Source organism: Lithobates pipiens, unplaced genomic scaffold (assembly GCF_037356315.1).
Source record: "Lithobates pipiens isolate NorthernLeopardFrog02 unplaced genomic scaffold, aLitPip1_a1.2 Scaffold_13, whole genome shotgun sequence".
Classification (NCBI taxonomy): domain Eukaryota; kingdom Metazoa; phylum Chordata; class Amphibia; order Anura; family Ranidae; genus Lithobates; species Lithobates pipiens.
The window spans coordinates 315474062-315546150 of NW_027507718.1; positions in this window are offsets into that span (position 1 = coordinate 315474062).

A 72089-nucleotide genomic window follows, 5' to 3' on the forward strand; every position below is an offset into this window, starting at 1 on the left:
AAGGTATACAGTGGAGCCGTTCATCACATGCTCGTCAGAAGCAGTGGTTTATCTCATCCAATGTCCTTGTGGGCTTCAGTACGTGGGGAGAACTAAGAGAGCCCTCAAGGTCAGATTGAATGAGCATATCGCCAACATTAAACGGGGTTTTGACAAACATCCCCTTTCTAGACATTATGACGAGAAACATGGAAGGGATCCGTCTAACACTTTGTACATGGGGATTGATAAGTACAAACCCCACTGGAGGGGGGGAGCTCTGGTCAGAGAGATCTCACGGCTGGAGATGTCGTGGATCCATAGACTAAAAACTTACACCCCTTACGGTATGAACACAGATACAGACGTTAATGCGTTTATTAATAATGCTTAACGTGTTGTTCCTGCCAGTGTTCTAGGCACAGACGTAAAGCATTTATGACTTTTTCCATCAGACATTGTGGGATCTGGATATTTGTGGATTTTTCTACCTCAATGTAGCGTTTGATGGTTTTTCTTGTAAGCTCCCATTCTTTCCATTTTGAGAGAGAAATATCTTTTTTCTCATCTTTTTTCTCATAATGTATTGAGTTCTACATAATACAGTTGTGTATGCCCCTTTCACTTTTTGCTGTGGGTGAACTTTGTAGCTTAGTTAATACCGCTATCTTAATATTATGAAGTGTTTAACCACATATTGAGTTAGCCATGTATTACAAAGTGCCTTGTATGTTTTATTCATTTTTGATTATTAAGTGTTAGTTAATAATTTTTAATTTTGTGATTGGACTAGTCCCCTCCTCCCTTTTGAATTTAATTTTATTTGAGGTATATATATATATAATTCTTTATTCTTCCTCCTTCGTGATATGGAGGAAGATTTATTTGCTATGGAGGTCTGGAGCCACGACTACACTGTATTGAAAGCGAGACATGGCACCAGATGAAACGCACACACTTCCCTGCAGGGGGTGATGTGCGCCGCCCATCCGCCCGCTACGTACGGTGTGTTGTCATCCGCTCGTTACGTACATTGTATTGAAAGCGAGACTTGGCATCAGATGGAGCGCACATACTTCCTTGTAGTGGGTGATGTGCGCCGTCCATCCGCTCGCTACGTACGACGTGTTGTCATCCGCTCGTGACGTACGATGTGGCGTCATCCGCTCGTTACGTACGGCGTGTTGTCACGCCGTTGTAAGGAGCGTCGTTTTACAGTCGTAAACAGGGAGGGGCGGGTGATTGCATGGATCATTTCCGCCGCCTTGGCTCTCTGACCTTGCACTCTATTGGATATGAGAGTGAGGCCTGGTTCTTTGATCCCGGAAGTGAAATAGGCTCGCACTCTATTGGATATGAGAGTGAGGCCTGGTCCTTTGATCCCGGAAGTGAAACAGGCTCTCACTCTATTGGATATGAGAGTGAGGCCTGGTCCTTTGATCCCGGAAGTGAAACAGGCTCTCACTCTATTGGATATGAGAGTGAGGCCTGGTCCTTTGATCCCGGAAGCGAAACAGGCTCTCACACAACGGAGGAGGTGGCTTGTTCCAACATTCACTATATAATGGAGGCAATATGGCGTGTCACCCATACCCCAGACGACGTGAATTTTTCACGAAACGCGTTGGGTGGCGTGACACGCTGACTTGCCTCATGTGAACTGGTACCAGAAGGGATATCGATTGGTGTTCGCGATCGGCCGACGCTTGCCCAGTTTGATGATATGCCCGATGTTCTTTCATGTTTGTAAGTGCATCTCTTGTTTTATATTTTTGTTTTAATAAATGATTTTACACTATTTGGAGCATCTTTTCCTCCCTATGGTGAACCTTCCTTGATCCTACAATGCTACACATCTGAGTCCCGCTTCAAACAGCGTTTTCCCCTGCTGGATGGTTTATGACTGGCGTATCTCCTAACCTGTCCTACGTAAAAGTGTTCCATTTGGAGGGCTCAAGTTTGATCCATCTTCAGACCCATTTTGTGATTAAGCGCTCCCTACCGGGACGTCTGGTAAGGGGCTATTATTACTTGTCTGGTGGAGGTGCACCTGGTTTTACTTCACGTTGATTGAAAAGTTTTACGATTAAATAGATCCCTTCTACACAGGGTGTTTCTCCAGTTGGACTTTTAATGGACTTTATGTTATCACATACATTTTCAGTACTGTTTGATTCTACTTTATATGTTTCTTGTTTTTGAATCGCTGACTTAGAATTGTACATTTTTTCCTTTTGGTTCATAACTTATGAGGGGCAATATATATGTTTACTGTATTTAGTTATAATTAATGCCTTATGGTTTATTTAGTCATTAGTTTGGTGTGTTAGAATAATAGATCACAAGATACACTTCTTTAAGGTAGAGTGGTTTACATCCTAATAGAAGTATTAGGGATTGCGCAGTTCTTTTCTTTTTCTATGTCTAGGGATAGTATCTTGAACAGTCGCTTCGATTTTACTATGTATCATTGCCTGTGTAACTCTATTCTTAACTTCAGTCAGACGAAGGGTTGAGGTCTTCCATGCTTTAGCTATTGTTTGTTTAGCTGCAGTGGTGATCTGCAGAGCAAGGCGCATCTGGGCCCTGGTGAAAGAATCAGGGTAAAAATTGAGAAGGGCCAGTGCTGGGTCAGGATCCAATGGTCTGGCAACCAGAGTGGATAAAACTAGAAATATTTCAGTCCAGAAGCATTGGGCCACTGGACAAGTCCACCAAATATGCAAGTGTGTGCCCCTCTCGTCACAGCCACGGAAACAGTTTGGAGAGTATGAGGGTAGAAACTTTGCAATTCTATCTGGTACTAAGTACCAACGCATGAGAACTTTGTAGCTCGCCTCTAAGGCCACAATATTTATTGAGGAGAGTTTGGTACGTAGCCATACATCGGACCAGTCGTGTTCATTCAGATTTAAGTTCAGATCTCTGGACCAACACTGCGCATACGTCGGGAGTGTTGATGGCTGGGAGGTGAAGTGTGTATACAGCTGTGATATCTGTCCCGGGGCATGTGGATCAGTATTGCATATTTTTTCAAATATTGTGTATATGTTCGTGTCCCTAGTCAAGCAAATAGACTTCTGTACAAAGTGCGATATTTGGAGATAGCGAAAATATTCATTATTTGGTAATTGTGATTGAGCTTGCAGGGAAGAAAATGATTTGACTGTACCACCAGCCACCAGGTCACATATGTGGGTTAAGTTTGCGTGTTCCCAAGCTCGGAATGAGGAAGGGGAAGTGTAGGCAGGATAGAACTTTGGGTGACCGATATAAGACAGCAAAGGGGAGTGCTGGGAGATCAAGTGAAATGATTTACAGAGCTTATCCCAGAGTTTGACAGAGGTAGAGATCACGGGGTTGGAAATTAGGCCTCGGGCCGCAGGGGGGAGCCAGAGAAGATTAGTTAGGGGTATTGGATGCATATCTACCGCTTCAAGACTTACCCAAATGGGGATTTCCACTTTAGCATGATAAAGCGTAACTTGGGCAAGTTGGGCCGCGTGGTAGTAATGTTGGAAATTGGGTATACCCAGACCACCGGCCCTGTGGTGACGAAGCAAGGTGGATCTAGAGATTCTTGGTTTCACGGGGCCCCGCAAGGAAATTTTTTAACATGGGTTCCTATGGAACATGTTCACATCAATGCATTTTTGTGCCTCTGCGTTTTTGGAAAGGGTCAGGGACTTTTTTTCATGCAAAATGCAGCGTTTTGCATGTAATAGAAGTCAATGGACCTGCATCAAAAACGCAAGTACCGTGTTTTTACCACGTTTTACAGCGTTTTTGCCACGATTTTGCCGCGATTTGCGTTTTTATTTTTTTATTTTCACTGTATATATCTAGTTGCTAAGCAACCACAGTGTAAAAAAAAAAAGAAAAAAAACGCAAAACGTGGCAAAATCACGGTAAAAACGCGTGTCCAAAAACGTGGCAAGCACCGCAAAAAGCACTGCAAAAACGCTCAAAAGCAACATGCATAGATGTGAATCGAGCCTTAGTGCTTTTTGCATTTTGCAGATTTGCTCTACAGAACGTGTTCCATAGGAAACCATGTTAAATGGACTGTAGTGCAAATCTGCAAAATGCAATAAGCACTAAAAATGCATAGGTGTGAATCCAGCCTTATGGTTTCCTATGGGTCATGTTCACATCTATGCATTTTATGGAAAGAGCCAGGGACTTTTTTTTAGTTTTTGATTCCATAGACTTCAATAGATCAAAAACATGTATCGAAAAACTCAAAATGCACCTGCAATATCCAAAACTGCAACCTGCATAGGTGTGAACCAGGCCTAGAGGTGCAACGATCAAAAATAAGTGGATTCAGCAGGGATCAGATTAATTTTAATCAGTGTGGTGACTGTCCCATCTCAACAGAATTTCATCAAGGATGCTGGAAAAGTTTTCTTAATCAGGACCCACCGCTGTCAGAATACAATATCCTGGTGGTGGCAAAGAGAGGAGGTGGCAGAATCTGTTATTTTTTTACTTATTCAACCTACTGACCAGCTTAAGGTTGTAGATTAGAGGGGTCTCCAAAAAAGGACCACGCATCAGAGCTCTGTGGACCTGGACTGGGAATATAAGTGACTTTTTACTCTGGGGCAAGTGCACATGGATTAGGAAGACTCCCTCTCACCTCTGTTATACCTCCTTTAGACCTTTATTTCTTTGTAGCGTCACCCACAGGTGATCAGGCACCTCATCATCCACCCCTTTTTCACCACTAGAGCCCACTTTGCAGTAAATTCCAGCTATTCAACACCGTTCAAAGCTTTATTCCCCTTACCCCAATGGTCATGGTGCTATCTTCCTCATCTTTAATATCTGAAAGGAGAAATGCTTGCACATAACCAAGATCATCCTCCTGCAGCATGTCAGTGATCATGCAATCAAATGATTTAGCTGACTCGTCATTGCTAGTGTGATGGTCTAAGGCTGGATTCACACCTGTGCATTTTTTGTGCTTTTTTGCATTTTGCAGATTTGCACTACAGATCGTGTTCCATATGAATCAATGTTAAATGGACTCTAGTGCAAATCTGCAAAATGCAAAAAGCACTAAAACTTCATAGGTGTGAATCCAGCCTAAGGCAGGATTAGCAGAAGAGGTACAGGAGAAAGAAGAGGGCACATTAGTAGCATTGCAAAAAACTAACTGCTTGGCACCTTGATGGAGAGAGAAGAAAAATGATTTATCAGCTATTCAACTACCTCCTGCACATGCTATGACTACAGTATATAGCTTATACACCGGGATAGAAAAGACAAATGTGCACCATATGGTGTGGCCCTGACACTACTTTATCCTACATAATCTGATTACCCTCTACTAGTTTCATGTGCAGAACCTCTGTCTCTCACTTTAGACCTGACTGACATTTTTAATAAAGGGAATTGACTGAATTTAATGGCAGCTATGACAATATGTGGTGTTTTGTTGAGCACTACTTTCATGCACAAGTATGCGGTAGTGTGCTACAAATAAAGACACAAGCAGTAGAAAATAAAATATATACCCGCCTCCCCTAAAAGATACTGTATTAAATAAAACACTAAACCTCAGACAAACTGTTTTGATTCTCTTATCCAGTTTGGAGCGTCATCCTAAACCGGGGAGGGTCTGTGTTGTACCAAATAACTTCCACTTCTTAATGTGCTGTGCTTCTAGGCATTGATAAAGCCTTTAAAATGTTTTTACATTCATCTCCGGACTTATGCTTGTCCACAACTTTATTGCAGAGATCTTTTGACAATGCCTTACCACCCATAGTTGACTGCTTGCTTCAGTTGCTCTACCGGGACTGAAATGCTCCAGGAAAGCACTTTTCATGCTGAGCTAATCAAAATGACCACAGCTGATCACAGTTGAAAGTCAAATGGCTTTGTGTGTCATTGAGATGGTGATTAGCTCTACCTAATTGAGTTCACAAGTCATTTTTTAGGAAGGAGGAGATCCTTTTTCCAACTCAGTGATTCTGTTTTTGATTTTATTTCATTTTTTTCTGACATGTTGGTGTTATATCTTTCCCTTGGATGTTATAAGTTGCACTGAGTAAATGCAGATGGATAAAACAAAAGATGTTATCATTTTAAAGGTGGTGATTATTTTCTATACCCACTGTATAGTGGGTATATCCATGGCAATAAATATATCCTTACATCCCCCTATTGTACAACAAGCACAAACTTCCCTACCTTTCTCATGGTCCACTACATGCCTTCCCTATCTAGGCATCATTCTTACGCCAAATCTTTCCGATATTTTCACTGCAAATTTTCCTTAAATTTTACCTCAAATAACCAACCTATTAACACAATGGTCCTCTCTTCCATTATCTTGGCTAGGTAAAATTACTGTAATTAATATGGCTATATTACCGACAATTCTTTTTCTTTTTTGTGAGTCCTCCCTATCCCCGTTACAGCATACTTTGTAAGACTATTAGTGTAAAGTGTCAGCTATCACTTGGAGCTCCTTGAAGCCCCATCTACCTAAACATACTCTTTACCTTCTGAAACCCAAGGGTGGCTTAGGATTTCCTACTTTTTCCACTTACTACTGTAGCACACTGTCCCCCTAAGGAGCTGCTGATAATTGACTGGGCCTGCACTCTGCCTCTTGACCGCAAATGAACTCGACCCCCTTTGGCACAACTGTGTAGTAATGTTAGTGTAAGACCCATTGGTAAAGAGCAACACATTAATAACACAATATATTGTATATTTACCATCAACCGGGTATCCGTCACTCCACCATCTGTAGCAACAGATAGCGTCTCACACCAATTGCAAATTAACCACATAAATTGTTTACTGAGAGGAATGTGTGCAATACGTTAGACACAGCAATAATCCCAATATACGGAATACAAGTAATAACAATCAAAGTGTAGGTGAAACCCAAAACTCAATAGTCACTTGAGAAGCATATGCAGACAGGAAGAGGGTGGGACTTGTACTCAATGTGATAAATTCCTTACACTGAACACAGTCCCAATCCCTCCTCAGAGCATACACACATTGAATAGGCAGTACACTATCAGATACAATGCAGCAGTGTACAGTAATACAGTACATATATCTATGTCATATGTTCAAGGGCTCCCCCTAGGTTGTAATGCAGTTCTCAGGATATGTATAACAAGGTAAGAGCGCTTTATAGTGAATTGTAAAGTCTCTTGTCTTCTTCCTCCTCAGCTAACTTATTAAACAGCAGTATTTGTGGGGGCGCATGCGCGGGACTTCCAAGATGGCCACATAAGCCAGGAGTTCCACACTGCCCGAGCCAGCAAGCAGCCCTAGCCCCGGATCCAGGCCAGCAGGACGCCGCAGATAGCGGGAACCGACTGGGGAGCACCCACACAGACCTCCTATGCCAGGCAGCTCGGTCCGCTGGGACCACAGTTTACAGCAGAGGGAAACCAGGCCGAATCCAAGATGGCGGCCGCATCTCAGCCATGAGACACACACACAGTGAGACAAGTTGAATGCAGGAAAGTCATTGCCCCAGCCACCTTGGCCTACACACCCCAGGCAAACCCCAGCATCTCCCACAGTGTGACCCCATCACCAGCATCTACTGAATCACTCTAATACCTTGTACACAGGGTCGGAAATTCTGACGGAAAAGGTCCGATCGTATTCGGAGGCAAAGGGGAACCTGCAACTTAGATCCCTTAAAAAATGGGTCCCTAATAATGGTTAGATTTGAAGGAGATGAGGAGGCTACCTATAAAATATGACAACAGTTAATTTGTAGACATATAATGTCAGAGGTTTAAATACGCCAGTTAAAAGACATAAAGTGTTGAAAGAGATGGAGCATTATGGAGCTGGGATTGTCTTTTTGCAGGAAACCCATCTATCTCACGAAAATAGGGTTAGACTGTATTCCCCGCGATACCCTATGTGGTACTACGGGGACTCAATGTCAAACGAATCGAAAGGAGTGGCAATAGGTATGGGAAGGGAAGTGCGCTTCACTCTGGAGGACAGATTATATGATCCGGGGGGTAGGTTCCTTTTTTTAAAGGGTAAGCTATGGGGAGTAGAGTATACCTTGGTGAATAAATATTGCCCTAATAGAGGTCCAATGATATTTTTGAGGGAAACCCTAGAAAAATTATGGGACTTTAAGAGAGGGCTGGTAATTGTTGTTGGTGACTTGAATTTCTGCATGAATCCAGAGCTAGATAGTACATCCCATGCACGGGGGATAGGGAACATACAACTAAAAGCAATCAAGTCCCAACTGAATCAGTTTCAATTGATTGATGTATGGAGGATACAACATCCGAAGATACAGGATTTTACATTCTACTCACCAGTACATTGGATGTATAATGGATTGACTACTGGTTGGGTGAACATTGGACCCTAGATTGGGTGGTATCTACAAATATAGAAATAAGATCGCTATCAGATCATGCATTGGTGATAATGAAAATTTAAATCCCCGGGGTACAGAAACAACAATTTTCCTGGAAGCTCAATAAAGAGTTGATGGATGGCAGAGGAGAGGAAATAATAAAAAGAGAACTAGAGTTCTTCTTCGGCACCAACAAAACAGGAGGTACTGCTAATAACATCGTCTGGGAGGCCCATAAGGCTTATATCAGAGGGATCTTTATCTCAATGGGGGTGAATAGAAAGAAATAAAGAAATAATAAGAGAGAAACACTAATTGAGGACATTTTTAGATTAGAAAAAACCCATACTAGATTTGGAAGTGCAGCACAAACTTGTAATTAAAAGAGACGAGCTAAAGGAATTAATGGAGCAGGAAATGAGAAAAATGTATAATAAGATTGCATAAGAGAGATATCAATGGGGGAATAAAAATAGTAAATATTTAGCGAGAACTTTGAGGCAAAAATGAACCATGAATTTTATAGAGAAAATACTAAATAAAAAAGGGGACCCGGTATATAATACTATAGAAATTGCAGAAGTATTTTGCAAGTTTTATAAGCAGCTATATTCGGTCAAACGAGCCCCAACAGGACAGCAAGAGACTAGTAGAAAAGGAAAAATGAAGGATTATATAAGACGATCTAAGGTATGGAAGTTATCAGAGGGGTCGGCCTTGGAATTGGAGGACCCAATAACAATACAAGAAATAAATCAGGTAATAAAAGAGTCAGTAGGAGGGAAAAGCCCTGGGCCTGGGCTTCACAATGGAGTATTTAATAAAATTTTGAGAAATATTAGCCCCAAAACTTTGTACATACCTCAACGGACTGGGAGAGAGATATGGGTTAAGTAAGGAAGCATCGATGGCTACAATTACTACGGTCCTGAAAGAAGTCAAAGAGAATACAATCTGCTCCAATTATAGACTGATCTCACTATTGAATATAGATACTAAGGTGTTTGCCAAAGTATTGGCAAATAGGATACAAAAGTTAATGTCGAGTTTGGTCCACCCACATCAGGTGGGTTTTGTTGCGGGGAGGGAAAGATAATGGGGTAAGAACATTACTCCTCCTCCAGAAAATGAGGGAGAGTGGAATCCCCAGTCTACTCCTATCGATTGATGCTGAAAAAGCTTTTGACCGAGTAGACTGGGGATTCATGATGGGTATCCTGAAAGAAATGGGTTTTGGCCCTAGGTTTATGGACTGGATAGAAGTACTTTACAGGTCTCCAACTGCAGCTATAAAGGTCAACAGTATACTATCCCGGCCCTTTAGGATGTACAATGGGACTAGGCAAGGGTGCCCATTGTCACCGATCCTCTTCGTGTTGGCATTAGAGCCACTACTAGCGATGGTAAGGGGAAACCCTGATATAGGAGGTGTGAAAGTAGGCGAGGAGACACACAAATTGACAGCATTTGCAGATGATGTGCTGTTCTACATCTCTAACCCCCGAATATCCATGCCAAATCTTTTAAGAGTATTAAAGGAATATGGGGACCTATCTAACTTCAATATTAGCCCAGGCAAGTCAGAAGTATTGAATGTAAATATAGACTCAAAAGAAGTGCAGAATCTCCAGTAATGCCGCGTACACACGACCGGACTTTTTGAGGGACTAGGTCCGACAAACTTTCGACGGAGTTCTGACGGAAGTTCTGACAGAGTTCTGACGGACTTTCCGAATGAACGGACTTGGCCACACACAATCACACCAAAGTCCAGCGGATTCGAACGTGATGACATACGACTGGACTAGAATAAGGAAGTTCATAGCCAGTAGCCAATAGCTGCCCTAGCGTCGTTTTTTGTGCGTCGGACTAGCATACACACAAGCGGATTTCTCGGTAGGAACTGGGTTCGGCGGAGTTCCGGCGGAAAAATTTGAAACATGTTGCATTTCTAAAGTCTGTCGGATTTTTACAAATCTAAAGTCCGCTGCAGCCCACACACGATCGAATGGTCTGCCGGAATTGTTCCGTCGGACCTTTGATGTCGAAAAGTCCGCTCGTGTGTATGGCGCATTCGAATTTCCTTTTCCCTGGAAGAAGACGGAAATAAAGTATTTAGGGATAAAATTAACGCCAACTATTGAAAAAATTTACCAGGCAAATTACATCCCACTGTTGGAAGATTTAAGAGTAGAAATAAAGAGAATTGCAACGAGACCCCTGTAAATGAGTTAAAAAATTATATTGCCCAAAATATTGTATACATTTCAGATGCTCCGATCTATATTCCCCAGTTTTTTTTTAGAATTATTAAAACCTTAATTACAAAAATTATCTGGCAAAAGAAGAAACCTAGAATATCATTAAGGACTTTGCAAATGGAAAAAGATCAGGGAGGACTAAGTGTACCAGATATTTTAAAAAATACTATGAAGCAGTGATATTAACACGGGTAGTAGAATGGACTAAGTTACAGAGTAAAAAAAGATGGGTGGGGATAGAGCACAGTATGATAGGTATAAACTTGGGACGGAGTATTTGGATACCACCACAAAATATAACACTGGAAGGAAATACACTAACACTGACGAGAAATGCGATTAGAGGTTGGGATGGAATACACAAACACAATAAATGGAAATATAACTCTCCATTAAGGTATTTAGAAGAGAATGACCTTTTTCCACCAGGGAAAGATGCCCTGGGAGGGAAGAGGATTAAAATGGAAAATGTCCAATTGGGTCACATAATAGGGTAAAAATAATTTCACTGGAAAAATTTTAAAAAGAAAAAGATTTATTTGAGTTGAACGAATGGTGATACCTCCAGCTCAGACATTTTGTTTCAGTCTTACCGAGGCCACTGAGAGCCAGGGAAGAACTGACAACTTTCGAGAGTACAGTATATGCAAAGAGAAAACAGCACGGAGAGGAATCTCGCAGTGCTATAAGATTCTGGTGAGAAAGAATGGGCTGGAGGTACTGGCATTTGTAAAAAAATGGGAGAGGGAAATAGGCCCACAAGGTGAGAAACAGGTGGTGGGGAAAATATCAAAACTGGTGCACAGTTCCTCAATGAATATTAGAATGATTGAAATGAATTTGAATTATAAGACCTCAGTAAGATGGTATAGGACATCAGATATAGTTGCAACATATCAATTAGGACAATCTAAGGAATGCTGGAGGGATGTGGTCAAATGGGGACAACGGCACATATGTGGTGGAATTGCCCGAACATTAAAATCTACTGGAGAGATATATTAAGTTACATAAGGGAAATAACAAATTCCCAACTACCCGAAGACCCCTGGGTAGCTCTATTCCACAGAGTAGATACATTATTAAAAGAATATAGAAGTTCCATGACAACTCATCTGCTGAATGCTGCAAAGAGTCTGATCCCGAGAAAATGGAAGAAAGTAGAGGTCCCCAAAATAAGAGACTAGTTTGAAAAAATATATGAAATATATAGAATGAAAGGAGTTAGGGTAGATGAGGAGAGTGGAAATAGGGAGCCCCAGGGGAGGTGGGAAAGATGGAAAATATTCAAGCGCACAAAGAAATATAGCGAGATATTTGGTCTATAAGGGAGGGGGAAGGGGTTCTCTTTTTTTTTGCCTTCTGAGAAGAAGGAGGGATAAAGGGGGGAGACATAAGGGGGGGGGGGGGGGGGAAAGGAGAAACGAGCAAGGGATAAATTGTGTGTAAAGTGTTTTCTATTGTATGTAGTAGGGAAGGAGCCAAATGGCCTATCCCTGCGTCTTTGATATTTTTTTCTTGTGTTTTATTGTTTTCTTCCTCTTCTCATTTTGTAAAAGTGAAAAAAGCACACAAAAAAAGATCTCAAATTTTCCGACAAGAAAATCAGATCAAATTACGAGACCAAAGCTATTGGTTACTAGCCTCAACATAATCCCGTCGTAATGAACTTTTCCGACAACTTTATCCGACTGTGTGTATGCAACACCAGTTTAGGACAAAATCTGTCGGAAAAAATCAGACGGATTTTGTGGTTGGACTGTCCGACTGTGTGTACAAGGCATTAGAGTGGTCGATGGATAAATATATGCTTTCCCCTCTGTGAAATACCCCTGTACTTCAGGGTGCCATGGCCTTTCCAGGGAGCCCAGGCCCTGACATACCGCAGAATATAGGAGACTTGTTCCTCAAACTGTTTGAATTACTAGAAAGGGGATTATCTCACACTGCCAACAAAATCACAAGCGAAATTCTCTCTGATTTCCAAAATCTAGCTTCCAGGATAGAAGCCATCAAACATAAACTCGACATCACAGTATCCAGGGCCAAGCTGAATACTGATCACATCCATGTTGTCCAAGAGCAATTAGATGTAGCTCTAAACAGGATCGACGACCTCGGAAATCGTTAGAGAAGGACAATTTCAGGGTCAGAGGTATCCCAGAATCTAACACAGATATTCCCAATGTGATCCAAGAGCTTATAAAAACTATAGTTCCTGTCATAACCCCGCATGAACTGGAATTATACAGAGCACACAGGTCACTAGGGCCCCCCAGAAAAGATGGGTCACCTGCATATGCTTCATGGGCTAAGAAATACAGATTTTTGCAGACATCTCTCCCATGACTATCCAGAGGCACAGAGCCCTCAAACCTCTGCTGCAGATTCTTGCACAGAAGGAAATAAAGTACTGGTGGGCCTTCCCCTTCACCCTGAAATTCTCACACAAAGGCAAGACCTTCTCATTTGCTACCTTCCCAGAGGGTGAACAAATACATCTCTCCCTTAAGCTTATTTCACAAGACCATGTAATGGACACTTCAAACATGCAAGCAGGATCCTCCAAACAACAGACACCCACGAGCCCAATCTCCCCCGCGTGGAAAACAAATAAAAGAAAACGGGTGAAGGAACCCATGTTTACTTGAAGTTGCTCAAGGCACTGTTTATTTTGGTAACCTACCCAAGGAGTCACCCTTGGTGATATGGTTCAAGGTGTCCCCCCCCCCCCCCGTACGGGGAACCCCTCTGGATTTCACCACCATTCTGTTTCCAAGGATACAATTTTTCTTCACCTGGGTTCAGCAGCGGATTTCTATTCAACAAGGTCTTGGTTCAAAAGGATTCTTTCCTATATCGCAAACTTTCTGAGAGGGAAAACACTTCAGATTTAAAAGAAACCAGACTGGCCATAATACAACCGGTCTCAAGAAACAGAACCCAGATTCACTGGTCCTGAAAGGAAAAGAACCCAGATAGTTTCCTTCCTGTCTATGAGAAGACTCTAGGCCCTACTTTTTATTGTGTTTGCTAACTATAAGGCTATTAATAACACTTTTCCAACTCCCCCTGCTACTCCCTTATCCCTACCCTATTCCCCTTCCCCATCCCCTCCACATCCCCACTTCCTCCCCTCCCTCTCCCCAATAAGATTCCAAGGACTAAGTTCTCGATGTCCTGCTGGCTATGATTCAATATTTTTACAATGTTACAGTTTTCCTAATTTTTAGTTCTATGTCTTCAATAGTCTTTGTTTGATCCAGGGCTAGGTCTGGCTGGGGCAGCAGTCATGTGCCCCCCTCCATCTCTCAATCATGGGATTACCCTCTTCGTGGGATGGACCGGTAGTCCCTTTTGTGGACTACCATTTCTTACTGAATGGCGATAAGGGGGAGAATGTTTCCTCACCGCAAGCCTCTGTTGGGCCCCTTTGTAATCTTCTTCTCCCTCTTTTCTTCCCTCCCCCTAACCTTTTCTCTCTGGTTGCCTTTTTGTAGTTGCAGCATCTACATGCCTTCACTCCAGGTCCTGGGTCCAGCTCCATCCCTAACTGCAGAACATCTAATCAGATACCAGGAGAGGTAAGTGAAGTTGATATTGATATGTTTTCTCCCTCCAATAACCATGCCAAGTAAAAATATGCTCCTCCCGACCCTCAAAATAGGGTCCCATGACGTACAAGGCCTAAACTCGGCAATTAAGAGACGAAAAGTCATTCAGTCATATCAATCTCAAAAAATTGCTGTTGTTCTATGACAGGAAACACATTTTCCAGCACGATACACCCCTACTTTTATCCACGCCCACTACCCCCAATTTGAGGACAAGACCAAAGGGGTAGCAATCCTTTTCGCAAAAACTTGTAAGTTTAAAGCTACACAGGAATAATGTGGGAAGGTACATATTTGTAAAAGGTACAATAGATAAACACCTGTACTCATTTATATCATATTACACCCCAAACAAGGGCCAGGGGAATTTTTTGTATCCATGTTCTAAACCTTGAGGCCTCTTTTAGAAGGAACAGTGATATTTGGAGGTAACTCCAATATCGCTTTTGACCAGAGTCTCGATAAATCGAAACTACCTACAGCACAACTTACCCGCCCCATGAGAATTAGCTCCAAAATAGCGAAACTAATTGACCAACAAGGTATTACTGATATCTGGGGAGAACTCAACCCGATGAACAGGGACTACACGCATTTTTCATATCCCCACCAATCTTATTCTAGAATTTACCATATTTTTATCTCCTCATGCCATATACTGTAGCTGTAACTTAAGCTGTAACTAAGGCCTGCATTAAAGAAAAAGCCCTTTCGGACCATTCTATGGTCATAATCACAATACAAGAACATCTAGTCAGACCCCCTCAACCACACTGGAGATTGAAAGAAACTCTACTTTAAGTCACAATTCTTGGGAAAGCACTGAAGGAATATTTCCTCCTAAACGATGTAGAGGGAATCTCGGCCAAGACATTATGGGCGGCCCACAAAGCTATGATCCGAGGGAAGCTAATCCAAATGACTTCTCAATTAAAGAAAGGAAAAGCCTTGAACATACTGAAACTAAAGAGAGAATTCTCTGCTCTATCCAAACGACACAAAAAAGACCCGACAGGTCCAAATTGCTCAACTAGATGCAGCCCATTTAGCTTTAAACCTGGCACTCACTGTCAAAGCCGAGAGTTCCTTGCGTTGGACTGGAGCGAGATTCTATCAACATTCAATGAGTACTATGTTAGCATCTAGACTTTCTCCCAAAATCCGCACATTTACACTCCCCAAAATAAGACAACCTGATGGCTCCACAACCCAAAATACCCAACGTATACTCCGAACTTTCCAGGAATTCTACTCCAATCTATACCTAAAAGATAAGACAGCAGATGAACCAACTATAAACGCCTTCCTAGAAAATCTCTCCATACCCACCCTTCAGAAAAATCATGTAGATCTTATGGAAGCCCCCTTTTCAACAGAAGAAGTCCTAGAGGTGATCAAAAATCTGAAAGGAGGCTCAGCTCCTGGTCCTGAGGGATTCCCCAATCTCTGTAACAAAACCTTCGCTGACCTACTAACCCCTCGCCTTACAAAATTTTTCAACTCCAAAAGAAATGGACATCCCATAAACACCCACCTCAACATGGCTTTCAGTTCGATAATTCCCAAACCAGATAAAGACCCTGAAAGATTAGAAAAGTATAGACCCATATCCCTCATTAATAATGATCTAAAAATACTCACAAAAATACTGGCAAACAGAATTAATTCATTTATTAACCAATACGTACACAAAGGTCAAGTAGGATTTATACCAAGAAGGCAGGACCCAGACCAGGTAAGGAGAGCCATAGACCTCACCTATATCCTTCAATCAGGTTGGGAAGGGGGACCCCCCAGGAAGGTCTCCTGTTGTCATTGGACCTGCAGGAGGCCCTACCTGTTCTCAGCCCTAAAACGCTGGGGATTCAGGGAACATTTTATGGGGACACTGAGAGCCCTCTACTCTGGCCTGAAAGCTAGGGTCAGAGTACAGGGATATTATTCCTCACCCATTAAAATCACTAGTGGGGCCAGGCAAGGCTGCTCTCTGTCCCCTATAATCTTCTCCCTGGCGATCAAAACTCTGGCTATAGCAATCAGATCGGATCACAACATCAAAGGTATTCGGTGTGGAAATATTACAAGTGCACACTTTTTGTGGGCGACATTCTCCTGTTCTTCACCTCACCAATTACCTTCCTCCTAAACATAAATAAGCTTTTGGAATCATTTGGGAATATTCCAGGTCTACAGGAAAATATGAAAAAATCCCAGGCATTAAATGTTTAATTGAATCCTACACTAGTTGATCAGCTGAAACCCTCATTTAATTTCAAGTGGAGCAATTTTTCAATTCGTTACCTAGGGATAAATCTCACCCCCAAGATAGAACAGCCATACCAGGAAAACTTTCCTCCAATGTACCATAAGCTAGAAATTGACTTCCAAAAATGATCACTACACAATATTTCATGGCTAGGCAAAATTCATGCCATTAAGATGACACTTCTCCCTAGACTCCTCTACTTATTTAGATCCCTTCCAATACTAATCAGAAGAGATCATCTTAAATCTTTCCAGGGAAAAATAATTACATTTATTTGGGGAAAAAAAGAATAAAGGCTAGCCAGATGCATTCTCTATGGCCCAAAAACAAGAGGCGGACTAGGTCTCCCTGACCTCTTTAAATATTACCAAGCTGCCAGATTAGCCCAACTCTCAACAGTATATTTCAGACATAAGAAACCGGACTGGATTAATATAGAGAGACAAGCGGTCCAAACATACACTTTAGACTACTTACTATGGTGCCCCTAAAAATCCAGACCCCCAATACTATTACCCACGCTCTCCATCTCCATTAAACTATGGGATGACATGATATACCTCCCATCGCTGACATCCACGACATGCCCACTCGCTCACATCTTCCATAACCCCCTATTCAGACTTGGTATGGACATTAAATCATTCCAACATTGGTTGGATAAGGGGATGTTTTCGTATTGGACACTTCTTCTCTGTTTCAGGCCCAATCTCATTGAAACACTGCATTATAAAACTGGATCTGCCCAATTCGTAAAAATTTAGATACCACTAAATTTTCTGCACTCTATATGGAAAAACAAACCTACACCTCTGGAGTTTACACAATATGACTGCTGGTGTGGACAGGCATTGGAGCAAAGAGGAGGCATACCTGTAATATACACTTTACTTTCAGAACCTACCTCCAAATTCCCATACATGGAAGCATGGGAAAGAGATCTGCAGGAAACCTGGGACCTGGAGGAATGGCATAAGATGGGAACGAGAGTGTTTAAAGTTATATTGAACAATTCCTTGATAGAAGCAAACCTGAAAGTATTAACTAGATGGTACTTAGTACCCGCTAGATTATCAAAAATGTTTCCCTCAACCTCACCGTTATGTTTCAGAGAATGCCAAGCTCAGGGCTCTGTGCTCCACATTTGGTAGGAATGTCTGAGATTCAGAGGATTTTGGAACAAAATGTTCAATCTCATTAGGAGAGTTACAAGCCTCGCTATACCGAAATCCCCCCAAATAGCGCTGCTGAATGTTTACATTCCCAAGATCCCCAAAAACTCTCACAAACTGATATCTTTTATGTTGTTGGGAGCAAAAATTGTAACAGCAAAAGCCTGGAAACGCCCAACGATATCCCTCTTGGCCGCCAAGAGGAAAATCACATGGATAATGTCTCAGGAAAAGATGGTCAGCATGATAATGGACACCTCTAAAAGATTTGAAGCAACTTGGGAACCCTGAACTAGGCACATGGGGATCTCTCTCATCCCTGGAGTCAGGGCATAATAGAATAACGTTCATATCAAAAGCAATAAGGCAACCTCCCTCCATATTCTCTTTTCTCAACATCCTTTCTATTTTCTCCTTTTCTACAATTAAGTACATTTTAAATTTAAGATAGCAAGTTTACCTAACCCAGTAACGGTTCTTCTGGGGCTTATGTTTACATCATTGTCTCACTTGCAGGGATTAGTTAAATTGAACTTTAACCCTGCAGAGCACTCCTTGCTCCCTTTGAGCTCCAAGCAGAACTTCAAAGTTTTCTCATCTTAGGGAGCCCACACGTTCGGGGGAACTAATGCTTTCCTCGGGAGATGTTGACTCTCCCAATTTCGTAAGAGCACTCAGACTAATGCCAGACTCTTTCGGTACCTGAAACCTGGTAGGGGTGTTGGGACCGAAGCTTGACAAAAGTGAACTTACCTGTTGTATCTCAGGACAGCTAATAATTAGACAGAGTTAGTAATCTTGTTACTTTCAATTTTTGATCGATGCTCTATTTCACAGCTGTATATTTTTGTTATTCATATAATATGCCCCAGAGTGAAATGAAATGCAGTATTTGTAATTCAGGAAATAAGTGAGTAGCAAATTATAGCAAAGGTGATGTGTAGATAACTGTGTACTCAGTTATATAAAGCACCCGTGAAACTTCTTCCTTGCTGGCACATGCAACTCAAAATTTGCTCTGCAATACAGGGAAAACGAACACTGCACACAGTCATTGAATAAGTGAAACCGCTTCTGTGGGACTACAAGTCTCACCAGCCGTCTGTGACCTATTTACACAGTAAAAAGTATTAGATCGATCTGGGCAAGGCACAAGGTCCAGATGCTTGTACTGCTCCGCTTCTGATATCTCAGTCCCGCTCCAAGCTGGCACCATCACACCGTAACCTCCTTCTAATGATTGGTGACTGCAATGCAGGAAACTTTCAGGGTTATCTTGAGCCCTCCGATCCATCCACACGCTGATCCAGCACACAGTGTTCTGGAATTCCTTGGAGGCCACATGATTCTGCTCGGCGCCACACAGGCCGCAGTCTTTCAATTGCACCACACAGCTCCCTGCAAGTAGGTCTTTAATGGCATCCCAGCAAGAGACAGAAACGTACCACACCTGTCCCTTATATATCCTTACCCAGCAGGCTGTTCTGTGACTTGACTTTGTGGGTAAGTAAGTTGGGCATTGTGGGTAGGTAGTTCCTTGAATGGTTTAAACATATAAGTCTCTTCTGCATTCACTACATCTCCCACAATGCTTTGTATTATGGCTTAAAGAAATCAAACAAAAGTCTTAGTAACATTAATTAGAATGGACACCAGAGGGAGCCAAACTATTGTTTAAAGAACATCACATATTTACATAGAAACTTAGGTGGCAAACACCCCTGTGCTACACTACCTTGCAGCTCATTTAGCTCAAATACCTGAATATTATGCAAAATGCAAAATCCCATTTTTGGTAGCACTGGACTCTAGATTGCGAGCCATTTTCATACGGTTATGTTCCTCTGACCATAACAAAACTCACTAATCCAGTTACTAAACATTCTCTTGCCATTTGGGACAAGTTTAAAGTAGTAAAAAGTCTACAATCTTCACCTATAGTTTCTAAAAAATCAAATTTTTTATCCTGCCTGTATTTCCCTTAAATCTTTTAGAGCATGGACCTACCCTAATCTAACTCGATTATGTGATCTAACATCCTCTTCTTTATTTAAAACATCCCCGGACTTATGAAAAAGCCACGGACTTCCTAATTCAGAACTTTTCCAGTATCTCCAGATAAAAAAACTTTTTTGTGCTTTACATGCAAGGAAGAACTAAACTTGATAAATTAATGTAAATGTGACCCACATACAAAAGGACTTGTTTCAGCTCTTACACTCAACTTATTACTAAGCCTAATTTTGATCCACCATCATATGTAGCTAAGTGAGAGTCTGATCTTGGGTTCTCAATGAAAACAGCCAATTGGGATGATATATCATCTTCCCAAAATATAGTTGTTTTAGAGGCAAATTATAAAGTGCTTACACATTGGTACTTGGTCCCTGCCGGAATTGCAAAATATTCCCCCAATTATTCCCTATCCTGTTTTCGAGGCTGTACTAATCATGGATCACACGTTCATATTTGTTGGGACAGTCCGGTAGCCAACAAAAATTATGAGAAGATATATTTCTTAGGATTTCAACATTATTTGAAGTTCCTATCTCTCCTAATCCTACAATAGCACTTTTAAACTTAATACTGCCTATTCTCTCCTGCTGTCAATTCAAATTCTTACTATAGATCACTACAGCCACAAACAAACAATTGCCAAAGCTTGAAAATCCCCATCCCTAACTTTTTGCCTTCTAATGTTTATGAATCTCTACTAATGCCTTGGTAATTTCTCCATATACTCTCACTCTTTACATGCATATCGTGTGATTAAAACCACACATTACTCCGGGGATACCTACCCCCTTTCTTCTCCATCCCTATTTCCCCTTTCGTCTCCCTACTCATGATTCTCTCTTTATTTTTATGTTTATTATCCCTTCCCCTTATTATTTTCCTCTTTTCCTTTTTTCTCCTTGTCTAGTTCAGGTGGCAGAATCTTTGTTTATTTTCTTTGATTTCATTGTGTTATTGTCATAAGCTCTGATATATTTTATAATACTAGACAATCCTTAAACATGTATTTAAGGTTAATATTCCTGATAAGTAATGCTAAATTTTAATCTCAGGTTGCATTATATTTTTCTTGTTCATTTTGGTTTTAGTCTTTCTTGTATAACATAAGTGTCTTTTGAGATGTTAGACCTATGTTAATGTAAAGCAATTTAAACCATCCTCAGCTAATCTTTGGAGCTATAATCCTATTTTATAACCTTGGATGTTTTATATTTTTTATTTTTTGCTACCACATATTTACTTATCTATGTAAGTTGTTAAACTTCAATAAACAAATCTGATGAGAATTTTTTTTCTGCAACTTATGCGATTGTGTATTTCATATAATCTCAGTGTTTTTACCAACACAAATTGCATTGTGTTGCCCCATTCTATTCTTCTAAAATAAAGAACTATTGGAACTAAAGCTTCGGATTTCAATAAGTTAATTTTAGAGATTGAGAGAGCTGAATAAGTATCATGGTCTTTCAAAAGGTTTGGTATAGAGATCTTAAGATTTGTCAATGAGAACAGGAGATCATTTGCAAATTGCAGACTCTATAATGATGTTTGGATATAGTTAAGCCAGTAATACTGTTATCCACCCTAATATTTTGTAGAAATGGTTCAAATGTTGGAACAAAAATAAGAGAGAGGAGCAGCCCCGACATTTTCTATTTGATATAGGGAAGTCCTTGGATAAAGCCTCATTGATTCTCACAGTGGCTACTGGACATTTTCTAATATATTTTCCCAGGCCTTTATATAGCAGAGTGCTGTTCAGTTAATTCAAATTAAGCAAGTCAAATGGCTTCTCATCATCTGTTGAGATAAACATCGTTGTGAGAGTCTGTGAGATTAATTAAATTGAGAAACCTACATGTGTTATCCCAAGCTTCTCAATTAGGGAGTGAGCCTACCCGGTCTTTGTGTATAAGGTCTGGTAGGTAAGGCAGTAACTGATTCACTTGGACTTTAGTAAATAATTTGAGGCCTGTAATGAGTGGGAAAATAGGATGACAGTTTGCGTACAGGGAGGTATCTTTGCCTTCTTTGGGAGCACAGAGATATGAGCATAGAGAAAATCCATGGGAAAACAGTTCCCAGGATGGACTGAGTTCAAGGCTATAACAAAGTGCTATATACTGTGTGTGTGTTGAAGAAAGAACAGTAGTAATGTAGTGTAAACCCAACAGGTCCGAGCACTTTATCAAGTGGGCAATTCAAGGGAGCACAATTTGCTGAGGTATGTGTCAATACCCTGCAATTTCTCATTGGTAGTTGGCAAAGTCTTGTTAGAATAAAAATTATGTAAGCATTTATCAAAGTATCTGAACACTCTGTAATGTTCTCTGGCTTATTTATTTTACCCCCTGTGAAAAGGTGATATGTGGTTTGTATGAGTGTAATCAATGTTCCTGAAGGGAATGTGCAAGGAGTCTGCCCAGTTTTCCTCCAAACTTGTGGGAAAGTCTTCTAGTGATATTAACTGTTCCATGCTCTCTCCAAAACTAAAAAAAAAAAACTGAACTGAAATACCAATTTTATTTGTTCCCATGCTATCAACTATAAACATAACAGCCCCTCTTCCATATGTAATGTTGCTGAGGAGAAGGGGAGGTTCTACAGATACTGTATGTAAGGACTGACAGGCTGTAATATATAAGAATCGTATTCTTAGGTTTTGTTACACTTTAAAATAACCCTTGCAGTTGTATTTAAGTTGTTGTTTTTTGTTTCTTTTTGGTTTACCTTTGTTTTTGATAAAGCATTACATTACAATTTACATGTTCATATGTAAGAAAATGTATGACTTGTTTATTTTTGCATGATCTTCTTTGTGCCTTCATTTTCTTTTTATTGCTTCATTTTGATTTTATAGATTAGTGGGTTATTAGAACATGCATAATATTACTGATGAAAATGACAGAATGAAATTACAAAAATTTAATTAGATGTTTTCTTGTTCATTTATTTCAGAAAGGCTCAATTTTTATTATATAAACTCAAAACGGTTTAGTGAAGTTCATTATTTGGTTCTTAAGGGAAGCCCTTCTCAATATTCTTTAGCTGAAATAAATGTTCATAAACTGCTTTTTTATATTAAAGTTAAGTTGAAAGACTAGATATGGCTAATCATGTTAATTATTTCCACAAAGTAAAACAAAATTGAATAACTTTATATAGAAATTTGTATATATAATTTATAGCTTATAGAGTAAGTCCACGTATAAAAAAAAACATCATTTTGTTAAGCATGGAAGGCATTGAAACTCCATAAACCTATAAATAGGGGTGAACGTACGCTGCTGGTCAACCATGAGTTTTAAAATAGCAAACAAATATGATTGTTCACTGCCACAGCAGCTAATAATGTAATTTCTAGCTTTTAAATTGTAGGCAGGTGGATTAGAAGGGCCAGTTACATATATATATATATATATATATATATATATATATTGTTTTTGCCAGTCTCTTCCCTATAAAAGGTAGGGTTTACAGAAGCCTTTTGTCAATATAGAGACTATATTTTTTCAAGTAGAGACTTTGAGTAGATATGGGAAGCTAATTATTTTCAGGGAGAGATAGTTGCTCCTATACCTTACTATGTGGGGCATTATATATGTAGAGGTGCATATTGCTGCATAGTACTGGATTTCCTGGATTTCAGAAAATTGCAGTGTGGTGGACTACATTTATTAAAACTGGAGAGTGCAAAACTGGAGAGTGTAAAAAGGGTGACACAGTGGTGTAGTGGTTAGCACTCTCACCTAGCAGAAAGAAGGTCGCTGGTTCAAATCCCAACCACGACACTACCTGCCTGGAGTTTGCATGTTCTCCCTGTGCCTGGGTGGGTTTCCTCCCACAATCCAAAGACAAGCAGGTAGGTTAATTGGCTTCTGGCTTCTGTCCAAAATTGGCCCTAGTATATGAATGGGGACCTTGGATTGTGGGCTCCTTGAGGATAGGGACTGATGTGCAGGGAAAGGGAAAATTGTAGACACTCACTCAGGTTGAACTGGATGGACTGGTGTCTTTATTCAACCTAACTAACTATGAAAATCTGGTGCAGCTCTACATAGAGACCAATCAGCTTCTATTTTTTTGGTCAAACCTTAATTGAACAAGCTGAATTTAGAAGCTGATTGGCTACTATGCACAGCTGCGTCAGATGCTGCACTCTTCAGTTTTAGTAAATCAACCCCTTAGTGTATAACCCTTCCATCTTCGCTGTGCTGTGTTGTAATTGTTTTCTATTTTACTTAAGGCTATCTTTATTTAACTTTCAATTTGATTTTAAAATCTCTGTGCCCTGGAGAGCTGCAGAGAGTCTGGGAGAGACAGGAGTGAGATCCACCACTGAGAAATCTATTGTTAATTATTGTGTGGCTGGTGCATGGTGTACTTGCTGCCCGGGATCTCATGTGACTTAAAAGGATAAAATAATAACAACTTCACCCAACACACCCTCCAGACTCAGCCTCTGTGGGTCTGCTGCTGCTGCGGACTTTGGTAGAAGGCGATGGAGGTGGAAAAATAATCCAGCATTTGGGTCTAGAAATCAACTGGACTTTTGCCAACCTCCAGGGCTCCAGTTGACACATATTGGTGATGAATGAATGAATGAATGAATGAATGAAATACTTGTATAGCGCACAATACGAACTGAATCGCCTCTTGGCGCTATGGCGAGCTTTGATCATCTGCTAAAAGTGGAAGGTCTTGAATTTTTTCCTAAAAGCCAGGTGATTTTCTTCCAGGCGGATGTTGATTGGTAGAGCATTCCATAGCTGAGGCCCTTGGACATCGAATCTCCGATCCCCCCCTGGATTTATACCGGGCTTTGGGCACGAGGAGGAGATTTTTGTTGGCTGATCGAAGACTGCAGTTTGGTGTGTAATGATTTATTTTCTCCATTAGGTATTTCGGAGCTTCTCTATGCACGCATTTGTGGGTGAGGCAAAGGGTCTTGAACGTGATCCGATTTTTTACGGTTAGCCAATGTAAGCTCCTCAGCGAAGGAGAGATGGATTCCCAGGGTTTTTTTCCTGTTATCAGCCTTGCCGCTGTGTTTTGGATCAGTTGTAATCGCGCAAGTTGATATTGTGGTATTGTGATATTGTGGTAATCCTATGTAAAGCGAATTTGCGTAGTCCAGTCGTGAATTAATGATTGTTCCATCTACCACTGCTTTGTCATTCTTTGGGATGAAAGGGATGAGTCTGCAAAGCATGCGCAATAGATGGTGAGATCCACTGACTACTGCTCCTATTTGCGCATACATTGACATTTGTGCGTCTAAAATAACCCAGAGACTCTTGGCTTTGGTCTTTGGGGAGATAGTCTGCCCAAAGACAGTTGGTGGAGACCAGGAGGTGATCACCATGAAGTTTGAAACAGTCAGAAGTTTTGTACAATGTCAGCACTGTTTGGCACAGTGAGCCATTTGGTCTGATGCCTCAGTTACAGCCAGTTGATTTGGTAAGCACTCCTTTTCAATTGAGTGACTTTGTGAGTACTTCAACTCCTGGTGGTGTGTGATTACTGCTGCAGCCTGAGGATCCCAGGGGGGTGGATGTAGTTGCATGACCATAGAGGGAGGCTGTGATTGGCCATACTGTACATGCTACTTTCTGTTTTGGAGCTGGTGAGTATGGTATTACTTAAGGTCACTTTGTGGTGTGGATTCCTAGTGGAAGCTATACATAAACACCTTAAACTTTTTATTTCATTTTTTTCACTTCATTTCACTTCATTTCACATGATTTCTAACAAATGCTGCAATATTTTTTCACCTAATTATTTCATGAGATTTATTTGCTGGTATTTATTTTTGTTACACTAATGCCGCGTACACACGATCAAACAAGCGGGTGGAAAGGTCCGGCAAACTCAAGTCCGCCAGACAATCCCCCCGTGTGTAGCCTCCGGCATATTTTTTGACCTGAAAGTACGGCGGACTTAGAAAGAAGTTTTGCACTCCAATCTTCCCGCCGGACTCGCGGTGTATGCCAGTCCGCCGTACTTTTGAAATGAGCGGACTTTTCCCGCCCGGAGAAAAGTCTGCTCATTTTGAGCGGGTCTGCAGGTAGGCGGGGCCCGCGAAGGAGACGCCGCTGGCCCCGCCACCTGGTATGGACTTAAAGGGGAACCCCAACGGCGAAAAAAATCAGCGTGGGGGTCCCCCCCAAGTCCACAACAGACCCTTGTCCGAGCATGCTACCCGGCCGGCCAGGAAAGGAGGGGCGAGCGAGCGCCCCCCCTCCTGAGCTGTATCAGGCCGTGTGCCCTCAACATGGGGGGTGCATTGGGGAAGGGGGGGCCGCATGGCCCCCCCACCCCAAAGCACCTTGTCCCCATGTTGATGAGGACAAGGGCCTCTTCCCAACAACCCTGGCCGTTGGTTTTCGGGGTCTGCGGGCGGGGGGCTTTAATAAGGGGACCCCCGGATACCGGCCCCCCACCCTATGTGAATGAGTATGGGGTACAATGTACCCCTACCCATTCACCTTTCAAATAAAGTACAAAAAAAACACAACACACAAGATAAAATAATTTATTGCACAGCTCCGGGGTCTTCCATCTTCGGGGGTCTTCTCGCCGGACTCCTCCGCTATCTTCTTGTAGCTCTTTTACTAGCGGAGGAGCCCAGCATTCTTCTTCGTCTCCGCGGCCTCTTCTTCCGACTTCGGGGGTCTTGTCCCCCTCTTCGGTTCTTCTGCCGGGCCACTGCGCCTTCTTCTAGCTCTTTTACAGGCGGTGGCCCGGTCTTCTGTCGCCGCCGCCGCCTTCCGTTCTTCTGTTCTTGTCTTCTTCTTCTTCTTCAGATGTTGCCTCGCCGAGTCCTCCGCTCACAATGACGGGGAGCGGGCGAGAAGACCCCCGAAGATGGAAGACCCCCGGAGCTGTGCAATAAACTATTTTATCTTGTGTATTGTGTTTTTTTGTACTTTATTTTACAGGTGAATGGGTAGGGGTACATTGTACCCCATACTCATTCACATAGGGTGGGGGGCCGTTATCCGGGGGCCCCCTTATTAAAGGGGGCTCCCGGATTCCGATAAGCCCCCCGCCCGCAGACCCCGACAACCAACGGCCAGGGTTGTCGGGAAGAGGCCCTTGTCCTCATCAACATGGGGACAAGGTGCTTTGGGGTGGGGGGGCCGCGTGGCCCCCCTTCCCCAAGGCACCCCCCATGTTGAGGGCACGCGGCCTGGTACGGCTCAGGAGGGGGGGGGGGGCGCTCGCTCGCCCCTCCTTTCCTGGCCGGCCGGGTAGCGTGCTCGGACAAGGGTCTGTTGTGGACTTGGGGGGGACCCCCACGCCGATTTTTCTTTGGCATTGGGGTTCCCCTTTAAGTCCATACCAGGTGGTGGGGCCAGCAACGTCTCCTTCGCACGCCCCACCTACCTGGAGACCCGCTCGAAATGATCGGACTTTTCTCCGGGTGGGAAAAGTCCGTTCATTTCAAAAGTACGGCGGACTGGCATACGCACGGCTGGATTGTCTGCCGAAATGCGAGTCCAGCGGGAAGATTGGAGTGTAAAACTACTTTCTAAGTCCGCCGTACTTTCGGGTCAAAAAAGTATGCCGGAGGCTACACACGGGGGGATTGTCCGGTGGACTTTGAGTTTGCCGGACTTTTCCACCCGATTGTTTGATCGTGTGTACGCGGCATTAGTTTCTCAAGAAATGAGATACACCTGATGTACTGAAGGCCTGATCAGATGTGATCAATTTTCAGCGATTGGCACCATAGTTTGTAGACTCTATAACTTTCACAAAGACCAAATAATATACACTAATGTGGGATATTTTTACCAAAGATATGTAGCAGTATAAATTTTGGCCAAAATGTATGAATGAAAATTACTAATTATCAAAAATTTATGACAGAAACAAAGAAAAGGGCATTTTTTTTCACAAAATGTACTCTTTATTTTATTTATAGCAAAAAAATAAAGAACCCACGAGTGATTAAATACCACAAAAAAAAGCTCTATTTGTGTGGAAAAAAAGTACGTAAGTTTCATATGGGTACAGTGTTGCATGACTGAGTAATTGTCATTCAAACTGTGAGAGCGCTGAAAGCTGAAAATTGGTCTGGTCAGGAAGGGGGTGTAAGTGCATTGTATTGAGGTGGTTAATAATAAAAGTAAATAGAACAAACATAGTCAAACTATAGCCAGAATACAGTACATGAACTGGAATGGATAGTCAGACAAGCCAAATGTCAGGGAGCCGGAGATGAGCGTAGTAAAACAGTGTTACGGTGGTTGAAGGTTTTTTACCCTAATGCATTCTGTGTGTGCAGCTCCCCCCCCCCAGCCTCCCCTTATACTTTTCTGAGCCTGATCCCGATCCAGTAATGCACATGAGAGCAGAATTTCTGTTGTCTCTCTCCTTCATAGGCTCAAATAATCAATCACAGCCAGTGAGGAGGGAACAGGGGCCGGGGCCAGGCCATGTTCTGTGTGTCTATGGACACACAGAGCTGGCTTAGGAATGAGCCCATAGCAAGTGGCTTGCTACAGTTGACACTCAATGGGGAAAGAAGTCAGGAGCCCTGGTGGGGAACCTGAGAAGAGGAGGATTGGGGCAGCTATGTGCAAAACCATTGCATAGCGTGAGTAAGTATAACATGTTTGTTAAAAAAAAATGATTAAATTATATTTATAATAAACACTACCACTGGTCCATGCTCTCTTAAAGTAAAACTAAGCCCTTGTACATACGGTCGAAAATGTCCGATCGGACCGCGTTGTCGGATAATCTGACCGTGTGTGGTCTCCATTGGACTGTTTCCGTCGGAGTATCCGACGGACCAAGTTTTCCAGCTTGGCTATAAAATTTTCCGACAACATGATCCGATCGGACTTTGTCCGATCATGTGTAGAGAATTCTGATCGGACAAAGTGCCACGCATGCTCAGATCAAATTCCTACACCAAAGCTATTGGCTACTAGCATGAACGTAGTCCCGTCGTAACAAAATAACGTCATCACGTTCTGAACGATCGGATTTTCCGACAACTTTGTCCGACCGTGTGTATGCAACAGTTTCAGACAAAATCCGTTGGACAAAATCCGTTGGAAAAAATACGACGGATTTGGTTGTCGGAATGTCCGACCGTGTGTACAAGGGCTAAGAATGCATTTTTGTGTGTTACAATGTTAGAATTAACCACTTCCAGATCGCCGCGTGCCGAAGTATGTCCCTACTTTGGGGACAGATATCGGTATTATGGCAACAGCTAGCTGCCATAACCCCGGTATCCCAGTGTTTGGCCGGTGGTCCAGTATAAGATAAAAGTGGTCTCTGTGATTCGCCACAAGATCACTTTTATTTATCATGGGAGAGGGCCCCCCTCCCACCGCAATACGGTGCTGTCCGCCGCTTACTGGAGCCATAGGGGTGGCAGAGGCGATCACATCTGTCCTCTGGGCTGACATGGAGATGAGTGAGGGGAAGATGGCTCCACTCGTCTCCATGACACTGTAGGGTGTGAATTTTAGTGTAAATATGAGATCTGAGGAAAAAATAAAAGTGCAGCATAAATCAGTGGTGAAAAAATAAGATCAATTTACCTAATAAACACTTCAGTGTTGAGTGATCCACAAGGTGTGCATATAAAAAGCTGGAACCACCATGTGAGTCAATCTGCCCCAGAAAGGCTTATAAGGGCTAGTCTGCCACACCCACCAATATCATATAGGCCTGCACTATGGAGGATAGGCGGCTGCAGCAGGGCGGAATCACCCCCAAGCAAAACAGTGCCAAAATGTTCTCCGTTTTACTATATGCCATGTTTTATGCCAACTATATGTTTTACTTACTCAATGATCACTTGTAACATGTGATTTGTATTTTTAGTGGTCAATTGTTATTGCTGTATGTTTATCTATTGGTTGGAATATATTGGTTTTCTTGGTGTACTCATGATTACCCTCATGCAATTTACCACTGATTTTCCAATAATTTTAAATGTTTTACACCTGCTTGCTTCATTCAAAGTCCCAACCCCCAGTCATCCTGTTTCTGTGATAATAGTGATGGGATGGCAACAATTCAGTAACACAGAAGAAATGAGAATCACTGCGAGTCTGTAAGACTGACAACTTAGTAAATAATCTGTATGTGACTATCATTAATTAAATGATGATAAAAACAAAGAAATTCTGGTAGTAACTAAGGAATGAAAACATATAGTTTTTTTTCTAGGTACTGTAGATTTCAGAACATGTTCCTGGGCCGGGTTGTCAGTTGCTGGTATGGTGGCTAGGGAGTCTGTGTTATCTCCTTCTATCTAATGTTTAGATATTTAATTTCCAAAGTGCCTTTTAATTACTTAAACCTTGTTAGGAGAATGTGAAGGTAAAATAGCTGCTCTTTTGATTCTTTGTTTGCTCTGCAGATGGTTACTGGAGTGAACCCAGCTGTGGTGCCCTCTATAGCTGCCACAGTGTCAGCACTGCATTGAGGTTGCTGAAGCTGCAGGTGAGAGGAGTACCCTGGATCAGCACCATCTTGTGTTTAAATTTCAGACTTCACAAAGAATTCTGTAAGCCTGTGGAAACTAGCTACCTTAGATTGTTTTCTTCTTAGCCATGTCCCTCTGTGTCTCTGTCATTGGCGGTGCACAGTAGGATCGAGCTAAAGCGAATGAGGAAACTGCATAACTGCTTAGGTTATCCTGGCAGAGCACAGCAGAGGAATCAGGTGACCATCCTGTGCTGCAGCCAGCCCATGCCCCCTGGGTAATGTTTGTGTGACCTAAAAGTAAATGTAGTGTATTTGTTACTAAAACATGTATACATCATAAACAGTTGTCTTAATAATGTGTGACATAAAAATTTGGAATTACTATTTTGGAAGCACCAATTGTTTCTTCAGGGTCTCTGCTTTCTGAAAACATCTAATGTTTAGGGCTTTTAACTAATCTTCAGGATTTTTTAAGCATGTGTGCAAAAAAAAAAAAAGAAAACAAAAATAACTTTGTTAGCAAAACGGTTAACAGAACAGGGTGTTTTTAATGTGGCCTTTTAAGTCACATTTATGGACCCTCATCCTGGTAATCAACAGTATTATTTATTTAGCATTGGTGCATTCTCTTAAGCTATATAACTGGAGAATCAAGAGTTGAGTTAGAGGAATCAGACACAATCAACTGAGAAATGGTTTCACAACTTATAGTCATCACCAGAAGCAAGTTGAGAGTCTTCCCAGTTAACTTAAACTAAGATGTATAAAAGGACTGTAACTGAGCATCAACAAAGTCCCTAAATATAAAGTACATTTTTGAGAAATCTGGTCCCCAACCAGAAATGTCAACAAAGGGGAGAGAGCAAAGGGACTATTGTGGTGCACATCACAGAGGATAAAGACATTAAGAAAAACAATTATGTAAAAATATGATATCAATTTATTTAGACATAAAAACATTGTATCAATACAAATAATCAAGGGCTGGTATAGAAGGTGAAGTATTTCGACTAGTTTCGCTTTTCAGCTTCTTCAGGAAATACATGCATCTAAAAAAAAAATATATATATATATATATATATATATATATATATATATATATATATATATATATATATATATATATATAAATCACAGTTAGATATACAACAACATGATAAGGTAAACTTATTTCCAAAATTACAATGTACATAAACACATTCAGGGTCTTACCAAACGCCTATGCCCCCAGGATAATTCAGGCGACCGAGGAAAGCCTCCCCCGGCGGCTGGGAGAGACAAAATATGAAGACACTATTCACTAAGGTAATAATATGTTTATTAATTGCTAAGTCAAACATTGGATCTTTTATGAAAGAAAACATCTTATGAAGTTATGAGTTCCCAGTAGATAATGAAAAACTGTACAGCTTTAAAAAAATGTGAAACCTTGCAAATGTTATACCTGTAAGCCATTTGAGCCCTCCAAAAGTGTGGCCAAAATGTCCCACCATGAGATGTGTTCCATCCTGTCCTATTGCTAGGACACTAAATCTGCTGAAAGCTCACCCAGCATAACTGGATCAAGCATGCTTCCTAATTTTAAACCCTGCACATGTGCAGAGAGCTATCTTCTGACAGAGCATCACCCACAACAACAATTCTCTCTTGTAACACATGGAAGAGAAACAGAGGGGAGTGCATTCTAAGAGTAGCCATTTTATCATTACAAGTGCAAAAGTATCAGTCATCTCCTCACCTGATAGTGTGATTGTCAGTTTTAACTGCCCCACTACTGCTATATCCCAATCTCCAATCCTCTATGTGGTCCAGCACAGAGTCCTCTATGTAAAGGGATTTATCAGCTCACAAGCAGCTGTGTGGCTTCCCCCACTGTCCACTGATTTCCCCAATGTTTCTGTGTAATAGCATGGGGTATAGTACAATCATGTATGGAACTCAGATGCTAAAAGAATACTCAAAGTATACTTTATTATATACATTTATAAGCGGACAATTCCCTTGTCAGGAACAATGTGTGAGCTAAAGACATGTAGCTTGGTGACAATCTGATAATATTCAGAAGTCTCTTATAGGTTGTAGGATGTAGCACTCATGTATTATGAACTGTGGTACAAAAATCCAATTAAATATTCAATTGCATTAGCTGTACCTGCCATTTTCTACATTTTTTTCCAACCACAGTCAAGCAATTAATAATTCATGCAATTTTAGGGCATACCACATGTCCTTTTAAGGCCACATCTCATTAGACACAAACTATACACACCTTTTCTTTTTTTGACAAACTAGACCAGTATTATTTTCACGGAAAAGGGAGCAACTTTTGGTATGAATAATTTATGGAAAGGGTATTGCAAATATGAGGTTATTCTCTCTATACCCACAGCAGAGAATCCATGTAGTGCATGCTTTAGGTAAAGCACGTATTAACAGCCCATTCTGTATTGGTTTATGTGATACTGTATATGCAGTTTGTATAATATTTCATCTGAAGTATTTAGGATTAATCTTGCTAATAAGTTAATTTTCAAACATTGGAAGTAAAATAAAAACAATGGTTTCTTAGAAGAAAAACATACAGGGTTAGTATTATAAAGAAATTTAGCTCATATTTATAAATGTGCCTGAAGCATTCAACTATTCCTTCTCATATAAATTAGTTTAAGTCAGCATGACTTTTATGAACAATCAAATAGCAATTTAAAAACTGGTGATATTAGCACATGAGAAAATGCTTTCCAGATTAGATTATTTAGATCATAAAAGCAACTTGATTTTTTGTTGCCTAAAGACATTTGAAAAACAGTTGTTTGTAAACTATAGGCTCAGAATATGTATTTATTTCCCCCTTTCATGCAATTAAATTCAGAACTTTCACGGCAATGAGAAATAACAAATAACTGAAATAAAAATGTTACCCTTCATAGTCTCCACCTGTCAAATGGATTGATTTATAAATATAAAATGTATTTAATTCAAGGGCATAGCTAATGAAAAATAATTTTAAACAGGCTCTAGTCATATATTTGATTGTTTTGCAATGTGCCTATTTCTTAGTAAGTTGATTGATTGATTGCATTCAGCAACACAAAATGCGATACATAAACGATATCTGCTGTTACAAAGGAGCAGGTCTGATATCCCCTCTTTTTTGCAGGAGACACAAGTGAACCAAGCAAAATTTAGTTGTTAGATGTTCATCAAACCCAGTAGGGAATCTGTGAACCCTGAACATATCACCTAAATGCCAAGAACATTTTAAAAATGATGTGTCTGCAATTGTTGATCATGAAACCTTGTATGTTAGGGTTTTGTCTAATGCTGGCTGCTAATTGCTCTATTAACAAATTAAGTAATTGTGGTAGAAGTTGCATTTTGAAGGCTGACAACTTTCCTGACCATTATAATGTATGTTTGCTTAGGGTCTGGACCCCTGCTTGTAATTTATGTTATAGTGGGAGGTAGTTAGTATGGAATAGATGTTTAGGCTGGGAGGAGAGTTTAATCCATAGATAGGTAATTTCATGGGAATTCCACACATATGGGAATCTAGTTTGCAGGTTCGCTCTATGACATGTATTCACACCTAGAGCCAATATACTTAACATGATTGAGTGTTCAATTCATCACTTGTATGGTCTACCTAAAGTCACAATAAAATGAGCCTGTAATTTCCCTATGAAGCATGAGCATTTTTTTACATGGCTTACTTTCTGTTCAAAAAAGTTTTTTTTATTAAAAATGTTTTTGTACTATTAATAATAATAATACAACATGTAATGGTAAATGACTTTAATTGTTTAGAAAGGTACAATATAAAATAGTAAATAGAGATTTGAGATTCCAGTAATTTAGAGACTGCAGGTCATGGCCAGATATACTCAACAAATGCTCCTTAGGGCTAAAACTTCCCCAGTCTCGGGGGTGAAAAATATATTATAGGATTATTATTATTCTTTATTATTATTATCACTATTAAACAAACAGGTGGACTGTAGCTGAAAAGAGCAAACTGACGTCATCAGGTTAAGCAAACATTAAAGACTGGGCATGTAGCAATGTGCAACTCTTTTCTAAATGGTGTATAATGCTTTCCTCTAGATGCTATTTACTTAAAGTGGTTGTAAACCCTTACAAACCACTTTGACCTACAGGTAAGCCTAGATTAAGGATTGCCGTAGACAGCGGCGCGCAGGCGCACTGAGCGCAGCATTTTCAAGAATGGAGCTGCCGTGCGTGTCGACTCCCGTGCGCATCGCCGAATGACAGCGGCGGAGCTGCGAGACCCCACCAACAAGATGGATGCGGCGGACTACAGGCGACAGCGGCGACTTCGCTGGCTCCTGTGTCAGGTAAGTGACACATAATGGGCTACTATGCGCTGCATAGTAGTCCATTATGCTTTGCCTTTGCAAGGAGTCACCGCTGTCCCCTGTAGTCCGACGCATCCATCTTCTCGGTGGGTCTCGCCGATCCGCCGCTGTCATTCGGCGAAGCCGCAATGACGTCACTCCTGCGCATGCGCACGGGAGCCAACACACGCGGCATATCGCCGTTGACGGCGGCATGCTCAGTGCGCCTGCGCGCAGCTGTCTGCGGCGCATGCGCCGTAGACAGTGGTGCCTGTCTTTCGGTAAATATCTCCTAAACCGTTTAGGAGATATTTCTTGGACCTACAGGTAAGCCTTAAGCTAGGCTTACCTGTAGGTCAAAGTGTGTTGTAAGGGTTTACAACCACTTTAACTGGATGTGGGTTTCCCTGCATCCAATTTGCATGTCAGGAGACTGTGACTGATTCTCAATGGAGCTAGTTTATAGCTCCAGGACGGCTGAAGAGCAGTTTGCAGAAGAGTCCTGTGCATCTTCTGGTTCATTTTCTTTTCCAACTAGGTCTTCTGGTTCATTTTCTTTTCCAACTAGGTCTTCTGGTTCATTTTCTTTTCCAACTAGGTCTTCATTCATTTTTTTCCTCTGGGCACAATTTTACATATGCTGAAATGCATTTTTTCTTTATTATTTTTGTTATTTATTTAATTATGTTTTATTATTATTTTGTAATCTTGGTGTTGCAGTATATATATATATATATATATATATATATATATATATATATATATATATATATATATATATATATATATATATATATATATATATATATATTTATTTACTAGATTCCTGCTCTTATTTAAACATAATATTGTCAAGTGAACACTGATACTACTGCTGCCTTTAGTGCATCATAAAATTCTTTATTTATAATTCAAACAGTCATACAGTATATATTTACTTGAAATAGTCCACAGCTTTAAAGCTTCAAGCTTAGCATTATGGCTTTGAGCTTTAATATACTCCTATTTTATCACACATTGTAATGTCTTGTTCCATATTACTTTCATTGAGTTAAACATCATGACATGCCCACAGTGTATATATGAGAACAGTATATTATGTTCTAAAAATAAAATTTTGCTGAAGCAATAGTTCATACTTTCATCTTATTTTCAGATTTAATGTTGTTATTGGGCAAAGAAAAAAAAAGAGAGACACAAATATTTGATTTTCTGTTTTCATTTTAGATTTCATAGAGTGTTTATAAAATTGTTTTTTTGCTATCAAAGCAGATTGTGAATAACTGTCCATACTGCAATTTCTGTAATTGAACTACACACCATAAGGAAGACTCAGCCAAGAAATAAAGTGCTGAAAGGTGTGCTGTTTTTTATAGTTTAAGTGCATTACTATAGTATGAAAATACAACTAAAATATATCATAATGGGAAGTCCCCCTATGTTCCACCAGTTATATTTTTAATAGTTTTGCTATATGCATTCATTTTAAATACTCTTTTTTATGTTGCGGTTTTGCCATATTAATATTTCAAATCCAGGAAAAACATTTTTAAAGAAAATAGCCTCCCCTAGCTGGTGCCTAAAATTTAGGAAGCAAATCAGGCTTCATGTCAGCACTGCTGATTTTTATTTTTGAGGATTCTTCATTGCTGGGAGAAGAAGCGAAAAGGGGGAGGAACCATTCATCATGTGACATCTAGAAGAAGTAAGTATAAAATAAAGCATAACATACACATTGTGGGCTTTGTCTTAAAATACTCTTTCAAGACAATTCCCCTCCAAGTGGCAAGTTTTCATTGAGCAATGTATCAACATTCTGATCTCTTAAGGCAATCTTTTCACATTGCAAGTTTGTCATCAAGATCATGTTTCTCAAAGCCCATTGACATCAGGCCATTGTGGTGATGCACTGAGATGCAGCCAAACACACAATACTATGCTCATAACACTGTATTAAAAGGTAAACATGAACTATTATTTCACGTGCTGCAGCCCGCCCATTTTGAATGCACTGCCTAATACTGCACTACAATATATTTCAAAGTATGAAAATGTTTACATTACAGAAAACTGCATTGACTCAACACCAGGCTCAATTATAATACAATCTTAAAGCAAAATAATTCTCCATATAGCAAAGTATTTCAAGGCAGTCTCTTCATGTCAATCTTTACACATATTAGGATGTTTAATCACTTCCCATTTTTAGGATGTATCTCCAATCCCAGAGGACTCCTTGTATGGAGAAACGCATCTGACGGAGTTGGTACTTTGACGTTGTCATGCCAAGGCTGTTCGGATGGTACCGTGACAGAGGTTTCCCAAAGATGTCTGCTAAATGCTTGTCATTACTGGAACTCATGTAATTGCAATTTGTTATTACATAAACTGGATATTACCAACAGAGTTGCTTTATGAGATCCTTTCTCCCATTATGTTTGTTATATATAAGTATCTGCGTTTGAGTGCTGGCAGAGGTAAAGTGGGTACTGGAGACTCTCCTGTCAATTCTAACTGCTGGGTTCGCTCGTCTGAAAGGCAATCTGTGGTTGAGAGAGTCGGCTCTTTGGAACTACACTAGCGTAAGTGTTCTCTATAATTTGAGATAATTGCAGTGTGGTAATAGGCCATATTCCTTACGAGCACTTTGAGCACCAGTGCCCTTTCTTCATTGGAGCACAGAGCACTTTATTTTGCACTATTTTTTTAAGGATTGAGGATTTATATTTATTTTGAATGATTTATAAAATATTTTGTATTATTCAGTGTTTACATATTAAATTGTGACACTTTATTTTACACAATAATGGACTCTTTAAGAATTGTGGACTTATGAAATGTTTTTGATTATTTATTGCTCACATATTATTATTATTTTTTTTTTAGTAGTTGGTATTAAAGTATATTAATTGCAGGCTGATTTGCCTTCTTTCACATATTTTGTTACATTATTTGTGGGGTATGAAATTATTTTTTTGTTTATTTTCCCATATGTTTATTTTAAGAAATTAGTGTTATTTAACCGGTTCCTGATCAGCGCACGCCGATGTACGTCGGCAGAATGGCAGGGGCAGGCATATTGGCGTACAGGTACGTCCAATCTTCAATGCCGCCCTGCCGGTCGGGACCCCCGTGAGTCTGGTCGCGGGCATACCCGCGATCATCTCACGGGACGGCTGAATGGAGAAATGCCGTTGTAAACAGCATTTCTCCATTCTGCCTAGCAACTAGTGACACTGATCTCTGCTCCATGTGATTGGAGCAGAGATCAGTGTTCACTAAATGAAAGCCCAACCCCCCACAGTTAGTAACACACCCCTAGGAACACTTAACCCCATACACTGCCACCCACTGGTTAACCCCTTCACTGCCAGTGTCATTTACACAGGAATCACTGCATTTATATAGCAGTGATTGCTGTATAACTGACAATGTTCCCAAAAATGTGTCAAAAATGTCCGATGTGTCCGCCATAATGTCACAGTCACAATAAAAATCGCTGATCGCTGCCATTACTAGTAAAAAAAAAAAAATTTAAATTATTAATAGAAAATGCCATAAAACTATCCCTATTTTGTAAACGCTATAACTTTTGCGCAAACCAATCAATAATCGCTTATTGCGATTTTTTGTTACCAAAAATATGTAGAAGAATACATATCGGCCTAAACTGAGGGAAAAAATTTTTTTTTTTATATATTTTTGGGGGATATTTATTATAACAAAAAGTAAAAAATAATGCGTTTTTTTTTCAAAATTATCGCTCTATTTTTGTTTATAGTGCAAAAAATAAAGACCACAGGGGTAATCAAATACCACCAAAAGAAAGCTCTATTTATGGGAAAAAAGGGACGTCAATTTTGTTTGGGAGCCACGTCGCACGACCGTGCAATTGTCAGTTAAAGTGACGCAGTGCCGAATCACAATGGTCCGGTCTGTAAATGGTTAAGGAGACAGCACACCTGTTTTTGATCTATTGGCATAATTTTGTAAAGAGATGTGCAAACTGTTGGTGCTATATAAATCCTGTATACCGGTAATAATAATCTTTAGGACATTCCCTCATATGGGAGCAGTGATATCAGCACCATGGATCATGGCAATGATACTGATATAATTTTCTTCAGCCAGGGATTTCCTGCAAAGTAAAAGTAATCTGAGTGGCTAAACAGCCACTCAATCACTTTAACAGGCAGCAGAATAGTGTCCCCCTACTCCCGCGGCATTTAGTGGGCTCTCCCATCCCATCAGGGAGCCCGGGACCAATGCAACCAGTCACATTGGGTGCACTAGGCAGAATGAGAGGAACTTGTAAAGCAGATGATATAAATAAATAAACAAAATGCAGTTAAATAAATTAAATAAATAATGATAAAAAAAATTAAAGTGCCCCCCTGTCCCTCCGTGCTCACGCACAAATGCGAATGTGTATGTAGATCCCAAGCATATGTAAACCATGATCGCAACTCACACATGTGAGGTATCATCATGACTGTCAAAGTCAGAGAAATACATTTAGCACCATACTGCCTTTTTAAAGGAAATTGGTAACCTCTAAATGGTTTTAAAGCATCACCTATGTATAATTTAATGTACCATAGTTTATTGCCATTCCATGGGCATGTGCAATTTTAAAGCATGATATGTTAGGCATCTATTTACTTGGTGTAACATCATCCTTTATATTCTACTCAAATGTGGGTATTATATTGTGTTTGTATGCACTAATGTTCAGTAAAGTATATTTTTTCTGCAAATATGCATTTGATAAACCTCTGCACATATATTGTGCAGCATAAAAAATTGCAACAACAAACATGTTGTTCTCCACTGTCTGCTTTAAAATATATAAAATGTTTGTGGGTTCTAAGGAATTTTCCTGCAAAACAATGTTGATTTTTATATGTATGAGAAAAATGTCAGAATTGGCCTGGACTGGAGGTAGTTAAGAGGAATCACTCTAAAGGGAAATCACTTCACATAGTCATTTCTTTCACACGGCAGGCTCATTCATAGCAGTCTCTCTCCAGGGCACTTTTCCATTTGATAGGCCTATTCAGAGTAGTCTTTTCCAATGGGAGGACTCTTTTATATATAAAATTAAGGGATATATTATCACATATAAGAACGACTTTCTACTTTCCCTTAAAATAAATATTTTGCAAAGGATTAAACCAAAATGGACTACAGATCCTTCAAGTGACACATTTCATAATCTTGTATGATAAGGCGTATCATGGTACTGTAAACAGTTTTCTCACCCTGGGTCAGAAGCTGTCAGGACTATGTAACACCTCCCCCTTTCTTGAGACAGGGAATCTTCACAAAAACTGTAACAGATCTGAGAAAGGGAGTACATCCCCCAACATGTTTTAGCCTTCCAATGACAGCATACATAGTTAGATGGCATTGCCTATTGCCAGAGTTGTGTTTGATGGGCTTGTTCCTTCTCATATCTGTGAGTAGGTTTTTGCTTTTTGTACTTAATAAACATTGTTGGTGGGAATGCACTAGGCAAGTGTGCCCTTCTGTGTGTTTACAATCCTTTGGCAGAGCACATTTTCTTCTGTGAGTTTGCACAGGCTCCCTTTCTTCTGGTCTTCATCATAGTGACAAGTGAAACTATTACCCGGCAATATACTCACAGAATAGGGTGCAGAGTATAGAGTAAGCATATACTCAAGGAGCGTGCAGTAACCCAGGTGTAGACAATCCTGTAACAAATCATTGTGGCAAAAGGGTGGCATAAAGTGCCTGGGTACCTTTTAAGGGCTCTAGGCAGAAGTGTCATTAATGTGTGTGTATGTGACCAGTGGTGTGATGTGATGTAACACCTGTTAATACACCTGAGACTAACCTATAAATGGTTATATTTAATTTTAATAATTTTTATTGAGTTTTCATATAGAAGGATACAAACAGATAATTGAATTAGTACACTCTGCATACAGTATAACCGTCATTAAAGAATTACTAGTATGGGTGCAATGCCAAATAAGAGTCAAATTAACCTGAACTTAGTAGGAATTAACATTATTAGTCATATGGTAGGAGTGTTGCTACCAATTGACACCTCCTTGGGAGCAAAACTGTGGCCTGGGGGGGTAGCAACATAGCTGACCCAGATTTAGGTCCCTTTCACACGGGCGGATAGAATGGTGCTTTTAGCTGCGGATTTTCTAGTTTTCTACCACAGCTAAAAGCACACAATGCTTTCCTATGGCTCCATTCACACACAGGGTTTAGCTGCGATTTTGTTATGTGCGGTTCGGTGTGAATAGAAAAAATAGAATTTAATGCGTCCAGGTGCGATGTAGCGCAGCTATATGCACATAACCGCAAGTAATCGCTGTCTTTTGTGTCAACTGCGGATAGCAGCGTGAGAAAAAAAAAACACCCAGAAGCACATCATAATCAGTAGGTGTACCTGGGAAATGACACAGGAAGTTCAGAGGGATAGAGGAAATGGGAGAAGACAGCATGGCGGCCCAAGATATTTCACATTAGGCCATTATAGCCCTGGTACATGCCCGACCAGAGTTATGGGACTCAGAATGCCCAGGATATGCCGGCCGAGTGCTGAAGAGAGCAAAGTGGGAGGAAGTATACAGATATGTCACACCGAACTGGGACGATATGTCTTCAACTAAACAGGATAACCGAGGTGAGTGCAAGGTTTGTTGTGTCTATGAAGCAGGGTACACATGCATCATAGCTGTTTCCCATAATAACCACAAGCTGAAGAGTTACCCCCTAAATGACCAGGCCATTTTTTAGCGATACAGCACTGTGTTACTGACAATTGTGCAATTATGCAAAAAAACTAAAAAACTAATTGGACAATGGAAAATCAAATGGTTGGTGTCTTCCCTAAAAGTGTTTTTTTTGGTGGGGTTGAGAGCAGATCTCTCTCGACTTTTGTTTGTTTCTAACATGCTTTATGTTTTTTATATATTGCAGGAAAGGAGGTTTATACACGTTGGGGGTCCCTTCGAGACCAGTACAAAAAAGAAGTCAACGAACAGAAGGCTGCGGAGAGAAGCGGAGCACCTCAACTCATCGCAAGCCTAACCCCCATGCAGAGGCTTTGTAATTTTTGAGGCGCACCACCAAGATGCGTGTGTAAGTATATATATTATTTATTTTACTTTTACGCTTTGTGGGCAGTATAGCCACACTGTCCCATTGATTAGAATGAGCTAAACCCCTTTTTTAATGTTCCCCCAGCTCCATATAGAGGGTGTAGTGTACACATGACAGTATTCATGTTTTTTTTTTTTTTTTTTACTTGTAATCTTGTTATTGTTACCTAGAACTGTGTCAAGTGTTCCTGTGAGAGCAAGCGCAAGGTGTGAACGTTTGTCACCACCAGGAGATGCTGACACCAGTCAAGAAACAGTTTCATCCCAAGAATATCATACATCCACTCAAGAACCTGCGGTATGTATTTTCAAAACGTCACAATCTTCGTCCACAAAAAACGTATTACTTACATATTGAAATGGCAGCTGGTGTTGGTACATATTTTCTTTAGAGGAGAAACAACAACGGCTTACTTTTTGGGCAAAGTGCCACTTTAGTACTTCTGGCTTTGGAGGTCTTGCTGTTAATACAGTGACATCAGGTTTTTGGGGCTAAAACAAGTGCTTGGCTGTGTCTGATCTATTCTAAACAGGTGCTGAAAGCTCAAGACTTCAATATTTGTGCAAGCATCATGTTTAGCAGTATGCTGTTCACTAAAGTGTGACCTCAACATCAGAAGCATAATCTATATATTCGATCTATTTGCAGGCAAATCTAGATAGGAGAGTCCGGTCTACTTCCACCACCCGTCGAACACGCCTTACTCAACAAGAGACACCTTTTGAGATATATTTTAACCGTATTATTGAAGAAATGAGAAACCAATCACAAAACCAGGCCAAAGATTATGAATTCCTCAACATCTCAGACCCAGATGTTATATTTTTGAGAATGTTGCTTTGTGTAATCAGGGAGATTCCTCCAGATAAGCGCACTGAGGTCAGGGGTGATATACATGCCTATTTAAAGTATATCGTGTTCACTTGCAAAGAGCAACGCCCATATCCAAAATTTCAGCCATGGGCTATGGGTTTTAAATAACTTAGTGGCTCTTTCAGTAAACGAATGCCCAGTCAGCAGTGCCATGACACCACACCTGCCATAAACCCGTATGCAGGACCCCCACCACTGTATACACCTTACCCATCTAATCCTGGTTATCAAAGGAGTCATGTGCAGCCACACCCAGTTTATTCACCCTCATTTTCCCAATCAGGATCACCCATAGATGTTGGCAGTTTACCAAGCCACTTCCCTGCATCACCCTAATTATCCAGTGTATGAAAATGTATAGTTTTGTCCTTCTAATTTGTTTTTCATACGACTGTTTCATTTTTCATTTTTTGTTAATTTAATGTTATTGATACCTACACAAACTAATGTTTACAACCCCAGATTCATCCATCTACACTGAACTGTACGGATGGAAGAATCTCCCACTGTCCCAAGCTTCCATATCTTGCTACTGGGCCCCGTTTGCTAACACAATACCTTAACATTCTGATTGGGTGCAAGCATTGTTTAGGTTGAGAGCCAGCGGGGCCAACTAGAAAGATACTGAAGCTTGGCCCAGTGGGAGATCCCCCATCTACACAGTGCAGTGTACATGGAAAAATCTGTTTCAACTAATGTTTACAACCCCACAACCAGGGCTCGAGTCCTGCGGGAACGCATGGGAACGGCGTTCCTGTACTATTTCCACAACAGGAATGCTGTTCCCATTAGCCACCTGAGCCTATCCTGTGTACACCGTGGCCGCCCGATTGACTGTTTGCTAGGCTAGGGCCGCTCCGCGTCTAGCAACCGGTCACATGACGTCAGCCATACACGTGGGCATGCGCTGGCAGGAGTCAGTGGGTAGCACACCTACGGCCCAGGCTACGGCTGAGCAGCGCCTCCAGAGCAGCAAGCCACAGACACACCGCTTGGATCTGGGCTGTCCCCTCCCTCCCCTCTGCCCAGTGCCAGACAGTCCTGGCCTCCTGGGGCCACCGCCGATCCACAGCCGCTGCACTGCTGCCAGTTTACTTCTCTCCTGAGAAGAGAATACCAGGTTAGTGTGTTAACTAAGTTGCAGTCTGCAATACTTACCCTGCCAATACTCTGCAATACTTACCCTGCCAATACGTTGCAATACATACCCTGCCAATACGTTGCAATACATACCCTGCCAATATTCTGCAATACCCTGCCAATACTCTTCAATACATACCCTGCCAATACTCTGCAATACATACCCTGCCAATACTCTGCAATACATACCCTGCCAATACTCTGCAATACATACCCTGCCAATACTCTGCAGTACTCACCCTGCCAATACTCTGCAGTACTCACCCTGCCAATACTCTGCAATACATACCTTGCCAATACTCTGCAATACATACCCTGCCAATACTCTGCAATACCCTGCCAATACTCTGCAATACATACCCTGCCAATATTCTGCAATACATACCCTGCCAATACTCTGCAATACATACCCTGCCAATACTCTGCAATTCTTATTCTTCCAATACTCTGTAATACATACCCTGCCAATACTCTGCAGTATTCACCCTGCCAATACTCTGCAATACATACCCTGCCAAAACTCTGCAATACATACCCTGACAATACTCTGCAATACATACCCTGCCAACACTCTGCAATACATACCCTGCCAATACTCTGCAATACATACCCTGCCAATACTCTGCAATACTTACCCTGCCAATACTCTGCAATACTTACCCTGCCAATACTCTTCAATACCCTGCCAATATTCTGCAATACATACCCTGCCAATACTCTGCAATACTTACCATGCCAATACTCTGAAGTACTCACCCTGCCAATACTCTGCAGTATTCACCCTGCCAATACTCTGCAGTGCTCACCCTGCCAATACTCTGCAATACTTACCCTGCCAATACTCTGCAATACTTACTCTGCAATACTTACTCTGCCAATACTCTGCAATACTTACCCTGCCAATACTCTGCAATACCCTGCCGCTACTCTGCAATACATACCCTGCCGCTACTCTGCAATACATACCCTGCCAATACTCTGCAATAAATACCCTGCCAATAATCTGCAATACTTACCCTGCCAATACTCTGCAATACTTACTCTGCCAATACTTACTCTGCCAATTCTCTGCAATACATACCCTGCCAATACTCTGCAATACTTACTCTGCCAATATTCTGCAATACTTACTCTGCCAAAACTCTGCAATACTTACTCTGCCAATAATCTGCAATACTTACCCTGCCAATACTCTGCAATACATACCCTGCCAATACTCTGCAATACTTACTCTGCCAATACTCTGCAACACTTACCCTGCCAATACTCTGCAATACATACCTTGCCAATACTCTGCAATACATACCCTGCCAATACTCTGCAATACCCTGCCAATACTCTGCAATACATACCCTGCCAATATTCTGCAATACATACCCTGCCAATACTCTGCAATACATACCCTGCCAATACTCTGCAATTCTTATTCTTCCAATACTCTGTAATACATACCCTGCCAATACTCTGCAGTATTCACCCTGCCAATACTCTGCAATACATACCCTGCCAAAACTCTGCAATACATACCCTGCCAATACTCTGCAATACATACCCTGCCAACACTCTGCAATACATACCCTGCCAATACTCTGCAATACATACCCTGCCAATACTCTGCAATACTTACCCTGCCAATACTCTGCAATACTTACCCTGCCAATACTCTTCAATACCCTGCCAATATTCTGCAATACATACCCTGCCAATACTCTGCAATACTTACCATGCCAATACTCTGAAGTACTCACCCTGCCAATACTCTGCAGTATTCACCCTGCCAATACTCTGCAGTACTCACCCTGCCAATACTCTGCAATACTTACCCTGCCAATACTCTGCAATACTTACTCTGCAATACTTACTCTGCCAATACTCTGCAATACTTACCCTGCCAATACTCTGCAATACCCTGCCGCTACTCTGCAATACATACCCTGCCGCTACCCTGCAATACATACCCTGCCAATACTCTGCAATAAATACCCTGCCAATAATCTGCAATACTTACCCTGCCAATACTCTGCAATACTTACTCTGCCAATACTTACTCTGCCAATTCTCTGCAATACATACCCTGCCAATACTCTTCAATACCCTGCCAATATTCTGCAATACTTACCCTGCCAATACTCTGCAATACTTACCCTGCCAATACTCTTCAATACCCTGCCAATATTCTGCAATACATACCCTGCCAATACTCTGCAATACTTACCATGCCAATACTCTGAAGTACTCACCCTGCCAATACTCTGCAGTATTCACCCTGCCAATACTCTGCAGTACTCACCCTGCCAATACTCTGCAATACTTACCCTGCCAATACTCTGCAATACTTACTCTGCAATACTTACTCTGCCACTACTCTGCAATACTTACCCTGCCAATACTCTGCAATACCCTGCCGCTACTCTGCAATACATACCCTGCCGCTACCCTGCAATACATACCCTGCCAATACTCTGCAATAAATACCCTGCCAATAATCTGCAATACTTACCCTGCCAATACTCTGCAATACTTACTCTGCCAATACTTACTCTGCCAATTCTCTGCAATACATACCCTGCCAATACTCTTCAATACCCTGCCAATATTCTGCAATACTTACCCTGCCAATACTCTGCAATACTTACCCTGCCAATACTCTTCAATACCCTGCCAATATTCTGCAATACATACCCTGCCAATACTCTGCAATACTTACCATGCCAATACTCTGAAGTACTCACCCTGCCAATACTCTGCAGTATTCACCCTGCCAATACTCTGCAGTACTCACCCTGCCAATACTCTGCAATACTTACCCTGCCAATACTCTGCAATACTTACTCTGCAATACTTACTCTGCCAATACTCTGCAATACTTACCCTGCCAATACTCTGCAATACCCTGCCGCTACTCTGCAATACATACCCTGCCGCTACCCTGCAATACATACCCTGCCAATACTCTGCAATAAATACCCTGCCAATAATCTGCAATACTTACCCTGCCAATACTCTGCAATACTTACTCTGCCAATACTTACTCTGCCAATTCTCTGCAATACATACCCTGCCAATACTCTGCAATACATACTCTGCCAATATTCTGCAATACTTACTCTGCCAAAACTCTGCAATACTTACTCTGCCAATACTCTGCAATACTTACCCTGCCAATACTCTGCAATACATACCCTGCCAATACTCTGCAATACTTACTCTGCAACACTTACCCTGCCAATACTCTGCAATATATACCCTGCCAATACTCTGCAATACATACCCTGCCAATACTCTGCAATACTTACCCTGCCAATACTCTTCAATACCCTGCCAATATTCTGCAATACATACCCTGCCAATACTCTGCAATACTTACCATGCCAATACTCTGAAGTACTCACCCTGCCAATACTCTGCAGTATTCACCCTGCCAATACTCTGCAGTACTCACCCTGCCAATACTCTGCAATACTTACCCTGCCAATACTCTGCAATACTTACTCTGCAATACTTACTCTGCCAATACTCTGCAATACTTACCCTGCCAATACTCTGCAATACCCTGCCGCTACTCTGCAATACATACCCTGCCGCTACTCTGCAATACATACCCTGCCAATACTCTGCAATAAATACCCTGCCAATAATCTGCAATACTTACCCTGCCAATACTCTGCAATACTTACTCTGCCAATACTTACTCTGCCAATTCTCTGCAATACATACCCTGCCAATACTCTGCAATACTTACTCTGCCAATATTCTGCAATACTTACTCTGCCAAAACTCTGCAATACTTACTCTGCCAATACTCTGCAATACTTACCCTGCCAATACTCTGCAATACATACCCTGCCAATACTCTGCAATACTTACTCTGCCAATACTCTGCAACACTTACCCTGCCAATACTCTGCAATATATACCCTGCCAATACTCTGCAATACATACCCTGCCAATACTCTGCAATACTTACCCTGCCAATACTCTGCAATACTTACCCTGCCAATACTCTGCAATACTTATTCTGCCAATACTCTGCAATACTTACTCTGCCAATTCTCTGCAATACATACCCTGCCAATACTCTGCAATACTTATTCTGCCAATACTCTGCAATACTTACTCTGCCAATACTCTGCAATACTTACTCTGCCAATACTCTGCAATACATACCCTGCCAATACTCTGCAATACATACTCTGCCAATATTCTGCAATACCCTGCCAATACTCTGCAATACATACCCTGCCAATAATCTGCAATACATACCCTGCCAATACTCTGCAATACATACCCTGCCAATACTCTGCAATTCTTATTCTTCCAATACTCTGCAATACATACCCTGCCAATACTCTGCAATACATACCCTGCCAATACTCTGCAGTATGTGTAGAAACAGAACGAAACTCTGGATAGCCGCACTCCGGATTGTGTAAAAATTAGATGCCTTTATTTCTTCAAAATGCAAGTGCAAAACTTCATTGAACAAAACGTCACAGCAAAAAGGGAACAAAAAAGGATTTTTGAATAAAATATCTAACGCGTTTCACGCTACAAACAGCGCTTACTCATAGCTAGCTTATGTTCTGAATGACAAACAAATATATACTGTTCATGTATAAGCACACCACAGTGAAATCAGAGGTAAAACCATGACAGCTGATAAGGCTATCATCATAGATTCTCCACACATGCATTCCACACCTAGTTGTTGGTTGGTGAAAATAACTGGGAAAGGAAAAAAGGGGAAAAAAAAAAGGTGAACATGTCTGTGTGTTAAAACGTGATTTGATGAAAAGTATAAATATGTAAAAAAAAAAAAAAATATATATATATATATATATATATATATATATATATATATACATATAGAGGTGAAAATAACAAAATGTGAAAATAAAAATAAAAATGTATATATGTATATAGGCGTGTATAAATGTGTGTATATAAATATATTGGTGTAAAGGTGATAATAATACATGTAATTGTGCACTAGTGCAGAATAACCTTTTAATGCATAGATAAAGAATATGAATAAATGTCATAAAATTCAAAGTGAAACAGTATTGAATGTTTATATGTATGTAAATAAACTCAAATATTTAGAGAATGAACTGTGATATAACAGTGACAGGGATGAACCTGCACTAATCAAAATCACATCAGATCGATGGCCATATTTATGTGAACTGTTGGTGAAAAAAGAAAAGGATAATAATAAAAGAACCAATATGAAACCATACAATTGATGGACTTATTTCGATGACAAGTAGTATGCATGCATGGAAAATCCAAGATTCAGAAACAGATCACAATTGCCAAATATTTCTAAAGTTGTACATACACCAACCAATCTCGTGTTTTTAGCGATGTGTAAATGAATGTAAATACACCAATCAATGCATAAAATAAAGTATGTACCTGCAACTACCACTATAAAAACACACAAATATACAAATATAACATGTAAAATAGTTAAATAAAAACAGAAACAAAAAAGAAAAACAAAAAACCTTTTAGAACCCTCACGGACACTAGAATAAGCCTAGACTCCTCAATCAAGTGCCTAAAACAGTAAATGCACCCAAATGAGGCGTATGCTTTAGGCAATCAACCATCTACTTAAATATTCCATAGATATTATGATTAATGGGCGAGAAAAGGAACAAACATTTTAACCCCTTCCCTCCTAGACTATAATTAACTCATGTTGTTCACACGGGTCGCCCATATAAAAACACCAATACAGCGACGTGCAGAAATGTCTGTAATACAATAAATGCAACTAGTGTACAGACACCAACTGTTCTACATAGAATAGTGATATATAGTGTGTAATCGCAGTGTATATAAAGTCACTTAGACATTTTTTATAGGTTGTATAGTATGAAAAGGAAATATCTCACTGTAATACTGTGAAACATCTCCTTTTCTTTGAAGACCAATGACCTGAGTGAATAGTATGAGAGAGTCTATGATGGAATAGAGGCAAAGATGCAATAGCTATAACGGGTGATTGAACATGATTAATTCCGCATAAGATAAAATCGTGATATATATAACCACAATATGTATAAACTCATGTGAACACGGTTTGTGGACTACATATATGCAGAAGGGATCACGCTACAATGCTGTGAGATCTCTTGATTTCTATTTCTTATTTTTATTATTATTTATTTATTAACCTAATGTAAATGACACCTCTCTAGATTATGTAAAGTGAAAAAATATATATAAAGATTTACTTGTTAAAAGACTATAGTCGCGGAAAAAGAATATTTCCAGATCTGTACAATGGTTAAATGTGAAATGTGCTGTATGTAAACCGCATCAATAAATTGCATAAACCGCAAAGTGTGTAATGCGGTATATACAAATTCCCCAATATCTGGGTTATATCAGTAAACCACATACATGTAAAATAGTGAGTGTGTCCCATATCTATGAGACTATACCCATATAATGTATACTGTATCTGAAAATATCTATATATGGCTAACATTCACAAACTAGACAAAAACCCCCCTCTATAGTCTTAGTAAATATGGGGAAGAAATGTCAATTACCACCCACTTGGTGTGTCTGACTAGCGCACACATATATAATTTTAGACATTCACATGGATGTTATCATTTTGATCCCATGTGACAAGCTTATAGAGGGTGTTATTGTGAATGAACCTATGACTATTATAACGTTAAATTTTGGGATGGCTGAAAAAGCTGATGGAAAATAAGAAACAGAACTGGAACACTAGTACATCATAAAAGGTGACATTAAATTAGGGTAATCTTAATCCTGAGGGGGAATTACAGTGTTTCAAAAGATTTCTCAATCATAATAATATGAAACATCCCAATCAAAATTTAACCCTGTCGGAATTCTAGTTTCTAAAAAGAATATCCAGAAAACCTCACGTTTACAGAGTATGAGAAATCTGTCACCTCCTCGCTTGGGGGTCACCACCTTCTCAATCCCCTGTATAAATAGATTTGAAACATCCTTCTGATGTACAATGTTCCAGTGTCTAGCCACATTAGTGGATTTGTTCTTTTCAATGTCATATAAATGATCATATAAGCGATCTTTAAGTCTGCGTGTGGTGCGTCCTACATATTGTATATGGCAAAGATTGCATGTGATGACATAAATTAAATACTTAGTGTTGCAATTCATGAAAGATTTAATGTCAGCATTTTTATTATTAACACAAGAAGTAATCTGTGTACCTCTCATGATATGGCAACAGTAAGCACAACCTGTTCCACCGCATTTAAAATTACCTGTAAATCTTAACCAATGTTGGTCGGATTTGCTACTTGTGAATAAACTGGGGGATAAGGTATGTCCTGAAGTAGGTGCTCTACGAGAAACCGTTTTTATACCTCTGGAAAGGATTTGATTGTATGCAAAATCGCTAAATAAAATAGGGAGATATTTAGTCACTATTTTCCTAACGTCATTAAATTCTGAACTATAAGATGTGGAGAACACAGGGATGTTTGTCTCTAAGGAAGAAAATTAGCTTTTATTGCTATTTCTACTGGAGGAACGTTTATTTTGTAACAAAGTATCTCTTGGGATGGTACTAGCTGAAACCAGGGCTTTTTGTATATTGGCGGGTGTATATCCTCTTTCCTTGAATCTATTGGCCATCTCATTGGCTTCCAGCTGAAAAATTTCTGGGGTGCTGCATAAACGCCTCAACCTCAAAAATTGTCCATATGGTATCCCTCTGATAGTATGACCAGGATGGGCTGAGTCTGCTCTTAAAAGTGTGTTACCTGCGATTGATTTTCTATGTAGACCAGAGACTATGTTTTCTTCTGAACCAGTCAGATTGACATCTAAAAATTCTATGGTGCTTATTTTCATGACTCCAGTAAATTGTAAATTTAAATTGTTGTCATTGAAATAGGTAAGCCAATTTTCCAAACTGGCACACTCATCAGATGAAATAAATAACAGATCGTCTATGAAACGCCCAAAAAATATGGTATCTTTGCGGCGGGGGCTATCATGTCCAAAGATGCGGGACCTCTCCCACCAACCCATGTACAGGTTGGCTAATAAGGGCGAAAATTTCGCTCCCATGGAGGCCCCGCATCTCTGGAGGTAATAGGCCCCGTCAAACATAAAGAAATTATGTGTAAGTAAATATTCTAAAGATGACAATATAAATTCTTGAAGTGCTAGAGAAAACCTCCCAGATGTTTGTAAAAAGTGAGCTACTGCTCTTAAACCCAGTCGGTGTGGAATGCTGGAATACAGACTGGTAACATCACAGCTGATCCATCTGTATGTAGAGTGCCACTTTAGATTCTGTAATTTACTCAGCAAATCACCAGTATCTCTGATATATCCAGGTAAACTTAGGACTAAAGGCTGGAGTAAATTATCCACCCACTCTCCTAATCGTTCGTTAAGAGAGCCTATTCCTGCCACTATCGGTCGACCCACAAGGGGATTTAACCCCTTGTGGACCTTAGGAAGATAGTGAAAAATAGGCATGACTGGATTCTCAGGAATAAAAGAGATTTTGTCATTTTCAGACAGAAGACCAGCCCTGACAGCTCTATTCAACAAATTAGAAAGTTCAAGTTTAAAGGAGGCAGTGGGGTTAGATCGCAGTAATTGATAAGTGTTGGTATCTGAAAGTTGACGCAGTGTTTCTGCTTTATAATCACATGAATTCAGGACCACCACACTGCCTCCCTTATCCGCATTCTTGATAACTATGTTTTTATCTGTTGACAATGATTTGAAAGTATTTCTTTCAGCATTTGTTAGATTGTCAAGAAATGGTTTTTTATGACAAGTGCGAGCAAGGCGGGTCAAGTCTCTCTCCACCATTTTTTGGAATAAATCCAGATCCTTGCCCCTTGACTCGATAGGGTAAAAGTTGGATCTAGTCTTAAATTACATTTTTAGAGAAACATCGATAGGGTCAAGGGGGAAGGAATCCGATTCCATAGCAAGATCCTTTAAATCTAATAATGCACAAGTATCACAAAACTTGACAGGTGAAGGAAGATCAAGAGACTCACCCCGCTCGCAGGTGTCAAAGGAAACCTCAGCTTCAATGTCTGTGGGAGAAATGTCCAAGAAATGTTTCTTGAGTGTTATGCAATCAGCCTGCACCTGGAACCCCATTTGGAGAGCTAGCAGCCTGTCAGTGGTTTTGATTTGGAGCGGTGAAATCTTTGTTTGTTTTGAATACTCTGCAGTACTCACCCTGCCAATACTCTGCAATACATACCCTGCCAATACTCTGCAATACATACCCTGCCAATACTCTGCAATACCCTGCCAATACTCTGCAATACATACCCTGCCAATACTCTGCAATACTTACCATGCCAATACTCTGAAGTACTCACCCTGCCAATACTCTGCAGTATTCACCCTGCCAATACTCTGCAGTACTCACCCTGCCAATACTCTGCAATACTTACCCTGCCAATACTCTGCAATACTTACTCTGCAATACTTACTCTGCCAATACTCTGCAATACATACCCTGCCAATACTTTGCAATACTTACCCTGCCAATACTCTGCAATACCCTGCCGCTACTCTGCAATACATACCCTGCCGCTACTCTGCAATACATACCCTGCCAATACTCTGCAATACATACCCTGCCAATAATCTGCAATACTTACCCTGCCAATACTCTGCAATACTTACTCTGCCAATACTTACTCTGCCAATTCTCTGCAATACATACCCTGCCAATACTCTGCAATACTTACTCTGCCAATATTCTGCAATACTTACTCTGCCAAAACTCTGCAATACTTACTCTGCCAATACTCTGCAATACTTACCCTGCCAATACTCTGCAATACATACCCTGCCAATACTCTGCAATACTTACTCTGCCAATACTCTGCAACACTTACCCTGCCAATACTCTGCAATATATACCCTGCCAATACTCTGCAATACATACCCTGCCAATACTCTGCAATACTTACCCTGCCAATACTCAGCAATACTTATTCTGCCAATACTCTGCAATACTTACTCTGCCAATTCTCTGCAATACATACCCTGCCAATACTCAGCAATACTTATTCTGCCAATACTCTGCAATACTTACTCTGCCAATACTCTGCAATACTTACTCGGCCAATACTCTGCAATACATACCCTGCCAATACTCTGCAATACATACCCTGCCAATACTCTGCAATACCCTGCCAATACTCTGCAATACATACCCTGCCAATAATCTGCAATACATACCCTGCCAATACTCTGCAATACATACCCTGCCAATACTCTGCAATTCTTATTCTTCCAATACTCTGCAATACATACCCTGCCAATACTCTGCAATACATACCCTGCCAGTACTCTGCAGTACTCACCCTGCCAATACTCTGCAATACATACCCTGCCAATACTCTGCAATACATACCCTGCCAATACTCTGCAATACCCTGCCAATACTCTGCAATACATACCCTGCCAATATTCTGCAATACATACCCTGCCAATACTCTGCAATACATACCCTGCCAATACTCTGCAATTCTTATTCTTCCAATACTCTGTAATACATACCCTGCCAATACTCTGCAATACATACCCTGCCAATACTCTGCAGTACTCACCCTGCCAATACTCTGCAATACATACCCTGCCAATACTCTACAATACATACCCTGCCAATACTCTGCAATACATACCCTGCCAATACTCTGCAATACATACCCTGCCAATACTCTGCAATACTTACCCTGCCAATACTCTGCAATACTTACCCTGCCAATACTCTTCAATACATACCCTGCCAATACTCTTCAATACCCTGCCAATACTCTGCAATACATACCCTGCCAATACTCTGCAATACTTACCATGCCAATACTCTGCAGTACTCACCCTGCCAATACTCTGCAGTACTCACCCTGCCAATACTCTGCAGTACTCACCCTGTCAATACTCTGCAGTACTCACCCTGCCAATACTCTGCAATACTTACTCTGCCAATACTCTGCAATACTTACTCTGCCAATACTTTGCAATACTTACTCTGCCAATACTCTGTAATACTTACCCTGCCTATACTCTGCAATACATACCCTGCCAAAACTCTGCAATGCAATATCCTGCCAATACTCTGCAATACCCTGCCAATACTCTGCAATATATACCCTGCCAATACTTTGCAATACTTACCCTGCCAATACTCTGCAATACCCTGCCGATACTCTGCAATACATACCCTGCCGATACTCTGCAATACATACCCTGCCAATACTCTGCAATACATACCCTGCCAATACTCTGCAATACCCTGCCAATACTCTGCAATACATACCCTGCCGATACTCTGCAATACATACCCTGCCAATACTCTGCAATACATACCCTGCCAATACTCTGCAATACCCTGCCAATACTCTGCAATACCCTGCCAATACTCTGCAATACATACCCTGCCGATACTTACTCTGCAATACTTACCCTGACAATACTTACCCTGACAATACTCTACAATACTTACCCTGCAATACCCAGCAATGCCCTGCCAATAATCTGCAATACCCAGCAATAATGTGCAATACCCTGCCAATACTTATCCTGCCAATATTCTGCAATTCCCTGCCAATACTTACTCTGCCAATACCCAGCCATACCAATCCATGCTCAGCCAATATTACATTGGGGGAGAGGACGTGGATATTACAGTGGGGGAGATGTATATTGCAGTGGGGACTATATGGTGGGGGCATTTTCACAGGTTTTTGCAAATTCAATTCTTATTTGCTGATCCGAAAACTGTTCCGATCCGTGACTCTGATCCGAGGAACGATCCGATCAATGAGTTTTTTGATCGGTTACCGATAATCTTGCACGGCAAGAGCAACTTTATTCCAGTTTGTGGGATATTTCTAATGGGCTGTGTAACATAGAATTTGGAACAGGGTGTATTTGTGTTAGAAATTCCCTGCGAGGGAAAGATCATCACCCATTGTGTTGATGATTCTGTTTGACAAGTTAACTTATTTTGTTTTTGTAAACTGGCACTTTACAATAAATGTTGTACTGTATTTTCTGTGAAATATATATGCATATGAGCGTTTTTTTGGTGGGGGAGTGGATCTTGGGTGGGAGTTCCCACACTTTTTTCCCCAGGACTTGACCCCTTCCCACAACCACTTTAAGTTAAGGAGACGAAGGTTAGGTTTCTGACACTTTTTTGATGGGGCCATCTCTGAGCAGAATTTAAGACTGGCCATACACCTATAGATTATCTTCTGGTTTTCTGTGTTCAGATGGAAAAAAGTGGAACATATTCCTCCATCTACGCTGAACTGTGCGGATGGAAGAATCTCCCACTGTCCCAAGCTTACATATCTTGCTACTCGGCCCTGCTGGCTCTCACAATACCTGAACATTCTGATTGGGTGCAAGCATTGTTTAGGTTGAGAGCCAGTGGGGCCGACTAGAAAAATACTGAAGCTTGGCCCAGTGGGAGATTACCCCATCTACACAGTGCAGTGTACATGGAGAAATCTGTTGCATTTTTTCCATCGAACCAAATATTTCAGAGCTGTTTTCTGCATTCAGTGTCCAGCTGTATAGTAAAAAAAGGTTAACAGCACTTTAGGAATGCTGTATTTTTTAGGGGGGGGGGGGGGATTTAATACTTGAAACTAAAAGAAAATTTTCAATATGCCAAAGGAATTAAAACATAGTTTTCTATACTTGCAAGCATTCAATGTTTTCTAAGGTTTGTCTATTTTTTATACCTTTTGTTACTTTACATAGCAAAGATAAAAATAAAAACAATTTAATTGTAAAAAATTGTTGACTACTTTATTTCAAGTGAAAATGTGAACTGTGATATAACAAGCAGGTGGATACAGCATGGGTAACAAAGAAAACTCTACACATAGTCATATTACCATGGGAGCTGTCCATCTTCGGTCAAAAAAGTAAACAGTGAAGTCTTCACGCACTTGTAGGGCTTGATTACTGGGACGAGTGCCAGTAACACGACCTATGGGTTTTTTAGAAACAGGGGATTCAGTGGTCAAAATCTACTTACCCCTCAAAAAGTTGTGGAGAACACAACATGCCAAATCAACATTGACCTCATGATCCACTTCCAGATGCATAGCTGTCGTCAATACACACCATTTGGCAGTGCAAATACCAAATGCGCACTCCACCATTCTCCGAGCTCCGCTGAGACGATAATTAAAAATTTGCCTCCTGGCAGTGAGACCATGCCTCGTATAGGGCCTGAGAAGGTGGGTGGATAAGGCAAATATCTAATCTCCAAGCACTGCCAAGGGGAGATGAGTGGCTTTGACTGTGGCACATGAAATTCTCCATATTCAAAACGCTGGCCCATCATGGAATTACGTAAAATTCTGGAATCTCCAGAACTCCCATACGCTCCAACATCCACAGTCCCAGGAGGAAAATGGAGAAGTATTTTTTATAATAGCGGGAACCTGATTTTGGTGACTTGATGAGCCGTGTATTTCCCATCTAATGCCCCAATGCAATTTGGGAAGTTGGTCTTCTCCCAAAATTCTTCCGCTATTTCCTCCCACAGACTGGATGTTGGTTCTGGCATGACTGTGGTTTTCAGCTCTTCCTAAATAACAAGACAAGTATCATGCACTATTGTAGATACAGTGAAATTCCCAATAGGAATTGATGATGGAGGGAGGTGAAACTGGCACCAGTGGCAAGGTATCTGCAATACAACAGTGATAACAATTCAGAAAATATAAAAACTAGTAAAATAAATAAAATAAAAAAAAATTAAATCAATAGACATAGGGAGTTCTACATGGTAACAAATAAAAATCAGCACCTATGTAGCTGCTGACTTTTAACTCATTGCAGCCCAAAGACGACAGGTTCCTTGGCTCTGGGTGCAGGTGCCGGCATCCAAACAGGAAGCCTTGTGGTTGGTGGGACTAATAAAAATAATTTGGAGGTACCTTACATGATAATACAAATTTATGCCTTTGTGTTTAGAGCTCACCTACATAATTATAAACTACTGAAATACTATGATGTTTCATATTTTCATAAAAAAAGGACATTCATGATTTTCACTATAAGTAAAACATTACAATAAAATAGTGAACATTTTCTTTGTTGGGACAAAAACTTTATGCACCTCCACACAGATTAGGCCTTATCACATAAGGATACCAATAAAAATATGGTAAGGATCAGAAAAAAAAGACTGCAAGGCACGACAAATAAATTTCAAGGATGAAAAATACTGGTAAGGGCAGTAATGCGAGAAACATCGCAGCTGTGATATAGATTAGGCCATATATATATATATATATATATATATATATATATATATATATATATATATATATATATATATATATTATGCAAGAACATACATACACACACACACGTATATATATATATATATATATATATACGTACTTTTGTACCCCCTTACCTTTTCAAACGGGGGGCCAGGATCTGGGGGTCCCCTTGTTAAAGGGGGCTTCCAGATTCTGATAAGCCCCCCGCCCGCAGACCCCCACAACCACCGGCCAGGGTTGTGGAGATGAGGCCCTTCTCCACATCAACATGGGGACAAGGTGCTTTGAGGGGTCACAGACCCCCAAAGCATCCTCCCAATGTTGAGGACATGTGGCCTGGTACGGTTCAGGAGGGAGGGGGGGCGCTCTCTCGTCCTCCCCTCTTTTCCTGCGGCCTGCCAGGTTGCATGCTCGGATAAAGGGGACCCCCACGTCAATTTTTTTTACATTTGACGCGGGGTTCCCCTTAATATCCATACCAGACCTGAAGGGCCTGGTAATTGAATTTGGGGGACCCCCATGCTTTTTTTTTATTTTTTTATCAATGACTTTCAATGAGTGATCTCTGTATTACAGAGCCGACAATTCATAATAGCTGCGAGTGATTTGGAGTTTTGCGAGTGAAAGGACTTTTTTTCCTGCATAAATGACACTTTGTGCAGGGACAGTTCTAAGCACCAGAAACATGCGCCCCTCCACAGGCATACTATAGACACCCCCCCCCCCATACAAAATTTAAAGGAATATTACACTTTTATTGTTTCACTTTAATCATTATTAAAATCACTGCTCCCGAAAAAACGTTAGTTTTTAAAACTTTTTTTTGCATTGATACATGTCCCCTGGGGCAGGACACGGGTCCCCAAACACTTTTTAGGACAGTAACTTGCATATTAGCCTTTAAAATTAGTACTTTAGATTTTGAACGTTGGAGTCCCATAGACTTTAATAGGGTTCTAAAGTTCACACGAAGTATGCTATATACTAGCTCAGTTGAATCTTCTTTATACATTTGACAGACACCATAAGCCTTCAAAGACAGATTCGACCGTAATTCATGTGGATTTTCGGATGAATGCAATTTTTGAACGAAAAACGAAATAAATAAAAACGAATTTCGGGAGTAACTAAATAAATAAATTTTTAGGATGAAAACGAAATTCCGAAACGAAATATTTTACTCTGCACATGTCTAGGAATATTTTTGGATGTCTGGTAAGCCTAATCCTCCCTTGAGTTTGGGGATGGTGAGCCTCTCATAGCTTAATCTGCTTGGCGAGCCCTGCGTGATAATGGTACAGCTGTGGTGCTGTGCAGCTGGGATTGTGATAGCGGTGGATGATTCGTTCTTGTCATCGATGGTGAGCGATGTCTTCTGAAGTGGGAGTTTTGAGTCTTCACCATGTCATCTCTTTGTCTCCTGGAGCGAGAACTGGAGATGTCGAAATCAGCATACCAGTTAGGTAATGCTACAAAGGGTATGTCCAGGGTGTGGCAGAAAGCTTCCAGTTCTTCAGGAACTCTGAGCAATGCCGATCGTCCACGGTTGGAAGCTGACAGCCCGAATGGAAATTTCCAGTGGTATGGAATTCCTTTGTTTTTCAGGGTTTCTAGTAATGGGCGTAGGTCTCTTGAGTTTCTGAGGTTAATAGCAGAGAGGTCTTGGTATATGTTGACGATATGGCCTTCATATTCCAGCTTTTTTTGTGTCTTGCTGTTTAAAAATATCTTCTTTTAGTCTGCTCCATGTCTATGGGCGAGTGATTGGGCTTGTCAAGTAGTTGATTGAACAGGGCCATCACTACAGGGAGTATCTGGTCTGCCTTTACACTTTCGGGGAGTCCTCTCACCCAAGGTTGTGTCTTCTACCCCGGTTGTCCAGATCTTCGACGTGCTTCTGGATGTCTCTAAGCTGGATCGGTGATAGCGACAAAGTGAATATCCTTTATGTCAGCCGCAATTGTGCGAAGATCCTGGGTGGTTGGTGTGCTGTCGCAATGTTGGCCCTTTGTGCTCTGAATAGCTCAGGGTTATTTTGGTTCCCTCATTTGCGATTCCCTCTGGGGGATCGCGATCTGGAGGTGGCTGTTCCTATCCTCCAGTGTGGGAATGAGAGCTATATTCCTCGTTAAGAGCTGATGGTAGGCTATGATTTGATGGAGCTAGGGAGCTACGCAGCCATCTTCTATCAAGGCAAGCCATGCCCTGAACTCTCCTTTTTAAGCACCACGTCCAATCACTGTCCAAATCTTGCCGCCTCAACCTCCGCAACATCTCCAAAATATGCCCCTTTTTAACCAATGAAACAACAAAGCTCTTAATTTACTTGCTGCTCATCTCTCGCCTCGACTACTTCAACTCCCTTCTCATTGGCTTACCTTTACATAGTCTATCACCTCTTCAATCCATCATTAATGTTTCTGCCAGACTCATCCACCTTACAAATAGCTCTGTGTCTGCTACCACTCTCTGTCAATCCCTCCACTGTCTTGCGCTCACCCAATGAAATAAATTCAAAATACTAACAACTACTTACAAAGCCATCCACAATTTAGCCCCCAGCTACATCACTAGCCTAGTCTCCAAATACCAACCTACTCATTCTTTGTTCCTCTCAAGACCTCCTGCTCTCTAGCTCCCTTGTCACCTCCTCCCATGCTCACCTCCAGAACTTTTCCAAAGCCTCTCCAACCCTATGGAATGCCTTACCCCAATCTGTCTGCTTATCTCCTACTCTATTAGCTTGTATACTATACCTGAAAACCCTTCTCTTCAGAGAAGCCTACCCTAGCCACACCTAATAACTGTATTTTCATTTTCTACATCAGCTCACCCCCCTGTCAGGGCTGGGCTCAGCCCTTCCTTCTCTGAGCTGGCTGCTCAGCTGTCGGCTAATTGCCAGCTCCCATCTTTTTCCATCCACAGTTACCCAGCTGTTGATGATCCTGCTTGTCAGTCCTGCCTACTTAAGCGGTCCAGTCCAAAGGAGCTCTGCCTTCACCTTGATCACATCACAAGAAACTATCTCCCGCATCCCTGTTTAACCACTTCAGCCCCGGACCAATTGTCAGCCTAAGGACCAGAGGTCTTTTTACAATTTAGCACTGCACTGCTTTAACTGGTAATTGCGCGGTCATGCAATGTTGTACCCAAACGAAATTTGCGTCCTTTTCTTCCCACAAATAGAGCTTTCTTTTGATGGTATTTGATTGCCTCTGCAATTTTTTTTTTTTGCAATATAAATGGAAAAATATATTTTCTACTTTTTGTTATAAGAAAAATCGAATAAACTCAATTTTAGTCATACATTTAGGGCAAAATGTATTCAGCCACATGTCTTTAGTAAAAAAAATGTCAATAAGCGTATATTTATTGGTTTGCGCAAAAGTTATAGCGTCTACAAACTAGAGTACATTTTCTGGAATTTACACAGCTTTTAATTTATGACTGCCTATCTCATTTCTTGAGGTGCTAAAATGGCAGGGCAGTACAAACACCTCCAAATGACCCCATTTTTGAAAGTAGACACCCCAAGGAAATTGCTGAGGGGCATGTTGAGCCCATTGAATCTTTTTTTTTGTCCCAAGTGATTGAATAATGACACAAAAAAATAAAAAATTACAAAAAGTTGTCACTAAATGATATATTGCTCACACATGCCATAATTATATGTGGAATTGCACCCCAAAATATATTCTGCTGCTTCTCCTGAGTACGAGGATACCACATATGTGGGACTTTTTGGGAGTCTAGCGGCGTACGGCACCCCGAAAACCAATCACTGCCTTCAGGATTTCTAAGGGTGCAAATTTTTGATTTCACTCCTCACTACCTATCAGTTTCAGAGGCCGTAAAATGCTAAAATAGCACAAAACCCCCCAAATGACCCCATTTTGGAAAGTAGACACCCCAAGCTATTTACTGAGAGGCATGTTGAGTCCATGAAATATTTTATATTTTGCCACAAGTTGCAGGAATATAACATTTTTTTTTTTTTTTTTTTTTGCACAAAGTTGTCACTAAATGATATATTGCTCACACATGCTATGGGCATAAGTGAAATTACCCCCAAAATAAATTCTGCTGCTTCTCCTGAGTGCAGGGATATCACATATGGGGGACTTTTTGGGAGCCTAGCCACGTACGGGACCCCGAAAACCAAGTACTGCCTTCCGGATTTAAATATAAAACGCTACCAAAAAAAAAACTGTTAGCGATCGCAGGGATCAGGCCTGACTCTGCGAACGCTGCAGTTATGTGTTTAGTGTTTTGTAAGTGACAGTGATCGATCGATACTGCACTTGGGTGGGCTGGGCGGAGGGGCAAAACGCAGGTGCCAGCTGGTATCTGGGCTGATCCCACTAACAATGTGTTTTTTTGGAACCCTAAACTGCTGGGGACGCTAGTATAGATCTGATCAGATCAGATATTGATCTGTTCAGATTCTATACCACTAGGGGAGGTTTATGCTTTGCGCGTGGGTGTTAGCGTTACTGGCACTAACCTAGTGCTGCCTGGGGTGATGCAGACCCTGACCCTAAAACCTAATTGATATCACCTGCCGGGTGATCAGGGGGTTAAACCTTTATTGGGTAATAAATGGTGGGTGCCCTGATGCTATAAAAAGCAAACTAACTAACCAGAGTCACCCGTAACACTTATACGGTGATCACTGGTGAAAGGATTAACTAGGGGCAATCAGGGGGTTAAAATCTTTATTAGGTAATATATGGGGTCCCTGGCGCTATATAAAAACCTGACGGGGAACCTAAATAACTAACTGGCTTACCAGCATCACCAGTGGCACTTATACGGTGATCGCTGGTAAAAGGGTTAACTAGGGGCAATCAGGGGGTTAAAACCGTTATTGGGTAGTATATGGGGGTACCTAGCGCTATAAAAAAACCTGGCGGTGAACCTAAAAAAATAACTAGCTACTTAGCGGCATCAGTGACACTAATGCAGCGATCAGAAAAACGATTGCTTAGTGACACTGGCAAAAGGGGGTGAAAGGGTTAACTAGGGGCAATCAGGGGGTTAAAACTATTATTGGGTAGTATATGGGGGTACCTAGCGCTATAAAAACCTGGCAGTGAACATAAAAAAATAACTAGCTACCTAGCGGCACCAGTGACACTAATGCAGCGATCAGAAAAACGATTGCTTAGTGATACTGGCAAAAGGGGGTGAAAGGGTTAACTATGGGCAATCAGGGGGTTAAAACAATTATTGGGTAGTATATCGGGGTACCTAGCGCTATAAAAACCTGGTGGTGAACCTAAAAAAATAACTAGCTACTTAGCGGCACCAGTGACACTAATGCAGCGATCAGAAAAACGATCGCTTAGTGACACTGGCAAAAGGGGTGAAAGGGTTAACTAGGGGCAATCAGGGGGTTAAAACCATTATTGGGTAGTATATCGGGGTACCTAGCACTATAAAAACCTGGCGGTGAACCTAAAAAAATAACTAGCTACTTAGCGGCACCAGTGACACTAATGCAGCGATCAGAAAAACGATCGCTTAGTGACACTGGCAAAAGGGGGTGAAAGGGTTAACTCTAGGGGCAATCAGGGGGTTAAACCTTTATTGGGGGGTAGGGGGCTACCCTGGACCTAACACTAACTGCCCTGACAGTTTTTACTGTCACAACTGACACTAAATGCAGTGATCAGTAAATAAATGATCACTGCAATGAGTGACACTGTGACTGGGGGGGGGGGGGGGGGCGGGGGGATCGGGGGTGATCGGGGGGGATTCGTGTGCCTATGTGTGCCTACATGTCAGTGTAGTGTTGGTGCACACTTACTTTCTCTGTTCTCCTCGCAGTCCGGTCAAAAAGACCGCCCCAAGGAGAATGACATCACTTCCTCCCTGCCTGTGTTTACTATACACAGTGGGGGAAGCTTCTCATTCACCAGGAGCGTTCGAGAGGGGATGGCCAGAAACCAACGGCCATCCCCTCATCCCAGATCGCTCCTGCAGCGCAATGGACTGCCGCACCCAGCGGGAGGGGGTCCGATCGGACCCCCCACCCGCTAGAAGGCGAGCATGTACATGTACGTGCTTGTGCCTGTCGGTGCCATTGCACCGACGTACATTGCCATGCGGCGGTCCTGAAGTGGTTAAAGACTAGCTTTGCTGACATCCCTTCTGGCTCAGTTCCTGCTTGCTGTTCCACTACTTTGATCCCTGACTTCTGCTTGGCTGACTATCCATTCCGGTTACTGAACTTTGGCTATTCTTATGTTTGCTCTTTTTATTTTTATTATTAAACAAGTGTGATTTAACTGTACTTCTGTCCCGGCCTGATTTCATGGTTTCTGACACCCCCACAGTTATTACCCATTGTTCCACTTGACCCTCCCTTCTAGATTGTAAGCTCTAATGAACAGGGCCCTCTGATCCCTCCTGTATTGATTTATATTGTGAGTGTACTGTCTACCCTCATGTTGTAAAGCACTGCACAAACTGTTGGCACTATATAAATGCTGTATAATAATAATAATAATTAAGACAGTAAGTACTTGATTGAAGAATTAGAAGATAAAATAGTAAAGAAAAATAATAAACTAGGTAACCTAAGGGCATGTTTCTCTAGATACTAGCTTTGCCAGGGTCTAATCACCTGAAGGTACATGCCTATAACCCATGGTATCACAAATTGCATTGGTACCTCATGGAGACACCTAATAATGTGACAAAGACACTCAGTAGCAAAGTACTACCACTAGGTAAACCTACAAGACCCTAAATTTGATGCTTTAAATATGAAGAATGCATAAACAAAGCAGTAAAGTAGTTGAGATAACAGTGGGATGAATAGTTGTGTGTGAAATCAGAAGTACCGTTGCCATTCTTGCATAGCTTGTTTGCTGGATTTGCCGTGGGGATAAATTGGACCCATTTAATGATGAATGGGCTCCTTGCACGAATTCCTGCTCTTAATTTATCCATTGCTATATATGCTCTAATCCGGAGACCTTCAAATGTAAGAGTTAGGACTACACTTTACAAGAGAGTATTGGCAAGGCAGTGTAATTAAAACCTCTGGTATTAACATAAATTCTTAGAGCTTAGATTTCTAAATATTAATTGACCCCCAATCAGCCTTCCATCATTTTTAACCACCTATTAACCCCCAGATGTTTTCTGACCCCCCTTTTTTCCATGCATCAAACAGTTTATTAGAAAACACAATAAATGTTTACATAACAAACACATAATGGGCACATGAGTACAAAAGTGTAATGTTAGGTTTCAATAGGTAAGTAGAACAATGTGTTCCCACATTTCATGTGTTTATGAGTCATATCAAAACATTTGCTCTATGGGACCTCTAGTATATTCATATTAACTTCTCATTAAGCCTATATTAGTCCAGGTGAAGTTCATGACCATCTGTCCTATCTCACTAGATGTCATAAATATAATTTTGTTTGTAAAACGGCTCTTGGATGAATTCAATTAATGGGTGTTGTGATTCAAATAATAGAATAGAGGGAAAGTAGGAAAGGCAGATATGGAAAAAAAGTAATATTATGTTTATCGTTCAGGTTAATATGATAATGCCTATCTATTTGTGATGTGCTGGGACTCCAATTTGTGAGCTTCAGCAACAGAATTCGTATTTGTATAGTTATATCATATTTTTATTAGGACAGAAATGGTAAGGTGTTTCTTACCTGGAAGATTGAGTAGTCTTCAACTCCTCAAATGTTTTAGAGTAGCATAATACAAACCATGGGTACCATGTTTTGTGGACTATCAATTCTGTTGGAAGACTGGGCCAATGTCTCCTTCATTGCATATATTTCAGAGACTCTATGTAACCCCCCCCCCCCCAGTTGGGGTACGAGTGGATCAATAAATCTGGATCAGCACTTTGGCGGCATTAAGCAAATGTTTGGTCAGCGAGTTCTTGTATTGTTTAAGTGTGAAGTTGGAGATATGCAATAGACAACATTCTGCATTGAGTCTGAGAGTAGTGTCCATTATTTGTAAGATTATTTCCCTGACCTCATCCCAGAATGTAGTCAGGAGCAGGCAGCTCCACCAAACATGTATAAGAGTGCCCACATTGCCCGGCACCTCCAGCAGGTATCGGGGTTCCACCTCCACCTTAGCTGGTGTAAGATACCATTTTGTGTCACAGATCAGCTGCGGAGCTGATCTGTGTCTCACCTTTACTGCAGTGGGTCGGCTGGCATCTGTTGTCCACTGTCTGGTGTTCAGCTCTGTGCACTCTCCAGCTATGGGTGTCGACGCCCTTCACCTGTTGCCTAATATATGTTTCCTTCCTGCTACTTCCTGTCCAGCCCCTCATGTGCTTCTCTATTTAAATTCCTAACTAGCTACCATTGCTTGAGCAACGTTTGTTTCTGAAGCTCCCCTGTGTAACCTGTTTTACCTGACTTCTCATGAACTGATCTTCTGTGTACCGACCCGGCTTGTTCTGATTACATTGTCTGCAGCCCGCCCTGACCTTGGCTCACTACCTGGCTTTCCTTGCTTCATCCATCCATCCTTGTCTACAGCGTCTTCTGGTACTTCCCTAGTGAGCAGGGTGAACCCGGGGGTCGTGACCTGGGGTCAGCACGCAGCTAAGTCCAAACCTTCGTGAGAGGGTCCCTGGCAGAACACCGGCTGACTCTTAGATTCCACGCCCTGGGGGATCCCGTGTCACCTTCTCGCCTGTGGGTTAGCTAAGTAGTACCGTGACATTTTGTCAGCAATTTATAAGCAGTTTCCTGTGTTTTTGTGCTAAGAACATTTATGAGATGGTATGCAAGCATTTCTCCATTGGATCTCCATTAAGTTCATCTGAAGAGCTCTCAACCAGCTTCTCCTGAAACCATCTTCCTGAATGGGTTCTGAATTTTGTAGCCAGTTATAGGAGACTGCGGTAGTTCTTTCATAATGTTCAATAGACACACACACTGATTCTAGTTCTGTTAATGGCCTAATGAATTATTTTTTTATGTGCTTTACTGTTGGTGTAACTTTGAATTTGGAAGTAGGACCATAATGGCGTGTGTGGTATTCCGCAGTCATTTTTAAGGGTAGAGAGGTCTTTAATCTGGCTGTTGAGAAAACAGCCAACTGCTAGAAATGGAGTGTCAGTATTTAGATTTTGGCGGGACAGGCTCCCTACTCCAGGGGTGAAATCTAGGTTGTCTCTTTGAGGTGTCAGGGGCCTGAGTGACAAAGTCACTTTGGATCGTCTTTCTATTGTATGGAAGGCAGTGAGAGTTGTCTCCATCAATGGGTGTTGTTTTAATAATCTTCTGTAACTACTACATGTGATTCATGGCGAAAGCGCAGCATGATAGGACTCAGCCCTCCTTGTAATGCTACCCAATGTTTGGAGTCACCATTGCAATGCCAATCAATCACCCTTGTCAGGTGGGATGCCAGGTGGTAATTCTTAAAGTCAGGTAGGCCCATTCCCTCATGCTCTTTTGGTTTAGACAGAAGAGAGAGTTTAATTCTGGCCCTTTTGTGGTTCCATAGGAATTTCAGAAGCATGGAGTGTAGTTTGTTGAAAAAGATTTTGGGTATTAGTATGGGTAGTTACTATAATCTGGGTGGTATAAACATTTTAAGAATCGCTGTGTGGCTGAACCATGAGAAGTAGCCTGTGTGCCAGGATTTAAATTCCTTTTCTATTGTATTAGGAGGAATCTTTGTTCATATACCAAGGATATTTTGAGTGTCAGCCAGATTCCCAAGTGCTTGAGCGTAGTTTTTCCCATTTAAATCGGCAATTCCCTCTAGTTCTAAGGTATTTGTCACCAATCAGGGTAATATTCATAGCTTCTGAGTTATAATAATTTATTTTAAGGTTTGAAACATAACCGAAGTTTGTAAATGCCTTAATTAAGTTGGGTATAGTGGTGTGTAGTTTAGTCAAGAAAAACAGCAAATTGTCTGCATAGGCTGCGATTTTGAACTCTCTGTCTATTAGCTTAAATCCACTGATTGCTCTGTTCCTGTTAACCATTCTGATGAATGGCTCCAGTGACAAAATAAACAGTAAAGGAGACAGAGGGCATCCCTGCCTGGAGCCATTGGTTATTTCAACCCTCTCCTTTAGGGATCCATTCATTTTTAATCTAGCCAAAGGATTCTGGTAAATAGCTGATATTCAAGCCGTCAATTGTGATCCCATTCCCACATGATCACGGGTGGCCAACATGAAGTCCCATGAGACCCGATCAAAGGCCTTCCCTGCATCCGTGGACAAGAGAAGACCCTCAATCTTTCTTATATGTGCAGTATGCGACAGCAAGAGAGCTTTAATGATCTTGTCTTTGGCCTCTCTTCCTGGCATAAAACCTACCTGTTCTGGACCAATCAAATCAGACAAGAGTGGGCTGAGTCTGGTGGCCAGTATTTTTGTCAGTATTTTAAGATCCAGATTTGGTAGTGAAAGACTGTCCACCATTTTTTAATGGATGAATTTTTTGATGATGGACTTTGTAGGCATAACACAGGTATATTAAAAATATATTTATTACAAAAAATGGTTTAGACAGAGAGTTCAAAGCTTTAACCAATGGGTCCGTTAAGGTGTTCATAAAAGTCTTATAATAATTGGATGTTAAGCCGTTGGGGTCTGGACTTTTAACTGATTTTAGGCTTTTAATGGCCTGTCTAATTTCTGTGGAGGTGATCTGTTCCTCAAGTGGGGTTATGTCAGTATCTTTTAGTTTAAGTAGGCCGCTGTCACGTAAAGTCTTGGATAATGTGTTTCCTGTCTCCAATTAAATCTGGCAGTCTGTGTTGTGGTGGAAGATTATATAATTTGGTGTAATATCTGTGAAAGTGTGTGGCTATGGCTTCTGTAGTTACATCCAAGGAGCCGCAGTTTTCTTAATGCCTATAATGTTTTGAGTCATGTTAGGATCCTTTAAAGCTCTGGCCAACAATTTGCCTGTTTTATCTCCCATTTCCCATGGATTCTAATTTGAATATCTTGTCTGTTTATTTTTTGAGTTATTTTTCCTGTTCTTTCTTACGGTGTGAGCCTAGTTTAATCAATTTGCCTCTAATGGAGCATTTATACGCTTCCCAGAGCATCAACGGATCGATGTCAGGTTTTTCATTAAGGTGAAAAAAACTCAGTGAGAGAAGTACCTATCCTGGGTAGTAGTGTGGGGTCAGTCAATACTCAATAGGGACAAGTTCAATATCCAAGTGTTGGATTTGGGCCTGGGTGTAAGTAGTTCATAGACAACACTATCTGAGCATGGACTGAGATCATTTGGATTCCAATTTTGGCTTCCAGAATCTCCATCAGGTCCCTCTGGGATACAAAGAGATAATCAATGCACGAGTATTTATAATGGGGTACAGAGTGGAATGTGTAGTGTCTAGGCTGAGAAATCTCCATGAGTTTATTAGTTGTATTGAGGGTAGAAGGTTTTTGATTTTCTTAAGTATTTCATAGGTGACGCATGACTTTATGGACAAGGTATCTACTAAAGGTTTCAGGGGGGTATTAAAATCCCCTCCTAGGATAAGAAAGCATGAGACAAACCCTTGTAGCTCCTAGACTATTCTTTGACAGAACTGAATGTACTTTGTGTTGGGAAAGAAGACATGCACCAATGTAATGGGCGAGCCTCTATATGTGCCTTTTATGAAAACGAATCTCTCAGCTGTATCTGTCAGGCGGTCCGAAATAACAAAAGGGGCCTCTTAGCTCACCAAGATCGAGACACCTTTCTATTTGGCTGTATTGTTGGTGGCATGGTATGCGTCAGTGAAGTAAGAGTCTGTAAGTCTGGGTATCTGGTGAGTTCTGAAATGTGTCTCCTGAAGGAATACAATATGAGGCTTACCTTTCTTCAGTTCCCTCAATAGGGTGGTTCGGTTTTCTGGGACGTTCAGTCCTTTCACGTTATGTAAAATTACCATAGAGACCATCCCAATGAGGAGTATGCCATCATCTTGTTAGGTAATATCTGCGTGTATTTAGAGGGAAGATTTTACTTTCAAAACATTTTTATTTTCGTAACAAAAGGAAGATGACACAGGCCAGCATTGCCAACAGATGACTTGATACAGCACATATACAAAGCAGAGTAAAACAATTTCACAATACAACCTTATTAACAATTGTGCTGAATCCACCCACCTAAGGCTACAAGAGTAACACTAAAACTGCCTTAGCTAGTGCTCAGTCAAGGGAGCTTCTGCCGAGATACCAGGTCAAGGCAACTCCAAGGTAACAAAAAAAAGACAAAAAAAAACAGATTAAAACCAACAATGGGTTTTCCGCGATTCTATAAGAGCACTATCTAAGGTGGGAGCGAGATTCCGTGGTGCCTGCTGTAAATCACTGCCGGCGGGGCAAAGGAAGAACCGCGGCGGTCTCTGAGTCGCTCAGCACCCCTTACGGGATCAAGCTGTGCCGAGTGAGGGACTCGACCAGGGAACCCCCCTGCTCCCGAAAGGCCACCCCTCTCGCCCCTATAATCGCCCATAGGCTCCCTCCTGTCGTATCCGCTTCCACTTATGTTTAACTTGAGGTCAACTGTCAGCCACCTGGACCATGAATGAAAGGAAAGAAGAGATAGGGAAGAAGAAGGGGTAGTGAGAGTGGGAGAGGGAAGGGTGAGGGACCCAGTAGAGTCAAACCAAAAGCAAATAGGACCATGCTATCAATCCAATAACCATCGTTCTAGACCAAACTGCAATTGCTCATCATCCCTATGGGGTGTGGATCAGGGAGATGCCCATATGAAGGGCCAAAGGTTCCCAAATAATATCAAATTTGGAGCGGGTATCGGAGAGTATACTAGACAGTTTTTCTTGGGCCATCATCCATGAGATCTTTCTCTGAGCGGCCTTAACAGAGATGGAGGGTTGTTTCCAAGCTTTTGCGATGGTGAGTTTAGCCCCTATTAGGATAAGGTGGATCAATTTCCTGGTATGCCTAGGAGTCTTGGGAATTTGTTCATTAAGCAGGTCAATGGTAGGGGACCTGGGGACACGGTACCCAGCAAACCCATCAATTTTGATGATTTTCCTCCAAAAGGGGCGTAACCTGGGTCCTCCCAAACCAGATGTGGATCAGAGTGCCCATGAGGTGACATCCTCTATAGCACAGCGGGTCTGCAGAGGGGTATATGTTGGCCAACCTGACCGGAGTGTAGTACCATCGCAGGATGACTTTTAAGCTGGCCTCTGCAAGAGATGTGTTTAGGATCCCTTTGTAAGATGTAAAGACCGCCGTGTGCCGGGACCCCAGGTCCCAATTAAACTGTAGTTCTCCTTCCCATTTTTCCATAATAGAAGATTTAGACTTTGGCTGCGTCAGTGAAGAGTAGATGCTAGAGATACCTCCCCTCTGCTCCGGGCCCTGACCACACCAAATTTCATAATCTGTGAAGCTAGGAGGGAGAGGTTTTTCAGTCCAAATGGATTGTAGGAAGTGAGAAATTTGATGGAATCTGAATCGCTCAGTCAATGGTAGTTCCAGTTTCTTAATGAAGTGTCTGAAGGGGAAGGGGCCTGACCTAGAGAAGAAATGCCCAATCCGGTACAGCCCTTTGTCCAACCACCATTTAAATGTTGATAGATTTTGACCCGGAGGGAATGCCGGGTTATTGAACAGGTGTGCTAGTGGGGTACAGGGAGATGAGATGGCTCTCAATTTACGTGTCCTGTCCCAGAGGGCTAGAGAGTGTGATAGGGTGGGTGCTAATATTGGGGGCCTCTCTTTTGGGGACGACCACATTAGAAAGTCCAAAGTATGGCGCGGAGTCGCTTGTCTCTCTATCCCTACCCAGTCTGGTTTTTCAAACCTTGAGTATATTATCGTGATCTGAGATAACCTGGCCACGACGAAATAGTGCTGGAGGTTGGGCAGACCGAGTCCTCCTCTCTTCCTATGATGATATAAAATGCTTTGGGGTATCCTGTATCCCTTCTTGCCCCAGACAAACTGAAGTATCTTACTCTGAAACGACTTTATATGACTTCTGATGATTGGGATGGGCAGGGAATGAAATAAGTATAGGAGTCTGGGCAGGAGGGTCATTTTGATAGAGTTAATCTTTCCTAACAAGGAGAGATTGTGACCGGCCCATGTGTTGAGA